Genomic DNA, 60,432 nt, shown 5'->3' on the forward strand with positions numbered 1-60,432 from the left:
TCAACATTAAATGAAACTGTATCCGCTTAAATTATCGTTTGCTCAACCTTTTGTAGATAAATCTTTTCAGTATCCCAAAGTAACCCAAGTAAAATAAAATCTGTTTGAATAATTTACATGTGATGTGATATTAAGCTATAATCATATCAATACTTTTCTAGTGGATGCAGGTAGACTTACGGTAGCCCCTAAATACTTTATCATAAGACATTTACTCAATTCATGTAACCAAAAAAAAAACTGTTTGAAGCAGTCACATGGGGAAAACATTTGAACCATGACGAAAAAAAAATTATGAGTGAACCATACCTTTGATTAGTGAAGTTATTTTTGATTATGAATTTACGTCAAAAATAAATTCAACGTTCCAAAGTTAGTCAAAATCATCTTATTTGAATCGTTAAGACATAACAATCATTTTAAAGTACCCTAATGAGATGGAAATACTTTAAAATATTAAATGCTTCCGCAATATAATAATTTTAGAGCCACCCTAATGTAAGGGATTTTTTCTAGTCTGTTTGAATATTAAAAACAAATTCAGCGCACGATCATAATTCAACAATTTTCTGAATGATTACATCAAAATAATTATTTTTGAGCCACACCTATGTGCGAGTTTCTTTCTTTGTACCTTTTTTAATATGAAAAACGAATCTAGTGCACAACAGTTACTTTTAAAATAATTTATTAACCGTTTGCACAAAAAACTATTTTTGAGCCACCCTAATGAGCAGTAAATGTTTAATTTTAATGTATTTTGATATCAAAAAAGAATTGAACGTACCAAAATTACGGGCCGTAATTCTGAGAGTGATATTCATTGTATGGTTCAGATATGGGCGGGCGCAGGGATTTCGCGAGCGCGTGTATCATCGCGTAGGGCTCGAGCCTTTGTACGTTAACGAGGTCAATCGCGTGTGCATTTGTATGTCGCGTGTATCAATGCGTATAAATTCGATTTTATAACCGCATGCCTTTCGCATATTCGCGTATTCTTGGATGATCGCGCGCGGACCGTGAATCTAATACTTATTTTTTGATGTACGGCTCAGAAGCTAAAAGAAAGTGAGAACGTCCATATCACTAGCGTTCCCGGTCATGTCGCCATGGAAGGTGTTGTCTAGTGCAGAAAAAGGTTGAGGTTGTCTATTGCAGAAAAAAACATTAGTGGATATGAGCTTAATTTTTTGATTGGTCCAACTGAATGTATGGGCCTAAGTTACTAGGACAGAGGGTAATGATTTCCGGACATGACCGATTCATGATCGCGCAAACACGGGCATTTGTAGGTTCGCGTTTGAACCTTCATAAGTGCTGAAACGTTCACCTTATTACCGAGGTGTTATCAAGTTTACGCGATCGCGGGCGTAGGTGTGCGTTGTTAATCGCGAAGGGCTGAATCGTTCGTATGTTAATGTGTGTCGCGTGCGCTCGCGTGCATGTGACTTCGCGTGTGCAAAACTCTATTTTGTAACCATGTGACCATTCACATATTCGCGTACGTTCTTGGATGGTCACGTGGACCATCATTCTGATATTTAGTTTTCGGCGTACAATTCACATTCTGACACGGAATAAGTTAGCCCATATCACTAGCGTTCCCGGTCATGTCGCCATGAAACTTGTTGTGCAGTGGATATGACAGCTTTCTTTTTTTAATTGATCGAATTGAAGGCATGGACCTAGTCTGCTGATACCAAGGGTACACACTTCCGGGAGTGACCGATTCATGATCGTGCGAGCGCGAGAGCTTTCAGGTTCACGCTTGAGAACACGTTTGAAGAATTACAAGCGCTGTGACGTTTACCTGATCATCGCGATGTTATCATGTTTGCAAGATCGCTGGTGTAGGTGCTATGGATGGTCGCGAAGAGCTCAAGCATTTGTATGCTAACGGGTTTGTCACGTTTGAGTTCCCGGTCATGTCGTCATGGAACGTGTTGTCTAGTGAATATGAGCGTCATTTTTTTAATTGGTCCAACTGAAGGCATGAGTCTAGTCTGCTAGGACCGAGGTTTGACTTCCGTCCGTGTCCGTTTTATGATCGCGCGAGTGGTTGGTTAATGCATAAGACCGCGTTTGTAAGTTTATAGGTACTACAACGTTTACTTAAGTACCGGGGTGTTTTAATGTTGGTAAAGTCACGGGCGTAAGTATGTGCAGATGATTGCAATTGTATGGTCGCGTTTGTGACCAGGTTTGCGTTATCGCGAAGGATACGAGCGTTTGTATGTCTGTTATTTTATGAGTATAGATAGAGTATAATAAAGAAATAATTAAAGAAATCATAACATGCCAAATGAAAAAAAAGATGCAAAGAGATTGATTTAAAGTGTAAAAATTGACCGATGCTGTTATGGTATACATGATTAACCCTTTTATGCCCAACTTTTTTCTAGTGCATGTAGGATTTCAAAGCTGTTTTTCCTTGAAAATTGTTGGGTCAAGAAACTCGAAAATCCTATTTTCATAAAGATAGGTGCTTCCATGGCAGTACTAGAAGCTGGTCAATTTTTAACTTCTAATGCTCAATACATTTCTCCTAGAATAATTACAATAGTCCAATTATGTGGAGAACGTAGCCAACGACAGTCTAAATTGATAAGTTTTATCAGTTTTTAATAATATTGCACCATAACGAAGATATATGAAAAAATAATTTTCCGTCGTCAACGTAAACTGTCCCTGGCAGCACTGCTCCTTCGAATCCAATTAGACTAATTGTAATAACTTCAGTTCTAGAGCTGATTCTTTTTTTATATTCATTTCGTTTATTTGATAGGCACAAATGCGTTAGCTTGGCGGTGCCAAATGCTTTTGTTTTTACATTTTGGATATCTTAAAACTAGGAGGTTACAATGTTGAAATATTTTTTTACAAAGGAAAAGAAAGTTTACAGCTATCTTAAGACTAGAAATAAGATTCAATATACAAAAGAGGGCCAAAAGATTTTTTTATGAAAAAATTTAAAACAAGGGATTCACTTTGATATACAAGAGGGGGAGTAATAGTATTTTACGAAATATTTTACGGTTATCTTAAAACTAACAATATAGTTTAGTACACAAAAGGGGGAACAAATATTTATGAGAAATTTCACAGAAATCTTAAAACTAGGGATTCGATTCTATTTACAAGATGGAGGACAAGAGTTTCAATAAAGAGTAAAAATTATAGCTATCTTAAAACTAGGAATACAGAATACTAATTTGAATTTTTTAACTAAAACTTATGCTTGGTCAAGATATTCAAAGGGTGGCTTATTTCCGCATCAGTTGTATCAAGGACAGGAAAGAGACAGGGAAAGAAGAGCAAAACTTGCAACTTTCGCTCATATGACGGGGGGGGGGGGGGGGGAGGGGGATCAGCGTATCAAATTTGCGCCTCAGTATAGTAAGTCGTCGAGTACCGGATTGGCGGATGGTATTCTTCGGACCCGCGGGGAATCTTTCAAAAGTCATCGGACCTCGAGTCGCTCTCGCTTCAGTTTCCTTCTATGCAGGCGTAGTGGTAAGGGCGATGGCGGTTACATAGTGGCACTCTGGAGCTGATCGGTTCCACAAGGCAGGAGGAAACTCTAAAAACGAGAAATAAAAGAGAGGGGCTAAATTAGAGCTGATCCTTGTAACTGTTAATACTCAAATTAAAGGCAATAATCACATTAATGAGCCTTACTTGTTTTTGTGAGCAAACCTCGCCTCAACCAAAAGTTATAGCTGTTTCAAAACGTTGTTGTCCACAAACAACATGGGCATGAATGGGTTAATGAAAAAGCAAACTAATAGAAGTACAAAAGAGACAAACTAATGAAGTAGAATTGAAAAAAACACATGTAACATGAAATCAAACTACTTTAACTCGTCTAAATGCAGCAAATGTTGTTTAGTTACCTTTAACGACATATGCATTCTGATAGGCTTGTATCATGCCATGCTGACCGTGTATGGATGATTCACGTGCGTCGGTAAATTAATTGTACCTTAATTCATCCAAACCGACTTTCCCGAATGAATAGAATTGAATGTACACATTGCACACCGGAAGTATTAACCACTATTCTATCATATACGCCAGTTCTGCATCCATTCCCTCACCCAACTGTCATAAATACTGACACGAACACATACACAGATAGACATACGGCTAGCACATAACAATTTTACACTAGTACTAAAAAGTAACAAATAGGTTTCTAATTCAACATTTTTTGGTTTAATTAATTGGCTCGTGTGCGATGACGAAACACAAAACATAAAAAGGGTCATAAACACTCTCGCTCTCCTCGATGCACCACTATCGAGTCGTAATGCAATAACTATCTAAGAGCAGTTATCTGTCAGAGGTTTTCAAAAACAGATGCACAAATATGCTTGATGATGTTTGCAATACCGTCAATCTAGGGGAGGAAACTTGTACAAACTTCATTTTTACTAGTTCAAACAACACAACAGTACAAACTTAATTTTTAGATTAGTTTTTAAAAACCTTCTTCGACAACTTAACATATAAAGTGTTCAACCGAATCGTTCAGTTGGGTCCTTATTCTTCTTCGACGATTTTGTTGCACGATGGGCTGGTCGGGGTAATGCAAAGTAGAAAAAAATCAGAATGTTTTCGTCATGAGTTGATTTTGACAGTCACTGGAACTTTTTTTTTGATTTTCTATTGATGACGCATATCACTCACCGGGATTGTTCCAACCACAAAAAGTAAGCAGGATGGACATTAGCCTTTTTTCGTATCCGCCACGGTTATTATGCGTGACGAAAAAGAACGAAAAAAAGCAGTAGCATGAACAGAATTAGTTTTTTTCCCGTACCAATACTAGGGAGCCAATATTTGAACTCGCTCTTTGCAGGAACCTGCCATGTTCACCGTGATGGGGCACAATATTCGACTAATTTCTCCATTTGTCTGGCAAATCCTGTTCTTGCTGATTCAGACAAAAACCAATCGTCATCCCAATTTGCACCCAACACATGACGCATTTGTACTTAGCGAAAACCAAAAAAAAATTGTGCAATTATTCTGTGTGAGGTATCATTTGAGCAAATTCTGACGGTGATTGAGGTTTTTTTGGCCTATGAAGTAAACTGGGATAAAATGAACTTCGTTCCCAAGGAAGCGGTTTGCTTTATTTCGCATAGAGTATGGTCAATGCAGCATAACATCGGACAAAATATAATTTATCTGATTCTGAAGCGTTTTGATTTGTCTATTGTACTTCAACCCGTGTGGTTTCAGTCCATGTTCGAATAGTTAACAAAATGTATATTTTCCCCTTACTTTCATAGAATGAAATAAGTAATTTCGAATAAATAATATTGAAGATTCCTCGACAATTTTGCAGATATTTTTACCAGAATAAGAATAGAGTATATTACACCTTTTCGCTCCACTCATCGTTCTGCACATAAACTGAGAAAAAAACTGCGATCCATCCCTCACAATTTGTTTTGGTTGTACGTTTTTTTTTCACCATCCATTCATCATAATCTCAGCAGGCGCAAACAATTACGACCCACAGAAGCAGCTTATTTCGGGAGAAGCTTTTGCGTCACGGTTTTCAGAAGCTTTCAATGATGCGGGAAATTCCGGCAATTTTCTGATTAGGAATCGTTATTTCGTAGACTTGATTGCGCAGAATCGTAATTGCGTAGCCTTGATCAACTAGCAATCAGTATCTTCTAGCAGCACGTGATCTCTGATCTGACAAACAAATCAAACAAAAAAAAACGGTTACAGAACGGCTTCCAACTCACGCTAAAAGCTGTCCTCAACGTGCAGTCGCATAGCGGCACGGTATTTACGCTTTTGGCCGTTCTCGGTCAACAATCCCCTTGTACTTTGTACTCTCTCACTTATATTGACAGACGGTCGAAATGTACAAATGCCCCTTCTTGTGTGTTCAGTGGCCCCTCGGATGAACTTATTGCCTATATTAGTTCCATCCTATCCTTTGAAGCAGTAGCTTTTTTTGGTGTGCTAATTATGATCGACCATTCCTCGCGTCCGACCGATTTTTCCGTCTGTATGATGCTGCCCCTTTTGCCTAGGTACCCGCACTTGTTCTAATGATAGTTCTTTCATAGATCGAACAGACGGTACAGAATTTTATTCTTCGGTGTGTGTTTCCTGCTGACACAGTTAACCTCACTTTTCTTGAGACAGTTCACTAGTACTGTTTACGTGGACTTTGTGGACTACTAGATTCGCTCGAAATAAATCGTTAAAAAAGTTCTAAACAGTACATGCGGCGAACTATCAAAAATGAACACACGAGTTTTCAATTTGACAACCTTCTGCAAGGGATTTTTATCGATCAAAGAAGCCCGATAGTTACGTCTATTCCCTCTGTGTAGTTGAATCCGCCTAAAAGTGAAACACGTGTACCAATCTGACGCAGGAAACATCGGACATCAGGTCAGCTAATAATGCTTTTTTTTGCGGCTCTCTCATCAAAGTAACAACAAATAACACCTCGGTATGTATCTTGTATAAGGAATAAGAACGACGCTACCGAGTCAAGTGCGCGGCTTCGAAATCTGTCGATCGTCTGTGGCTGTATTGACGTTCTTTATTATACAGAGGAGTGGTTTTACTAGCGCAAGAAGTACGCAATTGTTCTTTGCTCACGCGTTCGTCTATAATTGTTATGGTCTTTATAGTCACTCAACCAATTATTTGTTAATTTCAGATCAAAGTTCATCAAAGTTTACTGTAATGCAACTAAAACCCATTAGAACAATGAATAATGGATTTTTTTTTTAATTCGTCCAGGTTCTTATCTATAACTGCGTAAATAAGCCAAAACAAAAACTATTATTTCTAAGGTTACGCAAAGATCCATAACTTTATGCAAGAGTGCGGCACCAGTCAAAAAGTCCTCCATCCGAATGTTCCTTATACTATTCAGATGCGACGATGATCGATTTCGTGCATGAACCGAGAAGTGGCCAATGAGAACATAGCTCATCAAACAGTTCGGCAAAGTTTACACGCTGGCTGGCTATGGTCGGGCAACCGTTCTTTAAACATTCCACGAGTGTCTTCCGGTACTTTGAATATGAGACGGAGGTAATTGCGTTATGCGCGTACGGACTTAATTTTTTTTAGCTCTTTTGTACCGGTCGGCTTAATAATGACACGATTTCGGTGTACGTTCTGAACAAATAGTAGGTACGGTGATCACATTGTTTACACCACCGGCGTCGCCACCAGTAAGACCAAACAGTCGAAAGACCCAGACAGAATGGATGCGAGGCGCTGTCGGTTTACTTTTGCCTGTTTGTAGAAACATGGACCGATTGACTTCCCCAGTTAATCGAATAGTTCGAAGAAACTGTGTTCCACGTCAGTAGAGGTTGTTTTTTGAGAAATTGTAATAATATTTCTTAGAAATACAGTCTCTGTAGGCACGCTAAGGAAAACCCTGCGCGGAAACTGCTTTCAGAAGCTTCTGCTTGAGCTTGTGCGACCACCCCTGGCTGCTACTCCGTTATCGATCGAAACTAGCTGAAGTTGCACAGGGAATCAGTAGATAATTATGCTTGGGATTAGCGAAACATCTTTCAATGTGCAACTCCTGGTAATCCTAATGTTTTCTGATCAATACCGGCGCCGGTCAGGCCCGAACGTAGATCGCGGAAGGAAAGGGAATACATTGTTAGTCCGATACTTGCTTTTGCTAGAGGCCGTATATACTACTGCGCACTCCACAAGTAACACGGGAGGAGGATATTTTTGTTAGTAGAGTATAGAAGTTGGATATACTTCTTCTTTACCGACGCCAGAGAGGTGATTCCACTACCTGGACTAGATATCGATCCACCAATTTCATGGATCGGGGACCAACGGCTTTACTTCCCTTCCGAAGGAAGACGTGACCACAGATTTTTTCACCTCAGAAAAATCTCAACGACCTCGGCTGGAATTGAACCCAGGCCAACTGGAAAAAGTGGCGGTCACGCTTACCACTCAACCACCGGCGCCGTCTACTGCTTTCAGCAGTTTCTGCTCAATCACAAATGGCTGCCCAGGGAATAATATTACTGAGTAGGTAACGAATACACAATCGTTACCCGTAAAAACAGAATAATCCAATCGTGAACACTAATACAGCAGCTATTAAACTGCAGGAGGCAGAACAGCGAATGATGTCCCGTCAGGAAGAGGGGCATTTACACGCAATGCATTGCGTTGCTTTAGCACGGTATACTTGGTAGATTGCAGACTGATGACTCTTATTTCCAGTCAGACTACATGAGCATTGTTTGGGAATAACAGTTGATCCAGTCCATGCGAGAATTTCGCCTGAGAAACACCATTGCTGATCACGACCATCTTTACGGTAACTTGGGATAAGATACAGGAAGTGTTGTTGTGGCTCTTACTTAACGAAAGTCCCCGACTCAGTGACACCCCTTTGAGTACCATGGATTGGGGTGGGTTTTTAGTCAGGGTTCGCCTTAAGCAAGCGATGCAACTGAGAATATTTTTTTTCGAGAGTTGTCCTACTGGAGCTATAGAGCTAGGTTTTCCGAAGGGCTCCCCGTCAGAATCACACACTACAATTGCAGATGAGACCGGCAATGGCGCCCACTAACACACTGCTTTAGGCCAATTGTAGCGAGCCGTGATGCTGAATGTGATATTTATTGTACGGTTCAGATATGTGCGGGTGTAGGGATTTCGCGATCGCGTGTAACATCGCGAAGGGCTTGAGCATTTGTATGTTAACGTGTTCGATCGCTTGTGCGTTTGTATGTCGCGTGTGCTAACGTGTATGTAACTTCACGTCTATAAATTCTATATTAAAACAGTTTGCCTTTCGCATATTCGTGTGTGTTCTAGAATGATCGCGCGCGGACCGTGAATCTGATACTTAATTTTTCGTGTACGGTTCAGATTCTAGAACAAAGTGGGTTCTTCCATATCACTAGAGTTCTCAGTCATGTCGCCATGGAACGTGTTGTCTTGTGGATATGAGCTTTATTTTTTGATTGTTATAACTGAATGTATGGACCTAAGTTGCTAGAATGGAGGGTAAAGATTTCCGAACGTGACCGATTCATGAACGCGCAAGTGCGGGGGACTGTAGGTTCACGATTGAGACCGCGTTTGAATGCTTATAAGTGCTGTGACGTTCATACAGATTCATGATCGCGCGAACAGGGCATTTGGAGGTTCACTCTTGAGACCGCATTTGTTAAATTTATAAGTGCTAAACCGTTCACTTAGTGGATGATCGCAAAGGGCACGTGCGTTTGTATGTTGACGTTTTTGTCGCGTGTGCTAGTATGTATGTAACTTAGCGTGGACACATTTTTTTATAAGCGTATAACGAATACACAATGTTCGCGTATTCTTCAATGAACGCGCGTGGAAGTCTTGTCTGGTTTTTATTTCTATTGGTTCAACTGAAGGCATGAGTTTGAGCTGTTAGGATCAAGGGCAGAGACTTCCGGATGTGACCGATTCATGATTGCGCGAGCTGTGGATTGATGCTTGAGACCGCGTTAGTAAATTTGTACATGAAAACGTTCACCTTATTACCGAGGTGTTTGAATGTTGGCGAGATCGCTGGCGTTCGCATTTGTGACCAGGTTTGTGTTATCGTGTAGGCCACGTTTGTACGTTTGGAATGAGAGATTGCGAGTATATATGAGAATAAGCTATTTGTGTTAGTGAGTGTTATCATGGATCTAATTTAAAATATAGCAATAAAAGAAGTGTGCCTCCAGAGTGAATTGGGCCCTAAACCCACATTGTATATTATTTGACCATGGCAGTGGATAATAAAGGTCGCCAAGTTAAGTACTAAAATTGATCACAATGTAGCTTAACTAAAAAGAAAATAATCGTACCCCAAGTTTCTGTGATATAATCACTGTAATACTGTTTTGGTGAAAAGCCCATGGTACCACATAAAATTACAGTATCATGCAGAAGGTATCTAAGACTGGTTTCATATTGAAGCCAAAACAAAATCAAACTTTTGCACATATGGTGTAACAAACTCAATAACCTTGAGCAGAAAAAACAATATTCCCATAGACATACACTTCGGAAACCAACTAGTAGGAAAATGTAAAAAAAACATGTACAGGCGTAATCTTGTGGAACATTACAATACAATAATAAATAAAGCAAATAATATGCTAAGCTTTATTAAACGCTTCAGCTATAATTTTGAAGCCTTACGCAATTAAATAACCATACAATACGTACGTCAGGCCAATTACGGAACATTGCAGCGCGGTTTGGAACTCGTACACTGTCCTACCTGTCAAAAGCAATTTCGTTTGTACGCACGTCGTAAACTAAACAGGATGACATTCCCTCTTCCATCGTATAAAGCACGTTGCATGCTCATTAACACGCAAACACTCTAACAACGCCGTAAATTTTCCATTTTTTACTTTATCAACGCCATTATTTCTCAACGTGTACAACCCTCATCACTACTCTCCCAAATAAAATGTTATGTACTTAGCCGTTATTTAAGAATTCGCAAATTACCCCAAGAATAATCTTTTAGTACAAACTATGCTAAAAATAGCTTCGTCAATAGAATGATGCGCCATTATAAAGAAAATGGTGAAATAATTGACCTGTCCATTAGAGATGGTCGGGTTCGGGTTTTGGAACCCGAAACCCGGACCCGAACCGAACCCGACGGGTTTCAGGTAGGGTTCGGGTTCTGAAATTTAAACTTCTCGGGTTCGGTTCGGGTTCCGCGTTTGATTTTCTCGGGCTCGGTTTTTGAAATTATAAACTTTCGGGTTCGGGTCGGGCTCGGGTTTTCCAAATTTGGAATTTTCGGATTCGGGTCGGGTTCGGATTTTGAACAGATCACACCCAACCATTTCTTGACGCTGTTTACGTCTATACACAACACCCAGTCTCTTTTTGTAGTAATTAGCTTTACTTCGTGAGTCGAATGGACCGTACTAAATTGTACATCCTTTGAACCGCTGAAATTCGTCATTTTTACTGATAGTCAAATTTTTTCTGATAGCTGGGCCGGATTCCTTCATGACATTACATGAATTTCCACAATCTTAAGGAATTGATCGTAAAAATATTGTGTGTTCTGTTCAAGCCACTAGCGGATTTGTGGAAGTTTGAAGTCGTTCCGAGAACTCCATTGGAGATGTTGAAGCATCTTCACTGGCGCGCATACCGTACTAGCTAATTATGTGACACCAAGAATGCGTCACAGAATCGTGATTGACACCATTCTACTCAAATTTGAAGGTAGCAACCAGTAACGCTAGTGACGTCGTGTAAACTGTCGAATACAAATCGCCAATTGACATAGCTTAATTTAATACATGTAATAAATTATACAAAACAACTCTTTCAGGAATGGTTTTCCATAAAAAAAAATCAGAAATTTTGGTTAAGTACGACGGGCAAGGTTGTTTGAATCTGTCATCATTACGCCTTTTCTTTCCACATGCTTTGTGATCTTCGGTTGTTTTTCCATATTAACAAGTCCGGTTCAAATCGGGTTTTGGGTCGGGTTTTTAAATTTTTAAACTATCGGGTTCGGGTCGGGCTCGGGTTTTATAAAATTTTCGTTCTCGGGCTCGGGTCGGGTTCAGGTTTTTCAATATTGAAATGCGCAGGCTCGGGTCGCGTTTCTTAAATTTTAAAATTTCGGGCTCGGGTCGGGTTCGTGTTTTACAATTTTCAAGCTCTCGGGTTCGGGTCGGATTCGAAAAAAATGAAATCTGAGCATCTCTACTGTCCATGTCTAGAAAACGAATGAAATTGCAAATTAACCGTAGAAATAATGTATAGTATGCACGAAAATATTATAAACCATTCTATGTAGTCTACATATGCTTGACGAAAAAAAAAAATAGTTTCAGATCCAGGATACGCTTGTCTGACTTAATTTTTAAGGAATTATTTTTGATTGTTTCACATTTTTCGTTTATTATCAATACAGTATGGGTCCCACCCCGTACGCTCAGACAACGCTGCGCATCTATGAAAATTAGACAAACTATCGCCCAACGAAAAGAACGACGGTTGAATCATCAAGACCGAATCAGGAGCAGGCAAGGAGCTGGAGTTCACGCTCGTTGTCCGCAAATCGTAAAACCACAGTGACCTTTTGATACATTCTCTGGCATAGTTTTGATAGCAAAGGTTGTATTAACTCATAGTGAACAACCAAGCCAGTATTTCATTTCGCAAAGAGCAGAACCTAAAAATCGCCTTACTATAACTATCAGTAAAGTAATTCATCAATATACACGAATTTGTTGCTTATCCACTGGACGAACTCTACAGTAACGTGTCAGTGCTACTATTATGGGAGAAAACATGTTTGACTTTGAGCAAACTCGTCTTAGATCTACATTGAGGTGGAAGAGTTATTCAAAGCTATATACAACTGCATAACTACGAATCACCCGGAGTTCACTAGCATGTGTCCTGGTATAGACAGACAAGTCCATCTTTACCGTGATAACCGACAAAAACCAGGACACATGCTAGTGAACTCGGGTGATTCGTAGTTATGCTGCCTAAGCTCGACCATCATTAGCAGAAGACAAAAGTTAAGCCCGTACGATATTAAGCCTGTTCTAATGACCCTGCCACTTCTAGTTTTCCGATCTGTTTACTTCACATCCTTGCTCTCACTTGAGTATTATGGCTCCAATTTTCATAACTTTCCCTACCCAGTAATCTCTAGCTAATTGAATGCCGTTAAAATGTGAAAAAGAAAATATGACTAACATAGTCGAAATAAAAAAGGAAAAAAATAAGGAGAAAATTGTTTAAAACCATCTTTGTGGGTGAAAAGAACGTTTCGACTTCATCTCATCAGAATCCGACACTAACTTAGTGACATGACTAACACTAAGGAGAAATATAGCATAGTGCACATTGCATTGGCTGGCTGAGCCAAACCAAATGATTCGATTTCATTAGTTCTCATCAGCTTAAAATGAGCACCTTTTTTGCGAGACATCACGCTCAGGAACACAAAGTGTGTCTTTGTTTTTGGAGCTAGCGTCAATCCGGCGCTAGCTTAGTCCTGTCACTAAGTTAGTGTCGGATTCTGATGAGACGAAGTCGAAAGGCAAATTCCATAACAAATCCGTTACCAAGTTTCCGACATAATTTCAAAAATATTTCTCACGCGCTTTCAAACATTGGATGTCAGCTCTGTGGAACTGAGAACCATTGTTTCCAGTACTGAAACTTTCGCAAACAACATGTTGTTACATTTATTGCTCCAGCGTTGCGAAAAAATGAACCAATTGGTCAACTATAGATCCAACGCGCCCATTCTGTTTGGTGACACACCAAAACGGCGATCCGTTTTCGGCTAATAATGAAACGCGACAGCCACGACGACGGACGGAATGGCGTATGATTTATGGTCGAGTTACGATCCCATCAGCAGAGCAGAAGCAGCTCTTGTGTGATCATCGCCATCAGGGGTGATGCTGCTGCGGTACAGGAAACTATGTACAAATAGTTTTAAGCTGAAAAAAACTTGTCGGTTGATTGCTGTAATAAAGCAGCGGAACGAGCTGACGCGAGAATAATTGAATCCTAAGCTTTATGAGACATTTCGGTTGAATCGGTAAAAACACGTTACAGAATGAATTATTATGGTAATTGATGTTACCACCAGTTGTAAAGTTAAAGAACTATTGTTTTAATTTATGGTATCAACATATAGAGAGCCGAACGGATCTGAATTTTAATGCCAGCTCACACGTGGCAACGATGAGCTAAGTAAACATTTCTTGAGCGTTTTTTCAAAACGTCATATCTGCAATGAGTTACTCTCTTTGTTTACTTTCTCTTCTGTTAATAATTCGGTCACTTTAACATTTATCCCTCAGCTCTTTGCATAATATGCTAGTTAAAACCACCGTCTTTCGATCTGTACTGTAAAATAAGTGAAAAGTGTTATAGTGACGCCGTAAAAATCGAAAGAGAAAGTATAAACAGAGAGTAACTCATTGCAGATATGACGTTTTGAAAAAACGCTCAAGATTTATTAAATATGGCTTACATTACATTACAGCACCAACGCAGTAGGCCGATCGTTGTAACAGATGACTGCGCTGTTTTGGCCAGCAAACCTCGTCTGCGGTTGACCGACATATTTGGTTTGATTCAAGAAAAAAAACACCGGCAGAGGCATCAAGTTGTCCTTGACTTGGTTACTAATTGAGCTATAGACCACTCAACGCATATCGTTCGGTTCACATTCAGCTCGCAGTGTTCGATCACATCGAGAGCCTATGGTTCCGATCGTCGCCACCGACCGGATCGCAGACAGCATTAGAACCCAGCCACGGATGGTGTGGATACAAGAGAGAGAGAGAGAGAATCAGAGAGACAGAGACAAGTTGTACTTATTTTCAAGAATTCTCCAGTACAGCTGCTCGACTTACTTGGGCAGTGGCGTTGAACTTGCGGAAGGTTGCGTATAGCTACAAGCTTGAGTTCTAAGGCTTCATATTTCGTTTCAAGATCATGATCATTCGATCGCCGGTGCTTGCTTGAAATATGTTGACTCGTGTGGGGCCACGTACAGGTTTTCCAATAAAACTGTAACAAACTAGGTCAACATTTCAATTTAAAGGCTACACTTCCTCCAATCTTGACGGTTTTTATGAACTAGTCGCTGTTTTAATGATAGAACAAGATACAAGTATAAAAATGAGAAAAAAAAAACATTGATTTTTACAAGTTGCTATGGAAATCATGTTTGATTATACTGCTGCTGATTGAAGGTCACAACTTAACAACGGAATTGGAATACCTCAATAAACTTAGAACCTGTTCCATTTGGAAATCAACTGGATTTAATCGAATTCTATTTTTTATTATTTTTTCAGGGTCCAATATTCTCCGAAGTGACATCTAACAATTTGTTTAGTAAGACTTGAACTGTGAATTATAAAAAAAATATCAGCTTGTTACCTGACAAAACGATAACGAGGAGTTTTATCTTCAAACGTTCTTTTTTGCCATTATTTCTTGAAACTGTGCTATAAACGAAAAGTTCGAAATTGTTCCGATTTTGGTTGGTAAAAACACGATAACAATTACCACACCGTTTTTTTCTGAAAACGAAACAAATATATAAATAAGAAATTTATGCGCAATTCATCGTTTGTAAGCTAAATAATTAACAAACGCATCAAGGTTTTACTTCTTTTTTTCTTGTGATCCGATCATCAACAACAGTTCATCTTCGACCGCTGCTACCGACGACGGATTGGTTCACGGCCTACCTCGTTTCAAAACGTCCAACGGTGTCTACAAACGAGATGCATCGAAAAGTGCAGGACTTGCCGCTAATCTGCTGCACATAAATAATTCAACACTCGACTAAACGAAATCACTATTCGGCGATTATGACAGCAGCACCGCCGACAAACACAAGCTAACGGTGTGGTCTATCGCGGTGTCTTGTGTAGACCTTGAGACAGCTGGTCGATGGCAGGGCAGATTGGGGGGGGGCGAGTGGTTGCAGTAGAGCTAAACAAAAAATAACGGTTAAAAATTTGGCAAACAATTTTTGTCTATTTATGACTTGTTGGATGATAGGGGGAGTTTTATTAGTTTTTAATATTGCAATCTCAATCATTAATGAATAATAAAAATTCGATGCAACTGAAATTTAAAGTAGCAAAGAGCTACTCCATGTCCCTGAGAGTACCGACACATTATCAAAGCAACCACGAATAATTCTCATGCAACCAACGTCATAATTTCCATATTCGCATACCGTCGTATAGTATGTGAACAAAAGTTGAGATACGGAAAATATATTGAGGGACATTGTTTCGGTGTTTACCGAAATTGAGTCAGACTGAAGCATCAAGTGTTATTGTTGGTTGACCCCAACGCCACGATGTTACCAATATATGAATGGTTGGTGTGCGAAGACCACACAATAAGCCGGTCAACCATCGGTATTTCAGGGTCAACTAAACTAGTACACTGTAAGGATCACACCACCCGGAAATTAATTGAATTGATTAATAAGAATTAATTTAAGGCCTGTCCTAGCAAATATCGCTACCGTTGTTTGCTTGTGGTTCTTAAAACGGATAGAGGCAATAAAAACAAACAAAATGACTCAAATCATTAATCACGAAAATTGCTACCGTTCCGATTACAACGAACCACGCGCGCCATTTAAATACACGCTGAACAGCAATGAGCAGCAAGCGACGAACCTGTCAAGTTTTGGAGCTTTCCTAGCGAACGGTAGATGGCTACAACGAGTAGTTCGCTAGCGATGGTATAGCAGACCATGCATCGTGCGACTTGAGATTGCGTGTGTCGCGCAGAGGCTTGCATGTGGTGTCACACCATCTGGTGTGACACTGTTTGTTGTGTGACACGGAAAAACATGTTAGCGTAGTTTAGGGGGCAAATTTCGATAAAAATATTTCATATACAGCAAATTAATAAGGTTTAAACGAAGTTTAGAAAAACCATATTATGAAAAATGTTCCTTTGATAGCATCTGTCAAAATGCGTAAATTCAAGCCTTTACAGGTATACCTCGATTTAGCGTGCATTTTGCGATACAAATACGTACGGTAAATCAAATTTTATGTTGAATCGAAAAATAAAAGAAATGTTTGATTTCAAACAGTATAATTTTTTGCTCATCGCGCGAAATATTTTTGCAGTATGTTACTGATTTTATCCACCTAACAGTGACCTAGAACCAATATATTCTTAAATACAGAAATAAATTGCGCTTCTGAACAAACACAAAACCTTTATCTCAACTTTGGCAAATATTGTTATTAGCAGTACAGAATTTGAGGGAAAAAAGTTTCACGGGTTTTCTTTCTAATATCAACAATTGTTGGATTAAACCAGTTTGTACATGAATAACAATGCCCAAATTTAGCAAATTGGGGAATTTGTGTTTCGATTTCGTCTGATTTGTATAATGTCAGACTAATTCGGTCGTTAGATAATTGCATAATTTAGTACATAGAACACAACTTGAGTTGACGAGTGAATGATTAGCCACGAATGTAGTCTGGCAAGCACATAAGTTGTAATTGCTGGAAAAACACAGGGAAGTCGAAACGTGGCAGCGCTATATTTCCATTAAACTATTTTGTGCAAAAAGGACACAAATCGGTTTAACAAGTCGACAACTGCTGCTGATCACGCGCGTTTGTAACTTTGTAAGTATCAAAACGTTGACATAATTACCGGAGTGTTATCAAGTTTGCGCGATCACGGGCACAGGTGTGCGTAGATGATCGCGAAGGGCTTAAGCGTTCGTATGTTGACGTGTTTGTCGCGTGTATAAATTCGATTCTGAAACCCTGCGGCCATTCATATATTCGCGGACCGTCATTCTGATATTTAGTTTTCGGTGTACGGATCACATTCTGACAGGAAGTGAGTTTACCCATATCACTAGAGTTCCCGATCATGTCGCCATGGAACGTTTTGTCTAGTGGATATGGGAGTTATTTTTTTCTTAATCTTTCATTTTTTTTATTAATTAACATGGACCTAGACTGTTGGTACCGAGGATAGAGACTTCCGGACGATCCGGATTCATGATGCCACGAACGCAGGAGTTTGTAGATTAACGCTTGAGATCGCGTTGGTAAGTGCTGAAACGTTCACCTTATCACCGGGGTATAATCATGTTTGCGAGTTCGTGGGCGTAGGTTGCTTGGAAAATCGCGAGACGCTCTAACGTTTGTACGCTGACGTGATTTTGTAACATATTTACGTGTGTTCTTGAATGGTAGCGCGAACCGTGTGTTTGATATTAAATCTTCGGTGTGCTGTTAGAATTCTGGCAGAGTGGGATCCCTTATATCGATAGGGTTCCCGGTCATGTCGCCATGAGACGTGTTGTCTAATAGGTATGAGCGTATTTTTTTAATTGGTCCAGCTGAAGGCATGGACCTAGGCTTCTAAGATCAAGGATAGACTTCCGGACGTGACAGATTCGTAATCGCGTGCGCGAGGGCATTTTTGTAGGTTCCCGCTTGAGACCGCGTTTGAGAATGTGTGAGTGTTAAGACGTTCGCTATCACCATCTATTCTATCATATGTGCCAGTTCTACATCCATTCCCTAATCCAACTATCATAAATTCTCAGACGAACACAGGCAGATAGACAAACGACTAGCACGTAACCATTCAACACTAGTACTAAAAACCAACTAATAGGTTTCTACTTCTACATTTCTTTATTTATTTTATTGACCTATGAACGATGACGAAGCTGACCAATAAATCGACCCGCAATGACCCCCACTGCGTGCTGTGCCCACAAACACTACCATTAAGCTGTTGAACAATGTTTGCAAACACAGCCCACAGAAGAGGCCAATCCACGGCGATCCACCAGCCTGCCTCGTCAATGTGCACAGATTGTTGGCTGACTGTTAGTTTGGGCTGGTGCGGGGTATGAAAAAACACAAAACATGAAAAGGCCCATAAGTCCTCTCGGTCTCCTCGATGCGCCACTATCGAGGCGTAATGCAATAACCATCTTAAAGCAGTTGTCTGTTAGGTACTGCTTGATGATGTTTGTAATACCGTCAAATGGATTTCTCCGAATCTGAATGAATCTGGTGAAGGTTATAGGATTCGGCAATAAAAACGAAATCCCCTCCCTCCCACTATTCTATTTTAGCCAGTTACAGCTTTGTTCGTGATCCGAAGAGAACCAAACAATACCATACGTTAAGGTATAAACCCACTGAAGCTAGGAATGAATGAGGTAGGAGGGATTGAAGAGACACCCGTGGAGATCTTTTAAAAGATCATACTTCGCAATCGAAAGGTGACATTTCTCCAACCATTCTTACCCTCGATAAGTATTGGGGCTTGAAGGTTCTATAGAATTAGCCGAAGCATGGTTCGGGAGAGCACCTCTGCGATTGTAGTTTTTATTTATTTGGATTTAATCAAAAATTTTACCCATTTTAAGGGATTAGAAGCGCGCTTCTCGCAACTATCAGTATTCACACTTGATGTTGTGGGAAGTGACTCAATTTTCAATTTATCGAAAATCCGAAAGGAGCGGAGATGATCTGCACGAATCGACGTTTTGATCAGAAAGAGTGAATTTTTACATTCTACCGAAGTCCACATAATTAAATCCAATTTTATACTACCACTACTACTTATCAAAATTGAATTATTACACAGTAGAACCGCAAAAGGGTGCTACACCTAGACGTTTAAATGATCAGGCGATATATTTATCATCAGATAACGACGGTTCGAGCTTGTTAGGTAGCCAGTTTTCCAACTCATACGCAATACCGTGAGAGCAGAGAGTTACATCTAACACCTCTTCTCTGCCATATTGTGCCAATGTTGGGTGGTTTCCTACATTAGAGTATGTGCAGATTTGTGTTACTGACGTATTCCATCAATAAGGTACCTCTCAAATTGATATCTGAGCTGCTCCAAATTATGTGGTGTGCATTTGCATCACTGCCGAATATGTGTGGAAGCCCATTTCTCACAGTATCACGAGTTATGATGCCGGATACATGCTACGAAGATGCGGTTAAGTAGCTTCCCAACGTAGAAGTTTTCTTCATGGAAATACGGTTCTTGAAACAAAGCTATGGAAGCTTTTCTTTCCTGCACAATGCGGGATAGATTCAAAGTTTGATTCTGTAGAATTTAAATGGGATTGACGGATTAAAGCAGTCTTGTCAATTTATTTATTCACAATATTCCTGTTTCGTGTAGAGCCCGCTCAGGGTGTCCAGACCTACCGATTTATCGGTAGTCCTACCGATTTTGAGCTTCCCTACTGATTCACAGACGACTAGGGGAAAACTACGGATATTTTCTTATTCCTACCGAAAACTACCAATTTTTCTTGATTTTGGGCACAGCCTACACAAACAATTATTTTTGAGTTGTATTTGGTCTAAGAGAAGAGACGACAACAGGCTTCTTGCTCTTCTTAATTTTATCTACCAGGCCCTGTCGTAATTCCAAAGACAACAAACATCCATCGTTGCCAAATTCCATTTGTAAGTTTTTTCACAATAGCTAATAGCTAATAATTGTACCTCAAATATCAAGCTCTGTCAAAAATTCACAATACTAGCTGCATTTAAAAATTGAATTTTATGTTTATTCGTATCTCTTTTAACTTTACACGTAGTTATATCGTCATTCAGGGTATTTATTCAATTTGCATAAAATGTTCATGGGTATGAAAAGTAGGCAAAATAAATTCAGCAGCACTGTTTTTCATCCCGTTTGTAAATATTATGAACGCTCTTGGCTGGCAAAACGACCAATCACAAGCTGGTTCAATATTGAGGTTAGGATTGGATCAAATTGGCTACGCGATTGTCTTCTCTTCTCTTAGTATTTGGTCTGAAATCTTTTTACAATTCTATGTCAACACAACGTTTTTGGGACAAAAACACCTATCGATAACTACCAATAAACTTTTAGTGAGACTACCGATATTAAGGAATTCTATCTGGCCACCCTGGGCCCGCTGAACATTTCAATAGAATGACGCTTGCCATCGTCTATTCCAACCCGCCTAGTTGCCGCTTCGTTAACTGGTGCAGCGTGCATCAATTAAAGTTCAAATTAGTTTTACTCACATGCGGCTGACTGGTATGCACCGTCCTGAACTGAAATATTCCGCCGTCCAGAAAAAAAACCGCTTCAATTCATTTACAGCTCAGTTTGGAGCGCAATAGTTGCCCATATCAACAAAACGGCAATTTTTTTCCGATAAAAGCTATCGAAAAGCATTCAGCTGCCCGTAAAATAAGCTTGAAAGAGAAGCTCAACAACACAAAGCTCCCAGCCCAACACATTTAACAAGCTCTGATACCTATTAGGTGCCGAAATTATCGCCTTTTTATTAGCAAAAGACACTTTTGCACAAACACTGACACTAACTCTGCTTTTAACTGCAATTAATAATTTAATGAGATATTTTTTTCAACACAATCACGTATTTTCTCCATATTTTCAACCTATTTCAGGATTGACTTATTTTTCGACTACCGGCACTGGATCTAATCGACGTGTTAGCCCCAAAAGCGGCAATGAACATGAACAAAATGATCCTTAACCGCACTGGTAATAACAAATAATTTGTACAAAACGCATCACACTTCATATTTAAATTTAAAAATAACTTATTCTGAACAAGACGACGCGACGACCGACACGCTATGACTAAAATGGCGACTGAAAAATGAAAAAATCGCAGGTAGAAAGGGCGTGCTGCTTATGCGATGTTTTTACGCGATGCGAGTAGCGTTGCCAGATATATCTATTTATAAACCGATACATCGATATTTCTCACTTCTCACTGAAGTTAGCCGGAAAACGAACCGGCTGGCTCCTGGGACGGGATCTGCGAGCGGACAAATGTTGCCTTTTTTTTATTTTTCTGTTCATTTTATCTTTCATCTCGTATAGTCACTCTTTCTGCCTCACATATTCGGCATTGGACGTTCGATTTTTGCTATTCGTCTTTGTCTCAGGCTGGCGCTAGTTAGTAGGGGACGGTGGGGAGTTGTAAACATAGTTTTGTTTTCGGAGCATAACTACCATAAATATTGGTCGATTTTCAATGTTAGACCTGGTATTTGTTAAGGACACCTTAATACATTCGCAGGCTGAAGCAATTCAAAAAAATCATTGTCTTGTTTGAGATATGACAGAATGCGTGGAATCGGCATTTTTTTAGTTTGGTGGGGAGTTGTGATCCATCGCAAAAAGTAGAAGAGATGAAATATTTTTGTGATTTATGTTTATTAGGGCTATGGAAGACATCCGTGTACACGGATACGAAAAACTACCAAAAGTTGAGCTCTTTTGACTCAATCTCGGGGTACCATGGAATAAGGTAAAATTGGGTAAACCGTGTTGAAGGTAGTTTCCCTTTGATCACGGCAAAACCACAACTCATTGACTGGTTTTTTATACTCAACCTTGAGTTAAATATGCCTGAATTTAAGTTGAATCTACCTAATTTTGAGTATACCTCAAACAACTCAAAAGTACCTTATTCCATGGAAGGCCTCGACTGAGTCGAATATCTCTCTTTGATTTTGACAACACCAATAAGTGCGAAAGCGACGCAAGACTCAAAACTACCTAAATTTAAGTTAAAAGAACTTATTCTGCGGGTTGTTTTATTTTTCCGTGTAGATTATTTGGCTTCACTGTGGGCGCACCTTTATACATAAACAACGCCTTTCATCTTCACCAAAGAGAATAGGGAAAGAGACGCAGAGTGAAAATCAGTCAAAACGGCAACACTCCCTTTACGATGATTTCAACACTAGAATTTGGCAACCGTTTCCAAAGGCAGCACTTTAAATGACTCCTATTATATTTTGAAAACAAACCTTTTGTCGATCGTTGGATTTGTTTATCAAACGATGTGCATTTTGAAACAAAGAGATGAAATAATTCTAAAGCTTGTTTTTACTCATACATAGACTCTAGAATGCACCTTACAATCACAATTGCACTAAATTCTGACGAAAATTCAAATTTCTTTTTTGATAGCTTTACAATACTTATCTCCTCCAACTCAGGCATGAGTAATATTTATTTACATTGCACGATTGGTCTGCTCAATAAGGTATTTTTGGCTTCACACTATTCGTCTCTTTCCCTATTCTCTTTGATCTTCACATCTGGCATTTGAAGAAGCATAGTAGGCCAGTAAAAAAACCGTCGTGGATTTTCCTTTGAAAGAAAATTAAGACAAACAGTCGCACTCAGATTACAACGAAAAGAGTAAATGGATTGTTCCGGAACAGTGGAACTAGAAGGAGTCCAAAATAAACAATAGCGAAAAGGAAAATGTTGAGAAAGATAAAAAAGTAGATGCGAAGGTAGAAGTTGAACTAAAAGATGCGCAAGTTTGCTTGAGAACGAAGATCAGACAGCCTGATCGTAGACAATTAAGGTGTCTCATTTTCGTTGACATGTTTCAAACTGATCAATGAGCAGTATTAAAGAAAACTATAGTCGATGTAATTTAGTCACACAAATAAAAAATTCCGAACCCTTTTTAAAAAATTTTAATATAATTTGTTTGATAATGATTTGACCAAGTACTATGCCAATAAATCATTCGATGAGTGATCAAACCTAAGGAGGTGTGATCTTCCGTTATTGCGTGGGATTCACGACAGACGCGGAATCCCCGCAGTTCAGATACGAAACGAGCCCCCAGCCACAGTACGAGCTGGACAGTAATTATTTATTCATTTGCAAGAGATCCTATTCATCGCGAATACGGGGATTTACCGCCAGCATGGTTGGAAAAAATTGACGATCAAGATTGGCACGCAGCATCCACTCATGGAACGATGAATGCATATCGTATTTGTTTTTTTTTCTTGCGCGCAAACCGCATATGGCACTTGCCGGGGAGTTTGAGCGAATGAGCTGTTTGGCGTATAATTGGATCGACTCTCGCCGCAAACCGCTCAGTGATTAGAGAAGGCTGCAGCTAACTGGTTCTTGCTAGTGAGTTCTGTTTACTCGCTAACAATTTGTCGAATTGAGTGATTCAAAAGTTAGTTGTAGTAGGTCCACAATATGACTCGATCTCATTACGTTACATTCAGCATACTGCACGTGCTAGTCGTGGTCGTCGTCTCAGTGACAGCCGCTAAACAGTGCAGTTCGGTGAAAGACACGTGCGTTCCGATTAAGTTTTGTCCTCGCATCTACGATGCGATCATGTCCAGTGAAGTTTACAGGAATGCTACCCTGCATCGGGACATCAGAGCCAGAGCGTGTTTCGATCCGGATCACGATGAAGAGCAACGTGTCTGCTGTGAGCCCGCCGATCTCAGCCTGGGAAAGCAGTGTAGTAATTCCCTGAACATTACGGGCAGGTGTGTCCAGGCGGAACATTGCAAACCTATCGCGAACTATTTGAGGCGAGGTCGCCGTAGTACCGTGATCGAGAAGGAACTACGTGACAGCTTGTGTTACCAGGATGGCAGCAAGGTGAGTGACATGTGATGTCTAAAAATACGATTGTAACTGTTCCTTCTATGATCAACAGGACTACTACTGCTGTCCGGAGGGATCCATCATGGAGACACCGACCAAGAAGCAACGAACTAAAAATACCCACATGATGGTGGATAATGGTGAGTGATCGTTTTAAATTGAAACCAATTATCGATGACGCCATCTGTCATTGATATAATCTTGTGCGTTCCGGGATGTACACTGTTCTGCGACTGAAATCGACATTTATCGGTTCCATTTTTTCAGATTTCCCTACTTGCCGCGACGCCGTCGGTAAGCCGGGCTTATGTGTCCCCGTACAGCACTGTGATCGGATTCATAATGCCTTTCTGGATTCCACCATTCGACAGGATGGAAAATTGGCCGAGTTTGTTAATGCTAGTCGTTGTCAGGCAGACGCTAGGGACAGTACTGCGATATGTTGTGCGAAGCGATCGGGTGGGACAAAATCTGCGACCTTCATCCGACATGCCAAAGCGGCGAAGCTTGGTCTTAATAACTGCGGAACGGTTCGAATATTTGATAAAATTCTTAAGGGCAACGAAGCGGCCCTCGGACAGTACCCTTGGATGGCGAATCTGATGTACAGCTGGAAAGGGACCATACGGAGTCTTTGCAGTGGGTCGTTGATTCACCCGCGGTATGTCCTCACGGCGGCTCACTGTATGAAAGGTAGCACAAGACCGAAGGCTGTCCGCTTGGGAGAATACGATTTAGCGCACAATCCGGATTGTTCGGGAAACGTTTGCGCCCAACCTGTGAAAGAGTATGAAATCGAGAAACTAATACCGAACGAGAACTTTAACGGATTCAACGCAGATTACGACATCGCTTTGGTCAGATTGGCCTCATCGGTTGCCCTTTCGGTGGACCAAATTTATCCGATTTGCCTTCCGTTGACCGAGAATTTATTGATGCTGAAACCTAACAAGCTAACCGTGACCGGTTGGGGTTTGACGGAGAAACAGGAACTTTCCTCGGTGCTACTAGAGGCGGACCTGCGCATAACCAAACGGATGTCCTTGTGCGAGGGTGAGCGAACATTTTGCACTAGAGGAAAAGAGCTGGAGGGGCATTGCCGTGGGGATTCTGGTGGACCGTATCAGACCATGGTTGCAACCGGGGACAGCTACAAGTATGTCCTGTTCGGTATAATTTCTGGCGGTTCTGGGCAATGTAGTGTTAAGGACAAACTACCGGGAGTCGGAGTGATGGTCGGATTTCATCTCTACTGGATTCTTGATCACATGGACATCTAGGGCTGATCGGAGGATAGAACACGCGAAAAACTTGCACAAACTCGAATGTGAGAAGGTGAACATGGGCAATTATTCACCAGCTTTGGGCATTATATACTTATGTCTAGGTAGTGCTTTCATACAAAGATATTCGTAAGAACCGAATCGGGTAAACGAAACACATTGAGTGTGTAAGTCCAGCGAACCACATTCTTCGCCATAGTGCCAACAATGGTTAAAATAGATGCCGGCGAACGGTACTTTGTTTGCAGGGTTTGTTGCGACCGTGCTTACTATTATTATTTGTTACTGTTTTACTAACTGTCATCACTGTTTGTTTCAATAAACGTTTATTTTGGAAAAGAACGTTTTCTTTGGGTTTGCATAAAAGTATTAACTACGAGTAAAAAGAACAAAACAAAAACCCGGTTAGCTGCAGGGCCCACAGTCGGTTGCGTTCCGCTAGTGAAGGTCTACATCAGCCGACGAAGGTATGGCAGAGGGTCCACGTATGGTCTGGTTGATTCAGATGCGGTCGTATAGGCGGGCCTCCTTTAAAAATAGAAAAAGTGCTTCCTCCCTGACCGGGTCGTCGGACAGCACGTCTCAGACTGAATTGGTCAGATCATGCTGTGTCCGGAGGTCCTCGAGTTCCCGGCAGTTGCATAGAAGGTGTTCAACAGAGAGTCGAGTGTTGCATGTGGTACATTACGTTGTTAGTTCCCTAGAGATGGTGTGGGTGTAATTCTCGTGTGTTGAACCCGGTGTCGGGAGAGCATTCGTTGTTCTTTCAAACTGGCTCGGTCGATCCAGAAGTTGGCAGATCCCTTTACCTTCTGTGTGGGGCCTCGGGATCACCGCCAGTGGTTAGTGAATCCGTTCTGCTGGTTTATGTTGAATTCTCTGTATATGTCGATGATGGTATTTCTTCTAATTGTCGGACCTCTGGCACCTCTGTTGTGTATCCGGTCGGCATCTATGTTCCCTCTGATGCCGCTGTGGCCAGGGATCCACAGTGTGATCAGTGGGTCTTGGTGGGACTCGATGGCCTGTACGAATGGATGAATTGAAGTTCCTGATGTAATGCCTCGTAGGACTGACAAGGAGTTGGTTAAAATTACGGAAGATTCGTCTGCGATGGCTGCAGCAAGAAAATAATCATCAGTCCTTTTTATACTCATCCATCCGCAGTTTATGCTTTTGGCGGACCACACAATTGGGTAGTATATTTCGCACAGATTGTAAGCCCACCGGAGAGCAGCCCACAGCTTCTATCAGTCTCACATTCGGAAACATATAAACCAGCTTTCGTATCTCTCTATTTTTGATCTGATATGGAAGAGACTTTTATGTTTTCTATGTATAATTTCGAATGCGCATGGTCAGCTCACCTTAATAAAGCTCAGGATCAGAGTGTTAACAGGAATTGTGTTGGCAACACGACGCAGCTGGCCAGACATCAAAGGGCGGTCGGTCATAGCCTTGAATCTGAGTCGTAACTCTCGGAGTCGCGTTAGTGCGGTGAATGTGGCTAACAGGTACCAGCTCAATAGTTTACCCTGAAAAAATGTAATTTAACAAGGTAATAAGTATACAATGCGGAGCGGTCAACGTGTCGTACATGTTCATCCAACGCTAATCGTTCTAGAGCAGTCAAATTCCCCAAAATAATTTTGTAAAACGAGAGTGTTGAGCAGCGTTCATTCTCTTGCTTGTTGCAGAGTCGAAACAGCTGGAGGGAAACTAGGGCTGGAAATGAATGTCTCAGGAAGCCATTGAACGTGTGGCAATTTTCGATCGTGGCTCCGTCCACCGTTAGCTGTTGAACGTTGGGTAACACAGGACACAACTCCGGCTGTCTAATAACGATAGTTGCTTTCATAAGTCGTAAGGTCTGAAATTTGGCATTTACTCTAATCGTGGATATATCTATTTTTCGAGAGAACTAATTACCAACCTTTAAACATTTCAGCTCAGCAAGGCCCAAGAAGTGCTCATCGGTTAAATCTTCGGTGTACAGACTAAGAACTACTAGATTTTCACAAAACTGAACCAAATTTCCAAGTACGGCCGTGCTAATTTTATACTGCAGTTTGATTTCCTTGAGCTTGCCTAGTCGTTGGACGAAATCAACATACTCCTCCAGATATTCATCTTCTTCAACTAGCGAATCAGCAGACGACAAGCTAAACTTTTCCAGCCGTGGAAAATGCAATTTGGAAAATGGTTGAAAATAGTCCGCGGTTAAGAAACAAACATCCAATTGCGTCAAGCGTGAAGCAAAGTAAGTGACAAAATCTACCGGTCGCTTCGAGACATAACTGACTCGCATGAACAAAGAGGTAATATTTGGTGTGATTGTTTTAACATCAACTTGAGTTAACTCCAGAAGATTGCTTCTCAAGTATAGGCGTTCTAGTTTGGGCAGTACACCGAATCGTATCGCCTCACCCTCATTATCGTAGAATAGAATGGACTGCAGGTGAAGCGTTTTAAGATTCTGGCAATAGTCTACAATTCGTCGGAGAAAATCCAACCGCACCGAAACGGAGCAGTCCGATATCAGCTTCAGAGTTTCGAGCGATTTTGCAAACTTGCTCAGTATGGTTAGCATCAAATCAGTTTTGTTTTGTCTGGTCCCGAAATAGAACAGCAGGTGTTTGTAGTGCCTTTGGCTAGCCATCAGCACCCGTAGATAGGTACGATCCAAATTACAACCACATTTAGAACTACAGTTACAATCCCGTCTCGATTTGCGAACATCGATTTCTAGTTGGACGTTTGATTGGCGGAACGCCAGTTTAGACCACCAGAGGCAAACACGACTGACCGATTTACGATCCTCCAGGTCTAAATAGGAAGTAATTTTGACCAGCATCTGAAACAAAAAGAGAACTAATTTAATTAATTTTGCTGACGAAGGAAATGTTGAAATACCTCTTCTGGCAAATCTTGGATAGACGTTTGCATGTCTGGAGCTTCCCGTGGTGAAATTACACTTCTTTCATGGGAAACTAATTCGGGAAATGCTGGAAATATTTTAGGATTATTTAAAACCGATGCATTCCAGCTGGCGGTCCAGCACTGTTTACGCCACACGGATTCGTCGAATATAAACAACCCCCGTAAAATAAAACCCCACCACCCTCGACGAAATCGTAACCGTTACCGAATAGAGTCAATGACATAAAATTAGAGTCACGCTCAGAGGAAAAGGAAGGTGGGAACAGTTTGCGTTAGCACTGAGCTTTTACAACCGCAATATCGTTTTAGATTGAGAGAGCTGCCACGAAGCCGAAGTTAGTATAGCGGCAACAAACCTTATTGCTGGAGCTGAGTTGGATTAATGCGAAACGATTCCTATAGCGGTATGGTTCTGTAATTATAAATGAGCTTCCTAAGATGCATACTAATAACAAGACGAGACAAATCGTGAGGCGATTTGGAGCAGGGGGTGTCATCCGCTATGGAGATATACAGACTTTGACAATAGTCATGCGGAGTGGTGGATCCAGCGGGAAGGTCCTGGGGGTCCGGGCCCCGCCCCCAAAAATTTTCAACTTGAGAAATGTAAAATTAGCTCAAATTTTATATAGTTTCAAACTCAAAATCCTTTCAAACCAAGTTTGACTACCGCAACTAATTTTCATTAAATGAGGTTTTTACGTATTACGCATTGTACAAAGCTGATTTCAAAATCGCAATTAAAATCCCTCGCGATTTTATTTTCTGAGTCACTGGGCCTAGGCCTAGCGCTCCTGGCCATGGGCCTAGCCGCTTCTAGGCCCATGTCGCCCATGCTATTGCATTGGGTTGGCGATTTTAACAAAGGCAGATCCGGTTGACTAAGAAAAAATGGCCGCCTAGCAGAGACCTGATTTGGAGCCATAAACTATACTATTGCGATGCCAGATTTACAGACATGTCTGTATTTTACAGACTTTTGATGTCTCTTACAGACGTAGCCAGAGATCTACAGACTTTTAAAAGGGTAATAGTGTTTAGTAAAATTGCACTAGAATAACTGTTTTCGAATACGAGTGATTCCTTCACAATAGAATTCTACTTTCAATCTATTTTTAAAGTAAAATTTTAGTGTAACTAGAATTTACACAACCATTTACAGACTTTTACAGACATTTTAGTTATTCTTCTACAGATATTTCAAAAAAAAACATGTGGCATCGCTGACAGGAAAATAAAACACTCTAAAGAAGAGGTTCTTTATAGCTTAGGCTCGATTTCTTAACCCGTGCTGAACTTTTGAGTCCGGTTTATCAGTAAGTTTAAACCTGACCTAAACGGGGGTTGGGGTTCCTCCTGTTTGGTGGACGTGTTGGACCATGGGCGACCTCTTCAGCATCGGCGGGGAGTTTGTTTGTTTGGGCACATTGCTAGTGTGGATTACATGTTGTCGAAGAGACCGTCGTCCTTTTCGAAGTCAAGAACGATTTCTTCTCTTACGGAGTTATTGATCAGGGCTTCACGGATTGGCGGCAGAATGTCGTACCTTACCCGGAGGTCCTGGAGTTCCAGACAGCTGCAGAGATGGTGTTCTACTGTTGTCCTGGTCTCGCATGTGGCGCAGATGGGAAGTGGTGCATTGGAAATTGTGTGGGCATGCGTGGTCTACGTGTGTCTGGTCCGTAATCGGGGTAGGACTTTTTGTTCTTTCCAGTCGCAGCCGTCGCCCTATTTTACAAGTACCCCTTTGTTTTTTTCTGCAAGTGTCCTTGGAATGCCCACCAGTGGCTGATGAAATGTTGGTTGATTGGTTTCGGTGCTGGCACTTTCTTAGGAAGGGTCCTCCTGGCTCTCCGACCACTTGCTGCCAGCGTTTCTGCCTCAACGTCCCCCTGTATGCTGCAATGCCCGGAGATCCAGCAAACGGTGGCGAGAGGTTCGGCGTTAATCTCAATGGCCTGGACGAAGGGGTTCGGGACTGACCACCCTCGAGAGCGCAGTTTACCAAGAGGTAATCGATGATGATCGCGGTTGCAGTGTCTTAAGACTTTTGAAAAAGGGCCAGGGCGATGGCTGCGGTTTCGGTGGAAAAAATCGAACACTCTTGCGGAAAACGAAGAGAAGAGCCTGTTCCGCCGTCGCTAACATCCTCCCTGGATCCGTCCGTACAGATGTGGGTATGGTTAGGAAAGCGTCGCTGCATGAGCTGGTTGTAGGCTGACCGTGCGACTTCGAGGGCTACTCCGGCTCGGAAGGTCTGGATCAGGGATATGCCAATATGGGGAGGTTTGCAGTTCTAGGGACGGGGCCATATCCGGTTCAGTCGGACGAATTCAATGTACATTTGTCGGGTTGTTTTCATCGTTGCCGACGATGCTTAGCGCGTGTTGGAGGATCACTAGGGCGATTTTCCACCGCAATGGGAGGACGCCGGCCTCGACACAGTGGCTTTCCGGTGGTGTGCTGGGCAACAATTTCGATGCTGTCCGGATGGACCCGTGATAAAGTGGGGCCGGAATGTAGTTTATCCCTTGGACATTTTTTCCGGTAATTGTGAGTGCTGTGTGCTTCGTGCACTTCGAATGCCGGGTGCAAGCCTTTTGCGGTTGGCACATTCGGTCTTCAACCTCTTGAAGTGCGGGGCGCGGTTTGTAGGTCAGTGATGATGAGGAAAAGGGGGTAGATCCATGCTGATGAGGTTCGGGCCTTCTGGAAAAGGTTCAGGGCCGAAGGTCTGTTCGTGATGGACTAAGAATTTGGCTGGACTTACTTGGGGAAGCGGGGCCCACTGTACCAGGCAACCGGAGAAGACGCGGCGGGGGGGGGGGGGGAGGGGGGGGGGGGAGCTACACTTGCGCGGTCGGGGCAGGTGTAGGGGAGAGGGCTTTTCAATGTGTGAGCAGCTGTCGTTTTTGGAAGTATTGGGCAAAGAAAAAATAAAGGTTATATGAAATCTTTGCTTCGGTTATCACTCGGTGTGTGTCCGTTCAGACTACAGCCTTGTTGTCTCTTGCTGTATGCAGAAGCCGTCTCCACTCCACTCCACTCGGTACATTGCTGCTTGTCGCCAGCCTTCGCAATAGAGGACAACCCTTCCATCCGAAAGGTTGTCCTCTATCTGGTCGATCCACCGTGCTCGCTGTGCGCCCCGTCTTCTTGTTCCTGTAGGGTCGTCCTCAAGAACCACCTTCACCGGGTCGTCGTCCCACATTCTTCCGACGTGTCCAGCTCACCGCAAACGTCCTATTTTTGCGATATGCGCGATGGATGATTCTTCCAGCAGCTGATACAACTCATGGTTCATTCGCCTGCGCCACGTTCCGTCTTCCATCTGCACGCCCCCATAGATGGTACGCAACACCTTTCGTTCGAAAAAGGGCGCGTCGGTCCTCCACGAGCATAGTCCAGGTCTCGTGGCCGTAGAGGACCACCAGTCTAATCAGCGTCTTGTAGATAGTTAACTTCGTGCGTCCTCCGGAGTCCAAAGTAGGCACGATTTCGCGCCAAGATTCGTCTGTGAACGGAGTACCCCAGGGATTCGTTCTGGCGGTCACCCTTTTCCTCATCAGCATGGAATCAATATTCGCTACCCTCCCCAAGCGTTTCTTCATATTTATTTCATGGACTGGTTGACTTTTCTCGGTGAAAATTCATTTTCATTCATTTTCGAGAAAAGTCAACAAGTCCATGAAATAAATATGTTGCGGTGACCATAAAATCTTATCTTCTTCATATTTGTCTATGCCGACAGCATCGTGGTGGTCGTGACGGGAAGGACCAAGGGCCGAACCCGCATAAAGCTATAAACCGCGGTCCACGCCGTCTACAAGTGCGCAACCCTCGCATCTTACTGCAACACCGTAACAGATATTCATCTAGCTATCCGCAATCCACATTATGATACTCCAGCTAAAAGCCAGGAATGTATGTGTTCCTCCGAAGCTAGACATCCTCCGTTGAAATGATTACCCGTTTCCAGTTCAGTGTACTACCAGAACCTGAGAGGACTACGCACAAAGATCGATGAGCTGTTCGTAAGCGATTGAAACCCAACTTCAAAGATTTCTCATTAAAGTCCTCGTTCTAGTACTTCGGTGACTGCTTGAAGCCATGGAGAGACTTAAGCAACCGAAATACAATATCCAACGATGCCTTGCCGTACAAAAACATTGTCTTTACGTCCATATTGTCGCATAGAAAACCTTGGTTTGACAGCTGCTTCGCAGGAAACGGATTCAGAGTTGCTGCCAAAGCAAGCGCCAATGGAGAAATTACTCGACGATGTCGTTTGCAATGAAGATGCCGCTCATTCCAGACAGATTGTGATGCGTCTGTGGAAGGAAGGCAGATTGATCGACGGTGAGTTCAGTATGCTTGCAATAGCCATAACATAATTGAGTCATGGGATTGGATTCAAAATCGGTTGCGGTGATATTGCTAATGCGATTCTCGGAGCATTACGATCTCTGATCGTGGCTCTGGAATCTCGTTGACTTCAGGTACTGTGAATACAAAAAAGGAATATACTTTAATTTCAAGAAAAAAAAAATTGTCGAGTGCCCATGGAAGCAGCATTTCCTGAAAGTGTAGGGGAAGGACCTGCGAAACGTGAGTGGTACTTTGCCTTCGATGTATCATGTCATTGCAATCAACAGTAGCTATCCGAAGGAAGACCAAACTACGCTCTGTGGTGACTCAGTCTCAATCCGCTTCACAACCTAGTAGTTTTCACAATCAATAACAACAGACTCACACGGATACCACACTACGATTTATTGATATTTTACGAATACACTCATTAAACTTTAAGACGAAATTCGACATAAACTACTAACATATGATTTTTCACCTTTTCTGTTTAAATACTTACGAGTCAGCCTAAGCTTCGCCTGCCGACGGTGGTTCGGTCTTCATCCGCTTGGCTGGTGGTTTCTCTGCAGAACCCCCACCAGGCGGCTCCGAGTTGGCTTTTGCTCTGGCCAATCGCATCGACGATCTCGATCTGACAGCGAGCGTAACCGGTTCCGGTTCGACTTTCTCGGATGCGCCACCTTTTCTTTTCTCCTCCGACTCATCACTCTTGGGTGACTTTTCCGCCGGTTCCTCTACAGTATGGCCTGAGTTTTGCTCTTTGGGCTGCTTAACCACCGTCTTCTCAGTACAATTTGACTCCACGGATATCGACTTTGATTCTTGCGCGTCAGGTTTCGTTTCCTTGTCCGATTCGGTTTCCATGGATTGAATTCCTGCGCCGACCTTGATTTCATTCGTATCTGTCGCAATGGGTTCCTCTTTCGTGATTGTGGCTGGCCCCTTGTCTACTGGAACGGTTTCTTCTATACCTTTGTCAGTTGTAACCTCTGCCGGTTTGTCGTCGACTGCGACAGGGGACTTTTTCTCTTCTGGAATTGCTTCTGTGGCTGCAGTTGCAGCTGAATCGATAACATCTGCTTCTACTGAAGGGGAAGTTGCTGGTTCAGAAATTTCTTTTACTTTTTCCGTTGCAGTATCTGCAACGGATTCTACCAACGTTGGTTCCTCTGCAGAATTTGCTATTGATTCCACCAATTTTGGTTTCTCTGCGGATGTAGCTACTGTATCAGTTACATCCTTCATTGTTTCCGTTGCAGTGTTTTGAATAGGTTCGATAACCGTAGTTTCAGTCACTGTTTCAGGAGCTACCTGTGTAGTTTGTTTTATAGTTTCGACAACAGGTTCTACTTTGCTTTCATCAATTGCTTCTTCAGAAACTACTTTATTAATCACTGTTGCAGTAGCTGCAACAGAATCGACCACTTGTGGCTCAACACACGATGTACTAGCTACTTGAACTGTGGTTTTATCGTCAACCGCTACTTCCGGCGTTGATGTCGTAGATTCAATTTCGTTTATCTGATTTTGCTTAATATCAACAGACATTTGCGCTTCATCATTCTTATTTTGATCGCTCGAGTTATCCACTTTCTGCAGCTCCTCCACTGCTTGATCGTTCTTCTTCTCTGCCAGCACGTTCATTTCATTGGTATCGATCGTTAAATCAGATTGGTTCATTACCTCTTTCTTTATATCAGATTCTTCCACGTTCTTTGCTTCTGTTGAAACATCAGATGGCATTAGCACAGTACTCTCTACTTTTATATCCGTCTCTGGAACTATTCCAGCCGCCGGCAAGTTTACGGTTGCAGTAGATCCGCCCGAACCCTTCGCTCCCTTCACTAGGGAAGTGTTTGCTTCTCCGTTCGTCGTCGTTGATGCACTGGCGGTACCCTCCTCCAGCGCCTTCGTAGCGGTATGCTTCTTCAAATGATCCTTATAGCTGGACAAGTTCAAATAGACTTTATCACACTCGGCACACTTGAATGTTACCCGATCATTTGGATGATCTGTTTTGTAGTGCTTTCGTAGCGATCCGCTATCGGTCTTTTGCAGATCACAATGACCGCACCGTACCTGGAAATCATTCTGTGGATGGGTGACGCCAATATGGCGCTCTCGATTTGACAAACTCATGAAAATCTTAGGACAATACGGACAGTAGTGCAGTCTTAGTACTTCAGTTGAGGTGCTGCTGTGGAATCGATCGCGATGAACTTGTAACCTTGCCGGATAACCAAACTCCAGACCACAATCGGCGCACTTGAGTGTGCGACTGGTCCGATGTACGGCCGAATGAGATGAAAGTTGTTTCTTTGTCTTGAAACGCATCATACAATGTTCGCACTGGAACTGCATCGTACCAAGATGGTTAGTTAGGTTGCGTTTCTGCTTGAAGAGCTTGGCACAGCAGTGACATTTGTACCGGGTCTGATAATGATGCTCCTTCGAGTCATACTCAACGTCGTGATGAACGCGCATGTGCTGTTTGCGGTAGCGAATCGGTTTCACACAAAGTGGACATTTGTACAGCAACATGAATGCGGGATGAGCCTTAACAATATGCTTTTCAAGATTTTCTTTCGAGTCGAATTTTTTGTCGCACTTTGTGCAGGGAACCGAACCGGAAAAGGAGTTTACTACTTTCGCTTTTGCTTGTGGTTGCGCAGGTGGTTTTGGAGGGGGTGGCGGCGGCGGTGGTGGTGGTGGTGGTGGCGGCGGCGGCGGTGTTGGGGGTTTTGGATGCGCTTCCGTTTCATGTTTGTTACGCTTCTGCTCGTCGGTGAATGTTTCATCACAGGAGGGACAATTGAAGACAGGATGTTCGGTGTGTTCTTTTTCGATGTGTTTCAGCAGCCAATGGCGAGTGGCGAATGCGGCACTGCAATGCTGACAGACGAACGGTAGCATGCCCAGATGGACGACTAGCAGATGGATTCGGAGCAGGGTCATCGTTTTAAGATCTTTCGAGCAGCGGGGACATTCAGGGTTTTTCAAAGGAGGATCGGAGACGTGAACTTTTTTAATATGTTCCACCAACTGCTCACGAGAGTTGAAAGTGGCCAAACATCTCTCACAAACCTGTATCGTGTCAGTTAGATTCTTCAATCGTTGCGGTTTTCGCTGATGGAAAATTCTTGAATGCAGATCGTAATACCTTTTCTCAACAAACCACAAATTGCACGGTTCGCACTGTATGCGATCGATGGTGAAACTGCTGGAGTTTATATCGTGGAACATGGCAAAGTGCTGATCGATTCGTTTCTTCGAATCGAACATCTGATCACAATCAGTGCATTTGAACGGATGATTGAGAGTATGGAAATGGGTATGACGATCACGGGTCGCTGCCGACGGGAAACGTCGCTTACATTGATCGCACTTGAAGCTCTTCCACTCCGATGGATGCTGGGCCTTAGTATGCTTGCGAATCTGCAGCAGATGGCGGAATGTTTCCGAACAAACACGGCACTGGTAGAACCGGTTCTCTAAACGAATGTACGTTTCATCCTCCGAGTCATTTTCCAGATCATCCAGCTGATCCGGATCGTCCTTGATCGAGACGTCGTATACGGACAAGGCGGTCGAGCTGTTGTTTGCCGATCGGTGTTCGCTCGTAGCCGACAGATCGACGACGTCGCTAGTTGTCGTCATCGATGATGTATCCATCGGTTCCGCAGGTTCATCCTTGACCTTTACGGAGAACGCGGGGAAGTTGTCCGGGTTCAGGAACCTGCGGATGGATAGGAATATTTAACTGATGGAAAGGTAATATAATAATATGTATGATGCCGAAATCTGCTGGAAAGAAATAAATAATATTTCGGATGTGACAAGATCTTGGACAAGATTATCATTAAACTATCGTCATGGTAGTGTACAAGTCTCTTTCTGAGACAAGATACCTCACAGTTAGAAAAACAAAATCAATGACAAATACCGAATTGGCCATGTCTATGTTCGTTGACTAGAGGAAATTATTGAAAATCGTGAGGATCAAAGCTATCCATGATTTTAAGCGGTACGTAAGTCTCCAACCAGTTTGACGTTTTTCCTTTCTCCCGTCGAAAAAAAAAATGAAATTGCACTAAAAATCGACTTATTAAGCAAGGCCCGGTGGACCGAGCCTCGTATACCACTCGACTCAGTTCGTCGTGTTCGACAAAAGATTTGTAATTTCAATAAAATGCTAGCCACAAAGATAAAAAAGTCTAAAAATTGTCGTAGAACACTGATTATTTTCGTTACTGGACCATATGACGATTTACCCTCTTAACGGCATTTTACTGCCTCACGGGAACTTGCTCCGGAATGACGGAATGAATTGGGTCAAATTATGCGATGGCCCAATCAAGATCATAAATATTTACAAGGGTGATGCTTTGAGCATAGTATTTGAAGAGGTCATCGGAAACCCGATTATGAACAGTTTTGTTTAGAATTCTACCACTGTGCAGAACTAGTGCCTATGCATTTTCTTCTATCCTTTCCCCGTATTTCCTATGGTGTATTTGTGGTGAGTATCTAGGTGGACTGACGCATTACCTCCTGCTTGATCATGCACGTACAAAGCAATGCGATAGTATCGCTACATACATTACATCTTTACATATCCATAGTCTCTAATACCATTACCTGAACCACAACCAATTGCCAAATTTGTGGCTGCATTTTAGGAAAAATAAACGTGAAAAGCTGCGTCTAGTATCTCAAATTTAACAGCCAGCACCATCATTGAGAAAGTCCACATTCGTGACTCGTAAGGGTATGAAACAAGGATGAAATCAGATGTTCGCGAACGATGATGACATGGACGTGTACGAGATAGAAATGAACGACCACGAAGACACTGTTGGTTAGCAAAAATATTGCCTAGCCTCGTAAACAGGCATCCACGCGCAATCGCTAGTCGCTCGCACGGGATCTGTTAGAAAACCAATAACGTTTTATAATTTTTTGTTGTTTACACCATGGAAATATATAAGACGCACAGCAAACGCATTGAACTGAAGCAAATACACGAATTATACGAATATATAATTATACAGGGTGTTTGGTTCATGGTTAAAAACATCTCGAGGGATGATTGACTGCCTTATTTGGAGAAAAAATCGTTCTACACATACCATCAAATCTCAACCGTTACTAAGTTATTGAACTTGTTGTCTTAAAATAGCTCTAACTCAAAAAGTATACTTTATATTTCCAATCTTATAGATCCATTGAATAGGTGAGAAAATTTCCCATTGAATGATGTCCTCAAATGTTTCGGCTAATGAGGTTAAGTAACCTTTTCACAATAATTTACTTAAAATTTAACAATTTTTATCGATTTTTCGTTCATGTCGCGAAAATCTTAATAGTTAACATCACTATTTTAATGATTCAGATTGTTAGTCTTGAAGAGCTGCATAATTTGTTCTTTGACATGATACACCTATCTTTTCTTGTTTTCATGTGTTTGGGCTATTGAGCTTTGATATTTTTATCTCATTTTCAATAATACTAGCTCTTATTGAAAAAGTATGGCACTTGTACCTTTTTTATTTTTTTTCGAAAGCCAGAAAAAAATTGCAGAGAAATATGTATTAATACCTTTCAGTTAAGTGTATTTAGTATTCTTTTAGAAGTAAATTAGGGTAGACGAGCCCTTATTCATCTCATTAGTCAGGATATCACACTTTTTCGTTGATAACTCGACTTAAAGTTAGTGGATTGCGCTTAAATAGGTATCATCATCTTTGCTTCGTTCCTAAGAAGCAGTACAGTTAAAAAAAAAATCCTGGGAAATGTAAAATACTCGCGTTTGAGCGAAGCGAAAAGTCGAGCACAACGTACCCTTATTCATCCTACTATTTGAGCTAATGCGTTGAATAGAGATAGCAGATACTGCTCTAACTAATGTGTTCAAATGGGTGAGATGAATAGAGGTGCTAAGATGAATTGGGGAGCAGTTACCCTAGTTTAAAGTTAATGTTATTTTAAGCATTTTCGTTAATTTACTTAAAAAAGTAAATAATAAGCATTACCATTATTATAATCGAAATAATGCGTCTCAGCAAGCTCTATAATTCGTTCTTTGACTCCATTCAATTATCTCTTTTAGTTTCGAAGCAAAATCATTTTTATCACCTCGTTACATTTACAAAAACAACGATTTCGAACCCACTGCATTTGTGGTGAGGTCGTGCTGTGTTCACTATTAAATTGCAGCGAAATGAAAGGAATAGGGATAAAGTGTCAAACAACAAATTATAGAGAATGTTAAGGGACACCAATTGAACAATAGTAAAGGTAAATTTAGTTGAATAATATTTAGAATAATTACAAAACTCTCAAAAAAAACGCTAATTTTGAGTTATTTTGCCAGTAAAAATTTATTCAGTACACTTAACTAAAGGATATTTGTACATACATCGAAAGGAAATTTTCTCAGCTTTCCAATGAAGCCTTGCAATTAACGATATAAAGCATATTTTTTAGATTAGAGCCTTTTGAACACTTGCAAGTCAATTACAGGAAAAGTTTAGTAATAAAATTACTAGAAACGAGAAGAGATAGGAATATGATGTTGAAGAACAAATTATGAATCGTTCTAAAACCCAACTTTTGGATAATAGATATTGCTATAATTGTAATTAATTATTTTGAGAAAATTAACAAAAGCCTCATCAAAAACGCCAACTTATAACCACTTAACAACCTAACTGTAATTAAAACTAATTAACTAAAAGAACACCATACAATAGAAATTTTTTTCACCTTTTCAATGGAACCAAAAGATTTTAAACACGAAGTATACTTTTCGAGTTAGAGGTATTTTAAGATAACTAAGTTTTTTACACTAAAAGTTCAATAACTCTGTAACGGTTGAGATTTGATGGTATGTGTAGAACGATTTTTTTCTCTAAATATGACAGTCAATCATCCTTCGAGAGGTTCTTAGTCATGAACCAAACACCCTGTATAATAAGTTTTAGTGAAAAGTGAGCACAAAAAAACTCTTTAACATTTTATCTTTATTGTTTGCCACATTTAACAAAACTCAGATGCTAGATATTGGCCAGAATACAGTTAGTTAAATTATACGTAAACTGAATATCTGTAATAGGTGAGTGCACTGTGCGCTTAGTATAAACATCAAGCATCTCACTCAAGCGCGTTGGGCAAAAACATTTCACTTTGCTAATAACAATATAGCCGAGAAAGCAGTTTTTGTTTCGTTACATTTTTTTCAAGATTTTTCCTACTGGAGTTGTAGATCTAGGGTCTCAGCACACTCACTACAATTGCATACGAGACGGCTAATGTCCTACACTAAAACACGGCTCAAGGCCAATTGCAGCGGGCCGTGATTCTGAATGTGATATTCATTGCACGGTACAGATATGTGTGGGCGTAGGGAATTCACGATCGCGTGTAGCATCGCAAAGGGCTCGAGCGTTTGTACGTTCACGGGTTTGATCGCGTATACGTTTGTATGTCGCGTGTGCCAGCGTGTATGTAACTTCGCGTGTATAAATTCTATTTTATAACGGTGTGTCCATTCGCATGTTCGCGTTTGCTCTTGGATGATCGCGCGCGGACCGTGAATCTGATATTTAATTTTCGGTGTACGGTTCAGATGATAGAAGAAAGTGAGTTCTTCCATATCACTAGAGTTCCGGTCATGTCGACATGGAACGTGTTGTCTAGTGGATATGAACGTTATTTTTTGGTTGGTCCAATTGCATGTATGGACCTAAGTTGCTGGGACGGAGGGTAAAGACGTGACCGATTCATAATCGCACGAACGCGGGCGTTTGATACCGTGTTTGTAAATTCATAAGTACTAAAACCGGGGTGTTATCATGGGTGTAGGTGTGTGTAGATGATCGCGAATGGCTTAAATCGCAGATAGCGGACATTTAGGCAAGATGAAAATTTCTTAAAACGCCTACATAAACTTTCAAGTTGATAAACGTTGGAAATCCGTGTTTCACTATTGCCATCTACGCAACTGTTTGCTACACGTGTTTGATAACTGTACTCTAACTGCATTGCGTCGATCACTGCGACGTTTGCCAAACGTGTTTCAGAGCCGAAATTTCAGTAGCGGGTACGATCACATGTTTCAAATCGAGTCTAAACGTGTTATATGTGCTTAAGTGTTCGTATGTTAACATGTTTGTCGCATGTGCCCGCGTGTATAAATTCGATTTCATGACCGTGTGGCTAATTGGAATATCAGCCAATTGGAAACACCCAAATAATAATACCGAAAAAAGGTAATAAGTTAGCAGGCGTTTAACGACTGACTACTCTCTTCGTTTTATTAACATTATTCCCAAAAATTTTCCATATTTCATATGATCTTAAAGTCTAGCCTTTTAGGTTGATAATAAAACACATACTAAGTCGTCACTCATCTTCAGAACCTTCCGCCGTCGACACATCGGAAAGTATAACTGCATTAACACCCACGTAGCTCTTCAGATTCTTCGTAGCTGTTCGCATCCACTCATTTCCCTGTCGACCATCCTTAGTTTTACCATCATCCTTTCCATCATCCCGAATCGCATGCTGATCGTAGTGCAGCTTGTAGCAGAACGCATTCCGATAAATTTTGCCACAACGCGGACATTGGAGCGCAACCGGTTCCATCGGGTGTTCATCTTCGCAGTGCTTTCGCAACAGTGTAACATCGCTCAGCTGAAGCGAACAGTGACCACACTGGACCTGAAAATCATCCACTTCGTCACTGCTACGCTCGCGGATGACCATCCGAGTGCTACTGGGATACCGTCCAGGGTCAACCTGCTGACACTTTTCCTGATGTCTGTCTCGTTTGCTTTTCGATTTGAACTGATTGCCACAATCATCGCACGGGAAGGTTCTAACGTGGACGCTACGATAGTGCTTCATGAATGCGTAGCGGGTGGGGAATCCTGCTTCGCAGCGCTGACACTTGAAGGGAAGATGGCCGAGATGAACCGTTAGGAGGTGGAGTCTTAGAGTGCTGCGAATTTTCAGATCTTTGTCACACCGGGGACATTCGAAATTGTGCAGTGCGCGGTCCGAGCTGTGAACCTGTTTTATGTGTTGCTGTAAGGATTTCTTGGTCTTGAACGTTATGACGCATCTTTCGCAGAGCTGGACTTTTTCGGTAAGAGCTTGAATTCGTTCCGAGCGGTATTGATGATAGACCTTGAGGTGTTGATTGTAGTATTTACGTTCGACGAACGACCGAGAGCAGTACAGGCATTTCAGACGACGGAGGGTGAAAGATTTCGAATTGATCCGGTGGAATAGTTGCGTGTGCTGTTCGAGTGGATGTTTGCGGTTGAACATCTGGTCGCAATCGGTGCACTTGAAAGGATGCTTCAAGCTGTGGAAGTGTTCATGGCGATCGCGGTTTATGGTTGACGGGAACTTTCTGTTGCAGTGGGAACATCCGAAATTTCTCCATTTGGTCGGATGACGTATTTTGACGTGGCGCTGGATCAACGACGCATGGCGGAATGTCAGTGGGCAATATTTGCACTTGTAGAACGAATTGTTTATTTGGAGGTACATGTCACTGTCCGTTTCGCTAGAGGGGTCGTCGTTATACTCTGTCGTCGGTGTAGAGCGTTGAGAATCGACCGTTTCGGAATCAGTTGGGATAACTTTTTCGGATTCATTTGTTTGTGATTCTTCTTCAACGGCATCATCTGTACTATCGTATATGGTAAAAACGGCCTTCTCTAGCAGACTATTTACTATTGGTGGAATTTCCTTTTCAGGTGCTTTAGATTCTTCAATGAACTCTAGAACAATGCCATCGTCGATATCTAAACCTAGTTGATCGGTGTCTTCGATTATATTATCAGGTCCACCATCATATTCTATAGGTTTTTGAACTACTTGCGCTTGTTCAGTGACATCGATAAATTCATCTGAATCATCAATTATTTCAATAACATCATTTTCGTGGTTATCGTCGATCGACGAAGCAATTTCCATAGATTCGCTATCTTCTATAACTAACTCTGGTTCTTGTTTTATCTTAACTTCTTGAAGTAGGTTGTCGTTTGCTTTCTCAATATCAATATCTTTCAACTGAAGGGTATCTCCACTTCCGATCGTAGGATCATCCTCTTTTATACAATTTTCCGTTCCACCCGACTCCCCAGAATTCCCAATTTCGTTCATGTTTTCATCAAAACCTCCACAAACTTGCAGATGTATGAGCATCTTACGCCTTTGTTTGAGCAAAATTCGGCAGCGACTACATTTGTAGCGAACGAAAAAGCGATGTTTCCAGGCATCGTACACCATGCCGTGGCGGATTCGCATGTGTCGCTTACGATTCCGGATGATTTTCAAACATATGGGACAGGCAAATAGGGTTCTTGAACCAACCTTTTGCCACTTTAGTAACTCTTTAAACCCTTCGGAAGAAGCCTTCAGTTGCAAGATGGTGGTGTCCTCATGATACACCCACCGATGCCGTTCGTAGTAACTCTTTTCGGCAAACGATAAACTACATGGCAAACAAAAGATTCGATCGACGGAGAAGCTAGCGGAGCTCGTCTCGTGATACTGGGAATAGTGTTGCTTTAAACTAACTGTCGAAACAAACAGCTGATCGCAGTCAGAACACTTGAGTCGTTTCCTGGTATAACCTCCCGTAAGCATAAGATAGTGGAATGTGTCCGGACAAAACTTTCGAAGTGGTTGGTGGTAATCCTGTCCCTCCTCTGGACTAATCGATCGATAACTATCGTTCTTCATCAGCTTTTTCTCGGGCAATCTGGAGGAAGATTCAAAGGCAAAATTCTCATTTACTATGCGGTGCTGCCGAAGATTCCAAAGCATCCTTGAATCTATACCCAGCGTTCGGATGGATTTACGGGCAGTATAGTATAAAGGTAGCCGTCGTCACAACATGTTCACCCTTCTACATGCCACCGTCATGATCGGAGTAGCTCTAGATTATGGAAAGATCTCACCCTAGTTTCATGACATGTTTCATTTGAATTTCTGTAATTCTTCGCAACATTTAGACGTAACCATAATATATCCGAGTTTATATCATCTCAAACCTTTAATTTTAGTTTTTTATTATTTTTAGTGGAACATGACCAAAACTAAAGCAAAACTCATCACCGAAACGTAGTCAACAAACCTGGTCGTTCGCACGACAAAAATACCAAACTACCCAGATATCCGACCAACCGAAGAATATAAAAATCAAGTAGACATAAAAGCAATCATTTCGAAATAAGCCAGGGTTCGGTTAGGCGATAATCACGCAAAGATTAGTAACATTTTTTTTTTTTTCAAAGAAATACCTAAACATTTAGCAGGTACCTTATAGAAGAAACAAAGAACCACTAACCTTGCCATATCTCTGAGATAATCCCAGGCTCCATTCTCGAGCTGCGACAGCAGCAACGGCAAATGTTCCGCTCCAATCGGCATTGGCGGCTGAGCGGTCATCATTGGTAATGTCGGTAGTGCTGGTGCCGCCGCCACCGCCGGTACTGGTGGTGGCTGTACTAGAGGAAGCGATTGAGCTGGTGGTACCGCCATCACCGGTAGCAATGACTGCTGCATTTCCGATGCCGTAAGCTGTTGTTGCTTCGGTAACTCGTGGTCTACCTGATGAGTACTGTTCGGTAGTACAACCTGATGCCGACTGGTGACGTGCTGTTCCATCTGCTGCAGTGACTTGAAGTAGACTCGACAAAGCCAGCAACGGTAGCGCAACTGGAAGGCCGCATCGACATCGTCCGCATCGATCGAGGGATGCTTCTTCATCAGGTGCATCTTCTGGTGTTTGACGAAATTGCGACAGTGGATGCACTTCCACCAGCTCGGATCCTGATGAAGCTTGCGGTGTGTTCTTAGCTCTTCCTGGGTGGAACAATAGGCGGTGCACTCACTGCACATGTAGTCGGATTTCTTCCTACTGTACGTGGCCTGAGGTAGGGTTGATGGCGGCGGAGGAGTTACTTCTCGTGGTGGCTCTACTACAGGTGCAGGAGGTACAAATTGATTTTCCTCCTCTTGCTCGTCATCTTCATTCAACGATTGACCAGATTGATTCATCAGTTCAGGACCTGATATTATAACTCCATGTTCGCTTTGCAGATGAACAAGAAGTTGTCGGCTGTAGCCAAAACTAATACCGCAATGCTTACAAACGTGTGGAAGTTTACCCAAATGCACACGAAGAATATGATTACGAAGAATCGTAATTCTACTGAACTGTTTCTGACAAGTAGTACATGTAAGAGGATCCTGCTTAGGATCGTTGGTATGATCTTTAAGATGTATTTTCAACAATTTGTAGGAATCGAAGGTGGCCATACATTTTTCGCAAACCTGAATCCGATCGCTGTTCATATCCATTTCCTGCGCATTGTTAGGTTGGTGAGACCGGATATGCTGCAATCGTGCCGTCTTGGTCATAAACGATTTGGTACAATATTTGCATTTAAAAACTTTTGCATCGTCTGGATGAAGCTCCTTACAATGATTCATGAATACGGTCAGCGATGGAAACACTTCCGCACATATTCGGCACTGATAGTGCCGATCCGCCAGACGGATGTACGCCGGCTCTTCCCCATCCTCCCCGTCCATATCATCCAGTGGTTCATTTTTCACCACCTTATCCAGCCCCAATCGTCTCCGTCTAATGGCGATATCAACCTTCAAACAATTTTGCCGGAACAAATCAAACTGGTCGAGGATAAGCTGACATGGCCGACAGATGGCACAACGGATATCTTCCTGGCTGGTCAGATCGATGCCAATATATTTTCCGATCAATTCCAGTGCGTAAATATTCGGATCACTTCCCATTGGAAACACGGGCTCAACGTCGGGCGTCGTGAGGCACAAGCGACAGTATGACTCGAGGTTCTCATTTGGCCTGCAGGAGTAATAGAAAGAAAAAAAAACGCCATGAAAGCACAACCATAAAACACCACAAAACCGGCCCAAATCGGGATACTTACACGAGCGGGAGGTCCTGCTGGGAGAAAAGACTGTCCGCAGAAAATGGATCCTCCCTGGAAGTGGCCGAGAGATCCATTTTTTCTGTTTTTTCCTGTCGTCAGAAAATTTTCGTTCTTGCTGCTTCTTCTGTCATCGGCAATTTTTGCAAGTGCTTGTCAAGGGCTGTTTATACGCCGACGATTGCACCAACACCATCGACGGGATTTGAAAAAATGTTTACAGGTATTATAAAATGATTGGCGAAAGGGAGCAAAAGGAACATGAGCAATACTGCACCCACACATCGATCGCATATAATACACACGGATCCGCGGTTTTCGCGTGCGTGTTACACGTTTATTTGCAAATCGGCGTTTTTGAGCGATTTTAACGTACACTGAAATTAAGTAAATGAAGTATGTATTGTACATTTTTCACACCAGCTAATGGTGATCTAGTTTTACAGGAAACTTCAATGTTTCGATGCAATAATTTTGTAATTTATAAATTATTAATCAATCGCACAGTAACCTGTTGATAATACCACTACTTAACAATACGAGAATGGAAATATTATTTGATTGGATAAAACTGTTTAAGGGTCAAGAAACCTTTTTTAAGCATGAATAAAAAATTTTACGCTTGGCAGTATGTGCAGGAAAAATTGTGTACAGCTTTATCACCGGTTTATACTTAAAACCATTTCAAAGCTCTAAAAGAAGAACATCAATCGATTTATTAGAAAATCGCGATAAAAAATTATGCAAAATAGATGCTGGAAACACAAAAAGCAACATTCCGCTCGGCCACTGGTTTTTCCGGCAAGTGTTTTGAATAGCCCTTCATGCAAAAGAACGGTTTTGAACCAATTTTCTCCTCACAGTGTAATATAGCATTTGCTAGCATTCGCTTGCTAGGCTGAAAACAAGTGTTCGATTTCAGTAGGTCTCATCAGCACACAGAACCTCTTCACCTTCGGGACATCGTAAGGTAGAAGTCGTTTAGTGTGTTCACATTCACAAGTAGTGTTTCCAATTTTGGACTTAGCGTCAGCCAGGTGCATTGGTCAAGTGCCGTGGTTCTGAAGAGACGAAGTCGAAACACAAACACCTGGACTAATTATTTTGACTAGTTTAAAGCGTGATGAGCTGATATTCTTCTTTTAGAGTTTTGAAAATGTTTTATATCAATAAACCAGTAGCAAAGCTAAACAAATTCAACAAAGCTTGGAACAAAGTGGATCAGCGTAGGACGTTTGATAAAAACAAACTGTTCTGTGAGAGAGTGCAAAGTTGTGCAAAAAAGGAAAGTAAATTTTTCTAATTTGATGCAAATTTGTGATAATTGCCTGCGTTTTTTCGGGTTCCAAAACAAACGGTTCTTTTTGGCCCAGCGTTCGATATTATTAAGGTTGCACAGAGAATGCGTAAAATTCGCAAACGAAAAAAGCAGTTTTTTTCCACACCGTATGTCAGATCTTCATAAAAATCAATCAGCAGTACAGTAACAACATTCTACATACGCTGATTGATTTTTATGAAGATCTGACATACGGTGTGGAAAAAAACTGCTTTTTTCGTTTGCGAATTTTACGCATTCTCTGTGCAACCTTAAGATCTCTGTTGACTAGCTCGATCATGCTGTTGACTCCGGCAGTGGGACCAGTGACATAGAGTTGTAAATCGTCGGCATACAGTTGATACTCACATGCCAGTTCCCGTGACAAGCTGTTGATGTTGACAAGCTGTCACATGCCAGTTCTCTTGACAAACTGTAGATTTTGCACTAAGGCAGGATCCTTGTGGTGTCCCATAGATAATAGTTCTTTCCGTCGACTGGGTGTTATTTAGTTTAACTAGATGAGTGCGATTGTTGAGGAACGGTCGTCAAATGGTGGGATAACAAAATTCTCACAAGTTTCCTATCTCATGCCTCCACGCGAGTCTAAGTCTATTGATGACATTTGGTCCTTAGACCGGCGACGACTGGGTGCTATCAGCCTTCTGCCGATAGTAGCAGAATGAGAGGGTGCGAACAGATCTAGTCGAGAAAACATTGCCGTAAAAATGAATAGTTGATCGGAAATTAGCCCCAATACAACTAATCTGACTAGTATCGATGATCACGGCTCAATACGTATTGAAAATTCGCCGCGTCTGTTTTTATGAACCTAATTTCAAGCTCCGTTACTGCTATCAAGCCCTTGCATCAGGTTAACAATCCTTTATATTTCCCTTCAGTGTTCGTTATTATCGCTCGTATATTTGTATTCCAAAAACAATCCGATATGGAAAATAAGAAATATTTTCCATGATTTATAACATCTCGCGCTATCTTTGCCTGTATAATGTGTTATCACTCGGTAGTTTTCAAGCCAATAAATTTATCGTAGAGAAGAAGTAACAAATTCCGTCTAAATACTGTTTCAATAAATAGCGATCCGGTCCATTACGCAGATAAGATTAGCTTACCTAGGCAATACTCCTACGGTCAGCTGTGTGGAGTTCAAATTGCTCGGTAGCCGGCTGTCCAGAGTTTAAAAAGAACCAAAAACTAAACAAGATCTTTTCTTTTTCGAGTCATCGTTCACTCAAAGACTAACTAAACAACTACCTAATAAAATATGGTTTATAGGTCGTATCGCTTGCTTGGAGCGAATCCTAGACCTGATACCCTTCCAAACTACCAACTCCGCGACACCTATGGAAGAGTCTGATGAATCGTCGTCTTTCCGTTAAGTAGGTAGACAGGAATGTCTACCTTTATCCTTCCCCGTGAACAATGAAGATGGGGGCGGCCGGCAATGATGGCTATCGTGCTGTTGAGGGTTTAATGTGGGTCGGATTGGTATGAATTCCTACTTACCATTTCCTAAGCAACTCTTATTAGATAATCAGCAGTCAAACATGATGAAGTCAGTGTGCAATCCGCCAAAATCATCGTCACAACGCAACGCTACGCAACGCATTAGTGCGATTGTTGAGGAACGATGAGATTAGATCGTTTGTTTGACACAGTTAATGTGTAGTTAAAAGTCTACAAGTACAATAAACACAGATTAAACATAAACACAGACTAACAGACATAACACTCAAAACCAAAGCTTCGCCCGCTTTAACGGTCATTTTAAATATATTTGTAGTTGGGACTGTGACCACATTTGAAATTATGGAGCCACTGGCATATGAACAAGCATATGGGGGATAGACCACTAGTGAAAAATTGTTCCCAAATCTGAGGGGTAACTCACCAGTAAGTGAGTATTTGGGACTGTAAATAAAAGGTGGAGCTAGTGTTCTGGGAAAATTGTCAGATCGATGTTTTTCAGGGAATTCTCTCATAGTGTTATGTCTGTTAGTCTGTGCTAACATTATAAGGAAATTCCTCTAAAAACTCCTTTGCTAGTGTGTTACCCCTCAGGCTTGGGAACAATCGCCACCATTGAAAATGCAGCCACAGTCATAACTACAAATATATTTCAAATAACCTTTAAGCGGGCAAAGCATTATTTATGAATGTTGTCTGTTAGTCTGTATCATAACTGTGCACTGACCGTTGTCTTATGAACAGAATCGGAATATCGTTAGATTTCCATTGCTGCATTGGATTGTATCTCCCAAATCCGACCTGGCACTTCGTCAAGATCAGTGTGGCAAAATTGAAGTTGTACAACTCCTTTGATCAACGGAGGTCCGATGGCTTGGCTCAGCTACTCTGGTGTCGGACATTCCAGTGCCTTGGATCAACGTGTGTCCTTTAGTGGAGAATTTGTTGAGTTCGGCAGCATTGAATTATTCGTTCGAGATTTAATTTGGAAAAATTGTCTCAGTTTTTCATATGTATTTATAGCGGGTGTCTGTACGAGTACACTCATATTATTTTTAAACTAAAATTATTCTTTTCAGATCCAAATTCAGCTAGCAATCTGACAGTTGTGCTACTAAATGATATATCTGTATACATGTTCGTCCCCTTATTGTTATCCAAACAGCACCCCACACAGCATGATCTGGTACTTTTGCAATCCGCGTGCAGTTTGCAATCCCAAGTTACATTTGCCAATTATAGTAGATCTATATAAAGTCGTACTGGTCTCATGGGTTTGGATATGTTATTGTCCTAAACAGAAGCAAACTAAATTTTTTTTTGTTTTTTAATAGTTTCGGTCTTAGAAATAAAACAAGGTTTGAGATATTAACTCACAGCAATAATCTGCATAAGAAAATAAGGGTAACACGCATACCCCTAAACATGCATATTAACGTCCCATTCAAGGCAACGTTTAAAAAAAAACATCCGCTGAGATCTCGCATTTTTATACTGTACCACCTTCCTCATATGACCATGTTGTTGCCTCCCAATTTGCAATTTGTTTGCCCTATAATTTAAACGTCAAAACCACATCGCTGAAAGACTTTGTCCTGTTGTCGTATTTTTATATTTGTGACCGAACCCCAACTAACTACAGAAATACAAAGGAGAAATAGTAGTCGAAGCGTCAATCCTAGCATACTAATTTTATTTCGATATGTGATACAAACAAACCCAGTCATCACATTTCTTTCATAGGGTATTAAGATGTCGCAAATTTACAAGAACCCTCGAGTCAGAACACAGTGTTTGCTTTTAATGAATTGAACTATTTTGACTAATTAATTTAGGGTCCCTTTAAACTAAATACACTGAATCCCTCTGGATAAAGACTTGACACGTCAACCGTTTGTTTATCTGTTAGTATCATTCCAATCAAGCACGAGACTTGTCAACGGCCCTCGTTTCAGAAGGATTCGAAACGATTTTCTTCGGATTGAGGGCTTTTGACAGGTCTCGTGCTCGATTGGAATGACACTTACAGATAAATAATAAGAATAAGATTGAGATGGCGAGTCTTCAGTGTCTTTAATTCAAACGTTTCGTAAACCTTGCAGTAGCAAGAACTTCTTTTAAAAAATTAGACAGAACACCATTCACTGTTTTCGTCGCTACAAAACACATGAAGGGCGCGTTTTCGATGTAACGTACAATATCCCCCAGCCTTTCGCACTAAAATATTCACACAAGACCAATTGGCAGCCCTTTCAAAAAACGAGCTCCGGCACAGCAAAACAAATACAGATAGGCAGACTTTTAAAACGCACACTGTCCGCACAATCACACTACAGATAAAACGAAAAAATCCCCACTACCACCATCACAACTAATGGTTTCAGATGGCTTGATAATCTCCGTAAACAAGTTATCGATTTTTGCATAATAAACACCTTACCATAAACAAAACTGACGTTCCCACAATCTCGTTCAGTGTGTTACCACTTTAAATCGATTGATTGCGGTTTCTGCGGGATCCCAGGATAAATCCGCCATGGAAGCTGCGACGGTAACCGCTTTGCTGGAAATGTAATACTGTGTGGTGTGTCTGTTCCAAGCCGCATTCTAACATTTTAGTTCTGTTTCAGCCCAAGCAGCAATCCGATTACCTATTGCCGCCTCTGTTTGTCCAGCTCGCTGGTAGAACCGCTGTATCCGTGCGATCCAAAACAGGATCTTATTAATCTAATCGCTAAAAATGTCCACGTTGTTCTGATGATCGAGGAGGATCTTCCTTGTGCTGTTTGCCAGAATTGCCGTTTCAAGTTGGAAGATTTCGAGCGTTTCAGGGACCAATGCCAGAAATTAGACAACTTTATCCGGACCAGAAAGAGGGAACTGGCTCTACTGCAGGAAGCCGTCGCTGTGCCACAACTTGACACTACAGGAACCTTGATGGTATCTGAGACAATTGACATTAAAGCCGATCCGGAAGCACTGCTCGGCGATGAAGACAGTTTGCCATACGTGCTGACAGAGGACAGTTGGCACAGATGTAAGTTCTGTTCGGAAGCTTTCCAGAGCCTGTCCGTGTTACTAGAACACTTCAAAATGCGTCACCCGGATGAGTCCAAGATGTACAAATGTCCCAACTGTTCCCAGACGTATTCGGTCGAATGCAGCGGGTCAAGTAGTCCGGCATTTAAATGCGACGAATGTGATGCTGGTTTCAGTAATCGAGTGGGTCTGTCCCGACATAAAGATCGTTATCACGACAAATCTTCTCCTAACTACTCCACCGAACGACACAAGTGTGATTACTGTCCAAGCATGTTCGTTGATTCAAAACAGCGCTCCAAGCATCAGATACAAATGCATATAAGTACTAGTGGTGGTACAAAAAATACCGCCCAGGTGGACGGGATTCATGTTTGCGAGAAGTGTGCTGTCACTTTTTCACCCTACCAGGCACTTCTGGTGCACATCCAGGAACATCACTGGAATGATCCACCTCAGGAAACATTCAGCTGCTCGGTGTGCTCCAAGCCATTTGACAAGCGGCGGCTGCTGCAGTATCACATTCTGGTGGCTCATCTCGGTCAGATACCGTACGCGTGCAACCATTGTGGCGAGTGGTTCCGTACCAAGTCGCACTTGAAGCAGCACAAGACAATGTTCCACGAGCGTGCCATGGGAGATGCCAACCGGTGCGAGTTTTGCGGTCAAATATTCGAAGAGGAGTCGAAAGATCCGGTGCAATAGACGGGACTGAGTGTGAATTCCTTTCTATGTGTCTACTAATAAAGTGATGTATTTTGATCGAACTGACTGGTTCATTTCTTTTGTCTTTATGTCCTACACATACACGATTATTGAAACAATACTGCGGCGAGTTATGATGTTAATTATATTGCTGTTAAATTATTTGATTTCTTTCACAGTTTAGCAGACCACAGTGTATAAAATTTAACACATCCTTAAATGATGAGAAAAAAAAATAAATTAACTAAGTTTTCTATTTTTCGCACAATAATTGAGCTGGCTGCTCATATTTCTAAGTTCATTGAATATATTAAACCAATTGAATCTTGGTTCCGATTAGATTTTTCTTCGGTATTTTTGTGCACATCTACGTTGATTGACTGATATTTGCTGAAATTATTTTCAAAACATTAGATTACAGAACGAATTAAAGTACAGTTTTATAGATCATACTCACTGATGAACCGGTTTTAAATAATACGAATGAATAAGTTCCACTATTTTGTAGGTAAACTGCAAAACTCAACACCATTGGGATACGCTCAGACGAAATGATCCAACAGTACTCCGTTGGGTCCCGGATCGGGCGCTCGCTCGTTGGGATGCATGGCGATCAGGTGCCGCCGGTATGCTTTCGAGTCCATGAAAAAGCACTCGCAGCCCACGATTTCACAGACAATCTTTACGACAGGGTATTTTTCCGCGTGGGAGCTATGGTATCTCCAGCGATGCCGGGCAATGTTTCTCTTCTGGCTAAACAAAGTATCACAAGAGTCACATTTGTACTGAACAGTTCCACCTACCAACACCTCGCCGATATTGAGAGCCCGAACTCTGTAATCCAGCGTTGCGGCCGAGGGAGTTTGCGAGAAACTGTATACTTGCACCTTTTCGGTATGGCTGTTTCGAAAGTGATCCATCAGATTGGGAAGATTTTCGAAGATTTTCGCACAAAGCTTGCAGCAGTACCAGTCATTGGCCAGCTTGATATATGGCATATCCTTTTCACTGTCTTGAGATTCTTCGGTGGTAGGCTCGCATGTTTCATTCTGGGAAACCATCCCGGTGAACTCCACTTCATCATTCGCTAGTTCTTGTATCCAAAAAGCTTCCTGTACGGTTTCCTCCATAGCCGAAGCCGTTGATATAATGGTGGGAGCAGATACAGGAATGGAAAGAGATAGAGGCGGTGGAACGAGTGAAGGGAGAGGTGCGGTAGCGACAATAGGACCATTTTCGGCCTCCTTTTTCGCACGCCGAACTACCCGATTCAACGACTGGCACAGTTTACGAAATTGTTGAAATTCCTTCAACTTGTTGTAGCATAGTCGACAGAGGGAGCATGGGTAATCGGCCTGAACTTTAAGTTTGATGCCGGTGCAAATTTCGATCAAATGGGTAAGTGATTCGTTGCTATCCTGAGGATTCCCGAAGATCGGCTCTAGCTGGGTGATGGAGAAGCATAGCCTGCAGTAAGCAGACGGATCGTCATTTGGGCTGAAAGGGCCAGGTTGAAAAGTTAATGAATCATTTCTAGTTGTTGCAGATGTACACTTACATTTCTAGCTCCTCGTAGTCTTCGCCTTCGATAGCAGCAGCGGGGCGTTTGGTTCCCTGCATGTCACGGCTTTATTCCGGCGAGAAATGAACTGAATCAAACGGTTTAAGTCCTAGTTAACAATTTGAGAAAATACATTTCATAGATTAGGTGTTTTTAGTGGTTAAATTTAAAACTATATTTTTCTTAACCATTGTTGTATTGAACTAACGTCAAGGTTGGCCGTGGCGATAACAGGTGCCACAAGTTTTAAACTCCGCTGTCAAATCGAAACAAATTTTATTTATCGACTATTTACTAGGACATAAAGGTACGTAAACGAAGGGCCATTTTGTTACTGTTTTTGAGTTAAGTTGAGGGGTATGGTGGGTACATTTTACTCTAGTAAAATTACCTTTTCGCACTCGAGTATATTTATCAGTACTCCTAAAAACTGGAAATACTCTGGAGCAAACAAGGAGAAAGGTGTTCCTGTATGCGCTATTTCTCTTTTTTTACCCGGCACCAAAGCGAAGCGATTTTTGCTTCTGTTTGGAAGCAAGAGTTGAGTACTGGATCAAGCCCAATATTGAAATGTACAGAAGTAGCGGATCGGATGTTTATACCGGATGAAGAATACAAATCACAACATTTACTGTTTGATAATATCAAAGAAATCTTATACTTCATGGTTAACAAACTACTTTTAAGAGCTATAATGTTTTTTATTCAGTTAACTTACGAAACTTACCAAATTTTCAGGTATTCAACACAAACGCGGCCGAAACAGAAACAAGACAGTATCGAATGTCGAGTGTCAAGCTGGTTTTACATGACAGCAGCGATTTCGACGCCACGCACACTATAATAATTATTTTCTGTTTATGCGTATTGGCCCACTAAACGAAATGGCGACTAGGCGGGTTAAAATACATGCCGGCGAACGGTAGACTATTGAAACATTGTTCTAGGCAAACCGCCGCAACTTGCCGTTTACTGTAAAAGTAGTGTGGGGCAAAGGCCTTAGTATAAAGGTACGCAAAGAGTGTGCAGAGTTTGAAGCCAAAAAAAGTCTACCTATCGAGCAAAACTGGAATCCAGCTTTGCTACAGAGGTATCAGAGATGAATTCAAACTGTGCTCGATAGGTAGACTTTTTTTTGACTTCACTCTGCGCAACTGTTCTCTATAAACTGTGGTGTGAGGGAGAACAAGTAAGACACAGTAAAAACCTATACCAAAGGCCTTAGTATAGAGGTGCGCAAAGAGTGTGCAGTAAGTGAAGCCGAAAAAAGTCTACCTATCGAGCAAAATTAGAATCCAGCTTTGCTGCAGAGTTATCAGATCTGGCTTCCAATTGTGCTCGAAAGGTAGATTTTTTTGACTTCACTCTTTGCGCAACTGTTCTCTATAAACTGTGAGTTTGACATGCTCGACATGCTTCACTACCAAAGGGCCTGCGTTAAGTCTTAAGGCTAATGTTTACCTCGGGAATATGATCACGGGATTTTATTCCCCATGTATTTCAAATGGGAGATGGATTTTCGATTTTCCGTGTCAGAAAATATTCTACACGGAAACATCAAGATTCCCGAGGTGTAAATCCAATTCTGGAAAACGTCACGGATTTTAGAAATTCTTCGCACCAAAAATCCAGCCGGAAACAAGTCAACATGAATTGTTTCCGACGGGAAAAGTAATGTTTCTATTATGTTTAAAAATCTGTGCTGATCTGAAACAACTGGTATTTTATAGAAGCAGCAGAACTTTAAGTTTGACAGTTTTGAGAGATAACGGCGGAAAATTTTCCGTGATCAAAATCCGGCACAAAATCCTGGCCCAAATTCCATGATCCAATTGCCGAGGTGTACAGTACCCTAATGAAAAAAATTATACACGAACTTTAACCCATATAGTCCAACGATTCCACATATTGTTTGGATTATACCCTGAACAGGTCGTTAGGCTCTTGGATCATAAGATGCTTATTAGGGTAGCCTTTAACCGAACTGAGCGTGATAATTTTAATCTCGTATTTTTCAAGCCAGAATTAATTTTTCATTAACTTTCTGCTAACTTAGAAAGCTTCTAATTTGCTTTCAATTACTACTTGACTGCTCAAAAATAAATTAATGTAGGTATTTCTAGCACTACATCGGATGCAATAGCATTTTTAGAAACGTGTCTTAAAATGGCATTTGGTGCTCTTTGGCCTAACATATGCCAAGTGGTTTAGAATTGAATTTCTAGCAATTCATAGTCTGCACCTGGGAGGGAGAAACGGACACTACCCATTAAAATACAATTACAGTAGTGATTCGCTGGTTGGGCCACACCTCTATCCAACTAACGAATTTGATTCGTTAGTTGGATCGACTGACAGATGTCAAAAACTCTCCAAAGAAGACGTTAGTAGTGTAATTGCATCTTTTCACATCTCTAATAATTGTCAGATTGATTGTTAAAGTAAATTTGGGATAAGATTTTGACATTCAGATGCTTTTTAGTTGGACAATGGTCCAACTAAAAAGCGGTCCAGTTAAAAAGTGTCCAACCAGCGAATCACGACTGTAATATCATGTTTCAATTCCTTCGAAAATCCACCGAATTACGTAAAACCGAAATAAATTCCATTGTTCTTGCCGATTCAATAAAAAAATCAAGAAAACTGACGATTCGAAAATATTTTCAAGCAGGGGTACGATATCAATACTGCCATTCAGAGCTGCCAGATGATTTTATTGAAACTGTATCCTCATTATGAAAAATCTGTATTTCTAGAGCGTTTTTTTATTACATCATATCTAACAGAAACGTCAAACAGAGAAAATCGCGTGCAAAAATTTCCTTGCAATTTTCAAATTAATTTAACAATTAAAGCACACAGAAGGCTATTAATTCTACTATCACCTCTGCATTAACTCATTGCAGGATCGTATAAGCATATTGCATGTTCTTCGCGAAGATAATAGAGAGATAATTGATAACTATTATTTTATTACATTTTGCCGATCACTTTTGCTATTATGCTCTTTTACATATGTGGTCTTGGCAACTCCGTTTGTAGATGGTACATTTTACTGTGACGTTTAGAGAGACGGGCTTGTAGTTGTGATATATTTCATGTGCTGTATTGCAACCGAGAGTTTAGATATGATGTTTGGCATTGGAAAAACATACTAACTACAGTCGACTTGGAGAAACATCACATCTACAAAATATTAGCAAAGCTTTGGTATACTATATGTGACATTTTGACTTAAGATTAAATTAACATATAAAGAGTTATCATTTTTCTCTATTGTTTGTGGACGATAAAGAGTCAATACTTAGCTTTCATTTGGCATAATAAACTCAGTTTGTTTACATTTGTTAGACATTACGTTTTGAATAAACGGTATAGATTTATCTGTATTCATTGAAGAAAAAGAATTTTGATAATTGATGCGTATTTAAAAGTTTTAAGTATTGTCTACTAAAAATTCAAACATTAAAAAGGCGTTTAAAATGAGTACTTTGCAGTTACCTATAAATTTTCCGGTACAATAGTTTTTAATATTTTTTTAATATAAAAATTGTTACGGTTCAGTTGACAATAAATTGTTGAAGAGATTGTTATTCTTAATTAAAACGGCTGCAGGAAGTGTCCGCCAATAACGTTGTCAATCGAAATTTTTAAAAACCTGTGTAAATCTGTATTGTTTATTGAAAATCTGTATTCTGTATCAGGTCTGTATCTGCGCTTAAAAATCTGTATAGTACAGATAAATCTGCATAAATGGCAACTCTGCTTCCATTACCCCGACGTTCCCCAGCCAAAAAAAAAATGCGGACGAACATGGTCAGGCCACAGTCTATAGAGAACAGTTGCGCAAAGAGTGAAGTCAAAAAAAAGCCTACCTATCGAGCACAATTGGAATCCATCTCTGATACCTCTGTGGCAAAGTTGGATTCTAATTTTGCTCGATAGGTAGACTTTTTTCGGCTTCACTTACTGCACACTCTTTGCGTACCTTTATACTAAGGCCTTTGGGTCAGGCGAATTTGCGAATGCGATTTAAAGGCAATTTCTATGCTTAGACAAATTTTCTGGCGGCTGAAATGGACTAGTTGTTTTTCGCGTTTTTTTTTTCTAACATGGCGTCTCATGTTTGGCTTAAGCTTAAAATTATTTTTTAAACAATTGGCGTGTTCTCGCTTGCACTTTTGGGGTTTTCGATTGATGTGCACCGGTGCAGTGGAGTGCACTGGTTTTGCACTTTCTAGCAGAAGTGTCAATGGAACATACCCAGTTTTCTGCCCTTCTGTTAGAAAGTGCAAAAACGGTGCAGTTTCAGTGCACTCCACTACACCGGTGTCAATCAATCGAAAATCCTATTAATGCACGTTAGATTGTGAACATGCTAAGTTTTGGTGTGCAATACCAATTTCACAATTGATTCTTCCTATAGTTTGGTGGTGATTACCTAGTATACTGATAAGTCTATTGTGGTTTTCGTTTGAGGCGAAACTGAGTCAGTTCCTAACCCCAACTGCTGTCAAAATGTATGAACTGACAGCGGTTGGGGTTAGAACCTGACTCAGTTTCAGGTTCAAGCGAAATCGCCATATGTGAGTAGATAATTAATCCGAAAATAAGCATTATTTGTAATTTTCATATTAGGCAATTAAATGGCGCGTTCCATGGGTGATTTAAGGGCGGGTAGGGCGGCAAAAAATGAAGGCGAGAATTCGCCCAAATGTTGCATTTAAAATAGCCCCATAATTGACAGCAGTTTGAAGGGCAATTAGCACATACGAGTTGGCAAATAGCCCCCCGTTAGCCAGCAACTTGCCATTTTTGACTGGGTCTTTACAATCGGAGTGACAGTTTCATTCTGGCTCGTTTTGACATTGACTTTTATTGATGTTGGTTAGTTGCAAGATGGAGTTAGTTGCTCCAACCAAAAGATTTTTAATGCAATTGAGTTGGGTTCTCGCAAAACAACGGTGGTGTCTGTGTCTCCCAGGCTACCCCTATATGACTCATATCTACTGAGATATAGCGCATTGCGCACATAATAAGTGCAACTAAAAGTGCGGAAACCCTTATAAAACTACGCTTTTACATTGAATTGTCTTGGTGTCTATTACGCACTTATGTATTATCCAACGAGGAATAAGTGCGCCTCATACATGAAAACGGTTTAATGTAAAAGCGCACTTTTATACGAAAAATCGCACTTTAATGGAGTCCAGTTTTAAATGCCATCAATAATACTGAAATAAAAAATGTATTACGTTAGCGTCTAGCGGGCGATATCCAATTTAATCTTTATATTATCAAACAGCCCTTGTCTTCTAAAAATTTACATAAAACGTCATTTTCCTAAGTTATTAACCTTTCGAAATAAAACATCTCCTAATATTTGCTAGAAGTTGTATTATCCCCAGCGCCGCCTAGTGGATGAATTCTGAAGTTAACCGTCGGGCAGCACTCCACCCCTCTGATGAAGATTGCCGAAGATACCACACTTCTGAATTATCATGATATCGAGATATATAATTCGAAAAATAGTAGATGCTCAGTAGCACCGCCTGGCGGATCTATTTCAATTTGATTTCTCCATAATCGCGTAGCCGTTGACCTCGTCTAGATCTTTACCGGAAACAAAAAAGTTGTTAGACTTTTGAGATGTATACTATTTTATAATCAGGCTTATTCTGTAACTCGAGTAACTTTACTGAAGACAGTACCCCTCTAAATAATCTCGTTATTGAAGTAAAGAATGTGTTTAACATTGGTTGAACAGTTGCATCCGCACTAGTGGAACAGTTCCGAGTTATTAGTTCCACCGTTCAGAATCTCTTGACTTTCTGGACAAATCTTCCTGAGACATCCACCTTTCAAAATGATCAGTGTTTCGATATAGGTCATGTTACCCATTCAATGATAGTCACATTGACGACGAGAGGTTCGATTTATTTACTCTCTTTATCAAGCACCCCTGGCAGCATAGTTCCTAAATAATTGAAAATCAAATTAAAATTTGGAAGAACAGATCCGGCGAACGGCGCGAAATGAGGCTGATGGAAAATAAGTTTTCTTATTATTTGCGTAACAGAATTTTCACTATCTGAAGGGTTCTGGAAGGACCCCATATTTCACAATTAATACTGTAGTCCCTCCCGGAGACTACACCATCAATCTCTACTTCCCGGGCGGGTACGTAGACAAAATACTGATTCGTACACGCCCGAGTGTTAAGTTAGATCACGTGATATATCGATGTTGTTAAATGGCTAATCTTTGATCCGGAGGAGATTATACAGGGGCCAGTTGTATTAGATGGATATGGTTTGCGTTGAAAAGGAGACTTATAGGCATTATTTTTGCCATTGAAGAAATTACCCTTATTCTTGTTTAAGACGAATGCGTTCGAAAGTCGATTGTATTCCCGTTAACGACAGCAAAATCAAATGGGCTTACTATTCGTTCGAATCGCTTTCGAACGAATCTCGCATTCGTCGTATACAAGAATAAGGGTGAATATTCAAATCATCCTCCATTAAGCCTGAAAGGATGTCGGTCGTCTGAGATACCTCCCCATTAGTCTATAATGCCATGCGGTCTTCAAGGCTCTATCGCAGGGAGAGGACAATTAATGCAACGAAATTTAAAACAATGTAGTAATTTGTAGTTAGCTGTACAAATGTTACATGCAATATCTGTTATCAACAA

The 60,432-nt window shown here is 41.2% G+C and overlaps 6 protein-coding genes across 6 annotated transcripts; 2 read left to right on the plus strand and 4 right to left on the minus strand.

Moving 5' to 3' along the window:
* Positions 1-22,773: 22,773 nt before the first annotated feature.
* Positions 22,774-25,635, plus strand: LOC131676784 (serine protease grass-like). Its single transcript, XM_058956092.1, has 3 exons — positions 22,774-24,033; positions 24,092-24,179; positions 24,307-25,635. The coding sequence occupies exons 1-3, from the start codon at positions 23,617-23,619 to the stop codon at positions 25,317-25,319; spliced, it is 1,518 nt and encodes a 505-aa protein (XP_058812075.1). The 5' UTR covers positions 22,774-23,616; the 3' UTR covers positions 25,320-25,635.
* A 41-nt stretch (positions 25,636-25,676) lies between these two features.
* Positions 25,677-28,422, minus strand: LOC131676783 (uncharacterized). Its single transcript, XM_058956091.1, has 5 exons — positions 28,236-28,422; positions 27,256-28,176; positions 26,920-27,192; positions 26,690-26,857; positions 25,677-26,627 (listed from the first exon to the last, which is right to left on the minus strand). The coding sequence occupies exons 1-5, from the start codon at positions 28,266-28,268 to the stop codon at positions 26,460-26,462; spliced, it is 1,563 nt and encodes a 520-aa protein (XP_058812074.1). The 5' UTR covers positions 28,269-28,422; the 3' UTR covers positions 25,677-26,459.
* Positions 28,423-33,018: 4,596 nt separating this feature from the next.
* Positions 33,019-45,797, minus strand: LOC131676785 (zinc finger protein 423-like). Its single transcript, XM_058956093.1, has 3 exons — positions 45,626-45,797; positions 43,999-45,540; positions 33,019-36,369 (listed from the first exon to the last, which is right to left on the minus strand). Exons 1-3 carry the CDS (start codon positions 45,700-45,702, stop codon positions 33,141-33,143), a joined length of 4,848 nt encoding a protein of 1,615 aa, XP_058812076.1. The 5' UTR covers positions 45,703-45,797; the 3' UTR covers positions 33,019-33,140.
* Positions 36,376-43,985, minus strand: LOC131676787 (zinc finger protein 184-like). The gene has a single exon (XM_058956094.1). It carries the CDS (start codon positions 43,473-43,475, stop codon positions 41,037-41,039), a length of 2,439 nt encoding a protein of 812 aa, XP_058812077.1. The 5' UTR covers positions 43,476-43,985; the 3' UTR covers positions 36,376-41,036.
* Positions 45,798-50,765: 4,968 nt separating the features above from the next.
* LOC131676788 (zinc finger protein 502-like) lies at positions 50,766-52,241 on the plus strand. Its single transcript, XM_058956095.1, has 2 exons — positions 50,766-51,002; positions 51,062-52,241. Exons 1-2 carry the CDS (start codon positions 50,968-50,970, stop codon positions 52,173-52,175), a joined length of 1,149 nt encoding a protein of 382 aa, XP_058812078.1. The 5' UTR covers positions 50,766-50,967; the 3' UTR covers positions 52,176-52,241.
* Position 52,242: 1 nt separating this feature from the next.
* On the minus strand, positions 52,243-54,563 carry LOC131676789 (uncharacterized). Its single transcript, XM_058956096.1, has 4 exons — positions 54,464-54,563; positions 53,734-53,845; positions 52,633-53,672; positions 52,243-52,565 (listed from the first exon to the last, which is right to left on the minus strand). The coding sequence occupies exons 2-3, from the start codon at positions 53,793-53,795 to the stop codon at positions 52,718-52,720; spliced, it is 1,017 nt and encodes a 338-aa protein (XP_058812079.1). The 5' UTR covers positions 53,796-53,845; positions 54,464-54,563; the 3' UTR covers positions 52,243-52,565; positions 52,633-52,717.
* Positions 54,564-60,432: the final 5,869 nt, after the last annotated feature.

The sequence above is a fragment of the Topomyia yanbarensis genome, chromosome 1 (genome assembly GCF_030247195.1).
Source record: "Topomyia yanbarensis strain Yona2022 chromosome 1, ASM3024719v1, whole genome shotgun sequence".
In the NCBI taxonomy this organism is placed as follows: domain Eukaryota; kingdom Metazoa; phylum Arthropoda; class Insecta; order Diptera; family Culicidae; genus Topomyia; species Topomyia yanbarensis.

Bases quoted from the DNA above. Each gene is read 5' to 3' on its own strand.
- LOC131676784 (XM_058956092.1), top strand. From the start codon at position 23,617: ATGACTCGATCTCATTACGTTACATTCAGCATACTGCACGTGCTAGTC. The intron at 24,034-24,091 runs GTGAGTGACATG...TATGATCAACAG, and splicing joins GTTACCAGGATGGCAGCAAG to GACTACTACTGCTGTCCGGA. The intron at 24,180-24,306 runs GTGAGTGATCGT...CCATTTTTTCAG, and splicing joins CCACATGATGGTGGATAATG to ATTTCCCTACTTGCCGCGAC.
- LOC131676788 (XM_058956095.1), top strand. From the start codon at position 50,968: ATGGAAGCTGCGACGGTAACCGCTTTGCTGGAAAT. The intron at 51,003-51,061 runs GTAATACTGTGT...GTTCTGTTTCAG, and splicing joins GTAACCGCTTTGCTGGAAAT to CCCAAGCAGCAATCCGATTA.
- LOC131676783 (XM_058956091.1), bottom strand. From the start codon at position 28,268: ATGCAAACGTCTATCCAAGATTTGCCAGAAGAG. The intron at 28,177-28,235 runs GTATTTCAACAT...TTTTTGTTTCAG, and splicing joins TCCAAGATTTGCCAGAAGAG to ATGCTGGTCAAAATTACTTC. The intron at 27,193-27,255 runs GTTGGTAATTAG...GCCAAATTTCAG, and splicing joins CTGAGCTGAAATGTTTAAAG to ACCTTACGACTTATGAAAGC.
- LOC131676787 (XM_058956094.1), bottom strand. From the start codon at position 43,475: ATGCTTTGGAATCTTCGGCAGCACCGCATAGTAAATGAGAATTTTGCC.
- LOC131676789 (XM_058956096.1), bottom strand. From the start codon at position 53,795: ATGCAGGGAACCAAACGCCCCGCTGCTGCTATCGAAGGCGAAGACTAC. The intron at 53,673-53,733 runs GTAAGTGTACAT...TGGCCCTTTCAG, and splicing joins GACTACGAGGAGCTAGAAAT to CCCAAATGACGATCCGTCTG.
- LOC131676785 (XM_058956093.1), bottom strand. From the start codon at position 45,702: ATGGATCTCTCGGCCACTTCCAGGGAGGATCCATTTTCTGCGGACAGT. The intron at 45,541-45,625 runs GTAAGTATCCCG...TTACTCCTGCAG, and splicing joins CAGCAGGACCTCCCGCTCGT to GCCAAATGAGAACCTCGAGT. The intron at 36,370-43,998 runs GTTAGTGGTTCT...ATCCATCCGCAG, and splicing joins TATCTCAGAGATATGGCAAG to GTTCCTGAACCCGGACAACT.